At 36.9% G+C, this 72,089-nt stretch overlaps 3 protein-coding genes across 3 annotated transcripts; 1 reads left to right on the top strand and 2 right to left on the bottom strand.

Annotated features, from left to right (window-relative positions):
* Positions 1-9,171: 9,171 nt before the first annotated feature.
* Positions 9,172-9,747, top strand: LOC140169451 (uncharacterized). Its single transcript, XM_072192712.1, has one exon. It carries the CDS (start codon positions 9,172-9,174, stop codon positions 9,745-9,747), a length of 576 nt encoding a protein of 191 aa, XP_072048813.1.
* A 707-nt stretch (positions 9,748-10,454) lies between these two features.
* LOC140170169 (1,25-dihydroxyvitamin D(3) 24-hydroxylase, mitochondrial-like) lies at positions 10,455-31,183 on the bottom strand. Its single transcript, XM_072193492.1, has 12 exons — positions 30,990-31,183; positions 24,651-24,836; positions 22,887-23,010; positions 20,787-20,951; positions 20,138-20,328; positions 14,916-15,128; positions 14,672-14,838; positions 14,284-14,450; positions 12,622-12,700; positions 12,326-12,478; positions 10,954-10,997; positions 10,455-10,563 (listed from the first exon to the last, which is right to left on the bottom strand). The coding sequence occupies exons 1-11, from the start codon at positions 31,117-31,119 to the stop codon at positions 10,986-10,988; spliced, it is 1,587 nt and encodes a 528-aa protein (XP_072049593.1). The 5' UTR covers positions 31,120-31,183; the 3' UTR covers positions 10,455-10,563; positions 10,954-10,985.
* A 3,261-nt stretch (positions 31,184-34,444) lies between these two features.
* Positions 34,445-54,154, bottom strand: LOC140170168 (1,25-dihydroxyvitamin D(3) 24-hydroxylase, mitochondrial-like). The gene is made up of 12 exons (XM_072193491.1): positions 53,837-54,154; positions 46,989-47,174; positions 45,899-46,022; positions 43,876-44,031; positions 42,915-43,105; positions 41,964-42,176; positions 41,608-41,774; positions 40,600-40,766; positions 40,161-40,239; positions 39,649-39,802; positions 37,994-38,037; positions 34,445-37,840 (listed from the first exon to the last, which is right to left on the bottom strand). The coding sequence occupies exons 1-12, from the start codon at positions 53,967-53,969 to the stop codon at positions 37,727-37,729; spliced, it is 1,728 nt and encodes a 575-aa protein (XP_072049592.1). The 5' UTR covers positions 53,970-54,154; the 3' UTR covers positions 34,445-37,726.
* Between the last annotated feature and the right edge of the window lie 17,935 nt (positions 54,155-72,089).

Below are 72,089 nucleotides of genomic sequence, written 5' to 3' on the forward strand. Positions count from 1 at the left end.
TATGTGGCGTCTTAAGGCCTGTTCATACTACCACCGCATTTGCGATGCGTTGCTTTGCGATGCCGATATATCGATTTAATTTTTGCCGCAACTCAACGCAACTCGTCGCATTTCCAAGTTAAAATGTATTTAACTTCATTGCGATATCGCAATGCAGTATTTTGCAGTGTGGCAACGCACCGCATCGCAAAGCAACGCATCGCAAATGCGGTGGTAGTATGAACGAACCTTTACGCGGGTGCATGTGTACACCAGCGCTTTGACCGAACGCTAGTAATTATTTGGCTGTGCCCAATTAAATGCTCACTGTACTGACATCACTACCACATCAGGATGAAAAATCGCATATCGCAAACCAGCCAAATTTGTCATAGGTTTGAATTGCTAATAGGAAAACCGTGAATATATGGTCTCAAACTCTTAAACATCTGAGCAGAAACGTGTCCTTTTTACTGGTTTAAAGTGAGTCTGTAGCTGTCGCCATCTTTGGAATATAATACAACATTCTCTGGCCAAACATCGGGTTAAATGTAAGTAAATAGTTAAAATCGTCTAAATTCAATAATATCAAACAGCCACGGACATTAAGTCAAGGCTACATGAGAAGTTTGGGGTAGGTCACGCATTTCCTTGGTGTAAAAAACAGCCAAAAGGATGTCCAAAATTCCCTCTTTTTATCACAACGTGATTTATTACGAAACAGCATTTTCATAGGGCATACGCTGGTTCTTTCAATTCTAGTTTAAAATCTGTTCGTCACATGCAGTCTGATTTGGTATCTATGTTTTCATCAAAGTCTTGGGAACTAATGTGGACAGTTGTTTTGTTTAAAAAACGGATACTGTTTAAAATATCAGTATTTACGCGAGCGACAGTTTGAGTGTGTAAAATGCATTGAAAATTGTCGGCTAAAGAGTGCATAAATTAAAATCGCGAACAGTAATAGCAACAATAACTATCTACATTCCAAGCGGAAAAGCTTTTCATAAGCATACCACCTATTTTTGGGCAATCGCTGCAACCGAAATATGAAATTCCAGGCCATCTGTAAAAAAGAGCGTGAGCATATTTAACTATGAACTTGGGACATCACAACACATGTTTTAATTGGTGTCAGACCTATTTTAATGATACGATATGCCCCCAATAATGGCTTTCATTTGAACTATTATTTGTTAAACTGCTATTGTTACTTTTTGAGAAATTAATGAATTTATCGAAAAACTCTACGGAGAGTGTCACCTTGACAGCTACATCCCTTAACAAGCTCACCACAGCCACTGACTAAGAACAGTTATTACACATTATCCAATTTTTACTACATAAACGGTACCTGAAAATTGGTCCATATTCTTTGGCGCAGCTAAGCAAGTACTCATGCGCCTTAGTAAATGCCTTGCCTCTCCACGCATGGTACAAAGGAGCCAAGATGCCCATCAAACCTTTCTCGTAACCACCTGGAGAAATAGATTTATGCAATTCAAATTATGAAATGAAATTGTACAATTACACCATTATACATTTCACATGTATCCATCTCACAAAATCTCACATAAAACATATCAAAAATCCCGGAAATCCAAGTAGTGGAACAGCGCCTAATTTCCATAAACTCAAAATGACCGCTTATGAAATAGAATACATGAATCCAAAACCCACCCAAGTCCATGGGAAGTGATTTTGAGAAAAAAACCTGTGTATCATTTTAATTCCTTCAGTTAGATTTACCTGGTCAATATGGTAAGTTGTACGTTCAAATGGGTGGGTTAAACTGTATTAGGTATGACGATTAGCATTTCATGGACTTCGTGGGGTTCATTTTAAATTATGGACTTGGGTGGTTTTTTGAATCATATACGAAGACAATAATGTTGGAAAGATATTACTACTAGTAAGATAATACAAAATAAAGCACACAGTTCCAAAACAATACAACTATTCTAATTTTCAATTGAGATTAGTTTGATTAAAATCGGAGGGAGTTTCAATTGCCGACCCCTGTGATCCTTTTGTCTATAACTCAAGAACTATACGCCGAAGACTGGTCAAACTATACTTTTATAATATATTGGTATCTTTTAATAGGTATATCACCTCAAAAATAAGCGCAGCAGAAAAACGTTATTTAATGTTTCTACATGAATGAGCTTTATTAAAGCATCAAAAATCAAAAAACGGAATTGAAATCGGTCAATGCATTGTGATGTAGTGTCAATTTTAAGATGCTCGTAAATGGAATTAAAACCTGCCACAAATGGCTATAATGACAAAATTGGCACATTTCGAGATTTTGAAGGTTTATTTGGACGCTTGCTTGAAAAAGCAGCGTTAATTTAAATACCACAGGTTAAATGCCTATCTTTCCTAACTTCGTTAAAGAAAACAAAATTAAAAATCTATCATTGAATAATTATAATAAATTAACCAAATATACTATTTTAGCAAATTCAGCCAATCTGCAGACAAATTAAAGGTGAAAAAATGACTAAGTTCAGCTAATTAATATGCAAAATTGATGCCAATAGAAAACCGTACATGATATCAGGGTGCGGTTTTTTATTTCAATTGATAACAAAAAATACATAAAAAGTAATTAATTATGCAAATTAGCTAATTACAGGTAATTATGTATTCATGATATTTTTATGTAAATTAGGCATGAGTAAGTTTGGGTTTTTTTCAATATTTAATGAAAGTCTATTCATTCACCATAAATATGTCAAGTATGAACCTGTTATGATGTTGAATAAAGAAACTGCAGTTAATTACTTAAATATAATACAAAACATACAAAGTTTGACATTTTGACGATATCTGGAATAGAATTTTCATTTTTTTTCTGTAAACATGGTATGTGTCACCATTGAGCAAAGCCAAATCCGAAAAGTAAAAATCATAATTCATTTGCACTTTAAATGAACATTTTGTTATCTGACAAATGACAAATGGTAAACGGAAAAGCCATTCACACTGTACCGCGTATACAAAAATAGCATGGCCTTGGACACACACAATGGCTTAGAGCTATTGAGGTTTGGAAAATTACTCCCTAAAAATATCTGAGATATAATGTTTTGTTTCAACTAGTTTTCTCGAAGTGTTTCATTCGTTGTCGACGGATATTATTTACATGCTAAGAAAGATTAGTATTTCAGCTAAATGGTGGTAGGTCCCTTTATTTCAACGGGCCTATATTTACTGATTTATGAGCGATCTTCAAAAATCCATAAAAACAGGCAGTAGCTCTTAAACAAAACAATTTTTAATTTTGGGGACCTGATGGTAGCCCCAGGAAGGCTTCACACACCATATATTAAAAATTCAAACAATTTGGATAAATGACGCATATGAGGAAATTCATTTATCGACATGGATGTTTTCTAAAATTGGCTAACTTTGAAGCGCGCGCTTTTCAATTCACTGTTATGCTTGCATGCACAGTGTAGCAGAATTATTGTGCAGCCACTGTGACATACCTACTTTTAAACCAAAAAGACCAACATTGAAATTTAACCAGTACATATAATAAGCGGCATTTTATGCTTGTAAGAAGTGGTTACATCATCTCGGCCGGAGTAGCTGGCAGTCATCTGTTTAGACTTTTGTTTAGAAACTTTTTGCCAAACAAACTGCGTTTCGTTGATGGAACTTCAGCACAAACTGTGCATTTGAATATTTAAAAGAACTAAACAAATGATGTTTATTCTGTATTATAACACTATATTATTAAATATATATTATAAGGTAATACATTGATCTTATAAGAAATGAATCCAGGAAGCCGCAGGTCACATTTATATTTCCATAAGAATTGCAGTTATTGAGTAATGACAAATAATAGGCTAAATAGTCCAATACGATAGGACAATCATTCAATAACTTACGAGCGTAAAACATATGTCTGTGCTCTTCAGATACAGACACACTATACACGTACCCCACTTTGCTCAAATCAACAATTCCGTACCTGGTATTGGGATCTCATTAAAAGGTCTAGCCGATTCAGCTCGGGTAGCAGTTATGATGTCAACATCTTCTGCCGTGCTCATTGTGGAACTCTTATTCCTTGTATTCGATCGAGTTTGTTGCCACTTTGGTTGACTGTTTCTATCGGTGTTGTTGTTGTGCATTGGACAGTCCATTGGTGGAATATTGCTGCGAACATCTGAAGTCAAAATAAGTGAGGCAGACCTTAAGGGATGAGCCAATTTGCCCAAATTTGGCCCGAAATTTGAGGAGTCTGCCGTGTTTACTATGAGGTTTTGCCTAGAAATGTTTATCATATATACAAAAATGTATCGTGTATATGAAGGGGAATCTCTATAGATTTATATTTTAACATGATTATTTTTGTAAGGTCATAGAAAATTCTTAAAGTAGGCTTGTATATTCAATGTTGCGCTTTGGTTCATGCTTTGTAAATTGAAATTTCTTTAATAATATTTCCCTTGAAACTTGTCTTCACTCGTGTAGCTATTCGCTCGCTTAGTGCATGTTAGAATATGACCGATAGGTCAACTGGCTCACACTATCATTGACACGAACCACTGATTGCAATGATCACAACACAAAGTAGCATATCATAGTTCGAAACAGGTGTATGAGCCTAGCAGGCTTGAACCAGTAAACGTTGATAGTGTTGCCAATATCGGGACAAATTTCTCTGAAAACTAAACCTCATGCCACCAAATTTTGATAAAATTATAGGCGTGATTACTTTTGGTATGATATTAGAAGTGATCCGAGTTTAAAGGCGAAGTATAATGTCAAAATTCACTACTGCGGTCTAATAACTGCTTTGATTGAGACACGTTTATAAATTCAAACCAAATCAGGAGGATGCGAGTTCATAAGGGCAATGTCGGGGAATAAAGTTCATGACGTCACAGTTCGATGCGAAGAGATGACATGCGCGTATGGGGGGGCTTTGGGGCGCCAGCCCCCGGGTCAAAGTAGGGGGGCGTCAAAAACGAAGGGCGGCGGAAGAAGAAGGGCGGCAAAAGAAGGGCGGCAAAAAGAAGAAGGGGCGGCAAAAAGAATTAGTAAAGAAAAAAGGGCGAAAAAATTTGAAGAACTTGAAAAAAATGGTACTATACATTGTTTTTAGGGCGCTAGCGCCTAAAATCCTTTTTTTTTTGCTCTTCACTTTTTCAAACCACCGAAAAAAAGTTGCGTCAACCTTTTCGGGCTGTTGAGGAAGGGCGGCAAAAAGGGGGTATTCTTCATAGGAGCGGCCACGGTACGCCACTGGATGAGGTCCGACCAACAGCCATTTTGTTCATTATAACGAATGGTTCATGTTCTAACTAATTCCAGTAATTTGTATTTATCGTACAATAAAATGTGGCCAAATGTATATGTGTACATAGTGTGTGGACCACAAGAATAATAATCTTCTACGGGCTTGGCTACTAAGCATGTTGGGAAGGATATTGACCTATGTCACTTATCATGTTAGAGATGAGGTCCGACCAATGCTTGTTTCATACTTTTGTCGCTGAGCGGCGTGACGCACGCGCATTGCAGACAAATGGACACAATCGAAGCTTGTTATTGGTTAATACGTTGCCGTAGCAGCAAATGGCATGGAAATATGACGGGCATTGTGGCACACGTCACTGTGTGCGACTAAATGTACTCAAAGAAAGCGTACATTTCAATGGAGCATATCCATGGGCGTTAATCCGCGGGCGGGTGGAGCATGGGAACGTGTCCCCAACCTTTCGACAAAATGACCCATTTTTGTTCTTTTCAGCCACTTTTTGACAATTCAAGTCAAATATCCCGCCATTTTTGAAGCCAGATTGGTGCTAATGAGCATGTCTATAGAAGAATAACGAACTGCCGTCAATTTCTGTTCCAATTGATACCAACCACGTAGTAGTAACTTACCTTGCGAGTAAAATACGGTCCCTGCACTGGGTGATACGCAAGACTTATGGCATGATTGACATCCAAATCGCGATCCAGTTTTACCGCTTAACTTCGCCACGTTTCTGTCCAGTAGAGAAATTGTCGTCCGAAATGACATCGTGCAATTCAAAACTTAAACTAAACAAAACACATAATAGGATCTACTATATTGTAAGTTGAAATTTCAATTGGAAGAAGTATTATATATACCAGCGAGCAACAGATCCAGTCATAGTAGTACGTGCGATAGTTTGCGTCAGAACGTCCGACCTTACTTATCAGGCACATAACGAAACTGTAAATATAGTAAAAAGTACATACAATAGTTTGTACTTGATGTTGATATTCAAGCCTGATGTATACCCATCATATCGCAGCTGATAATCTCATCGCGCGATGGATTTCTGGTATTACATTCCCTGGGTACACTTATGTGATATTTAGTCCGCACCAAATAGTTGTGCGATAGACTCTTTTCATTCACTTGTGTTGAAACGGCCTTAAAGGAAATCTGTACCATAAACTAATCAATGGCTATATAGTTGCAGTAATAATAAAAACGACAAACAGTAAAAGTCCTACGCTTATATACGTCCAAATAAAGGAGAAATTCTTAATTCCTTACGACGATCAGCCGTCAGTTTGAAATCCATGGTGGCTGCCATATTGCTACCCGATGTATTTTTATTACGCTGTAACGGTACCCCGATTTTAAAACCAGCGAAATCCGTGCCACAAGCCTCGTCCCTCGTGAACTTTGGTGACACGGAGCGAATACTACCGAAGTTCAGATTCAACATTCGTTTAAAAGAAAACGCGACAATTTTTACCCATAAAACTACCGAAGAACATAAAAAATGTATTTTAAGTAATATTTATGATCAACAATGTCTTTTGAGAACGAAAAGTGTAAAAACAGCACTAAAAACAAAATTCGCTGTGGGGGTCGCGAATGCCATAAAGCAACACACGCTCGCCGAAGGTAGCCGAGGGTCTGTGTGAAAGGTTACACTACCGCTTGTGGCAGAAAGGATTCGCAAACAGCTATCATGGCAGCTTCCATGAATCGCAGAAACGAAGGATTAAAAGTGCTTTTTCTTTGTTAGGAATATTCCGAAATTCATATAGACCGTCTGGTATGTTTAATTTAGGGGTATATAACTATATTAGCCATTGATTAGTTTATGGTACAGATTTCCTTTAAGCACGTGAAATAGGGAAAGGTTTGCGGGTAAAATCACGACTGTAAATCATAAATTGGAGCAACTTCAACGTGTTCGCGTGTTTCACAAGAGGACCAGATCCAATCTTTAGCTTTGTGGTGGACACATCAGATGTTTTGTTGCAAAACAAGCGCGTCCCTCGGCTTTGTTATGGATGAACATCTTACCATGTCTTCTTATCTTAACGATGTTTGCCGTTCCACATGTCTCGCTATATTCACAAGATTGGACAGATTCGGAAATACATTGATCGAACAGGCAGAACGCTTAATTTAGTACACGCTTTTGTTACCGCGCGACTTGGTCTTTCTAACAGCAGTATCGCTAAACTACACAGGGTGCAATAATGAAGTATACATCGGCCCTTAAGATGCCATACTGACATAAAATTATCCTTATCAAAAACAAAATACACTATATTGAGGTATTCTGAACATTGGCCGATTAGTTATCTTTTTTTCCCATAACAATCAATCTTTATTAATTAGATATATGTCTCACTCACCGGATTGTTTGCATATAATCTGACTTCACAAACTATTGCATTTTTCATGTAGATTGTTTAAATAGTTTAAGATCATGCACAAAGCGCAGAGTTATATTTACGATAAATTTCTCTATTTCGTCTTTTTCTGATAGAAAGTTCAAAAATTTTGATATCCTTTCCATGTTTTTTCCACTATTTGATTGGTATTATATACATGCATTTTTTATTGAACATTTTATTGCCCGGAGAACCCAACACTAACATTATGTTGCTTTATGTTTTTATCAAATTTGTCATCAAGGTGTAACAATCCTTATTATTATATACAGGGTGAGTCAAATTGGTCGGAATCCAACTTTACTATTTCTTTTAGCTGGCATTATGATAGTGTGTTGCTTTCTCCTTCAGATAAATTTTGAATTTTAGAAATTGGTCATTTCATTAAAAAAAAAATATGGCAATTTTAATATAACAACCAATTTTCATGTCAAAACACGGAGTGTTATTGTTGTGTTTACAAATAACGTTTAGGGTGTCTCCTATAGCACTTTTGACACGCCTATTATGGTTTACAACAACAAAACTGGCACCAGAACAACTTCAATTGCAACACTCAGATAAGGTTTGCCTGTTCATTTTTCAAAATAACCTTCTTTCCTTTTTTAAAGGATTTGTTTTCAAAATGATCTCCTTTATATGCAAACTATTAAAAGGAGGTTCATTCAGAAAATAAGAAAAAAAAACCATACTAGTCAAAGTTATTTTGCAATTTCAATAGATTTAAATATGTCCAAGTATTTTTTTTCTGAATAATTCAGATACCGTATTATAATGCGTTGCTCAATTGTCTTTCTGATATGATCATGACCTTCAGTCTCATGGTCTCCAGGAAGAGTTTCAGTCGGCGTACAGGGCTAGGCATAGTACCGAAACGGCACTGCTAAGGGTCAAAACAGACATATTGAAAGACATGGATTGCGGCAGAGCTGTGTTTGTAGTGCTTCTTGACCTCTCTGCCGCTTTCGACACGGTAGACCACGTCATCCTTCTAAACCGCTTGTCACGCACATTCAACATCACTGGTATGGCTCTTAACTGGATTAAAAGCTATCTACAGAGCAGAAACTTTCGCGTTTCAATAGGTGCTGTATCATCTGAAAAATATGATCTGAATTACGGACTACCACAAGGATCGGTCCTTGGACCACTCTTCTTTGTTCTTTACACCTACTGCATTGGACATATTATCAGAGAGTTTGGGATTTGCTATCACATTTATGCTGACGACGTGCAGCTGTACTTTTCCTTTGACCCAAAGATTGCTGGTGCTGCTGAACTTGCCTTATCCAGATTATCGTCTTGTATCAATGCTATTCGGCAATGGATGATGACGAATTTGTTGAAGCTCAATGACTCCAAAACGGAGTTTTTGTAGCAGGTTCGTCTCATAATCTAAAGAAGTTACAGACTGTATCTATCAAAATTGGTAATATGGACATTAGACCCTCTTCGACCATTAAGAACCTTGGAGTTGTCTTCGATCAAACAATGTCCATGAATGCTCATGTGAAATCACTCACTAAATCAGTGAACTTTCATCTCAGAAACATGTACAGAATTCGGAGGTATATCACAACTGAAAGCTGTCACCATCTTGCTAGGTCTCTCATTTTGTCTAGACTTGACTATGCGAACTCACTTCTACTTGGCATTTCGGCAAAGGATAGGAAACAACTGCAGAGGCTTCAAAATAGAGCCGCCAAAGTTGTCTACAAATGCAATAGACTGGAACCATCTGCACCTTTGCTTAGAGACCTTCACTGGCTGCCAGTTGCCGAAAGGATCATCTTCAAAGTGCTGCTGCTAGTGTTCAAAGCTCTGCATGATGTAGCTCCGGCCTACTTGTCGGATCACCTCGTCCTCTACGTTCCTGGTAGAGATAACATGCGATCCAGCAATAACTATTTGCTTCATGTTCCGCGCACTTCACGATCCATGGGTGACAACGCCTTCTGTTCGGCTGGCCCACGCCACTGGAACGCACTTCCAGGTCATCTTCGTTTTGCACCTTCTGTCAACGTGTTTAAGAAGCACCTACAAACGCACCTCTTCCCACCTGTATAGGGATTTGTTTCTTAAATACGTTGACAGAAAGGGTTTGCCTCATTTTCCCCAGGTTTCATGTTTATTTTGATTTTCTTGCCACACTCATTAGTTCTTTGGTTTTACTTAAATTTTTAATGTGTATTTTTCATGTGATTTTAATATGTATATCATGTATATTTCTTAATAATTATGTACTTTTTAAGATATAGTTTGATGTATATTCTTGTATCTGCATTTTAATGTTTTTATTGTAAAGCGCTTTGACAATTTTAATATAGCGCTCTATAAGTGTCGTTTAATAATAATAATAATAATAATAATACCACGTGATTGTCATCCAATTAGTTAGCCACGCATCTCGTGAATATTACGCTATAAATGAATTCTTTTGAATTATATAACTGTGATCAGTCGGTGCTGTAAACGTTTGTGAGGGAGGGGGACACAATTACCATTATTAGTCATTGAAACTTCAGCGCGACAGCGCCGCCCGTAGCGCCTCCGCGACGTAGGGGGTGTGTGAAAGGCGATGTGCACCCACGAGTGAGAAACCTTTGCAAAATGAAGGCGCAATTGAAGCTATATTTGGTGAATCATTTTTACACTTTCTTTCAGGGTCGGTAACAGTTCAGTTATTATATTTTATTTAATGGTTCATGAGGAGTATCGAATGTAATATTGACAACCTTAAGAACTTTTCAAAATGTAAACAAGACTATTTTATTCTCGGCGATCAATCAACTTGGGCTCTACCGATGATTCTGGATGAATTGTCACTGCCATGTTTGAGCCGACATTTGGTTTGGTTGGAACTAATGTGAAATTCCTGATGAGCTGAAAAAAAGTAGGACAAATGAGTGTTTAACAGGATGCTATAGATAAATCGTGGTAAGATACTAGGATAGGATAATAAGAGGACAGGGGCCATATTTTACGGTTTTAGCCATTCAACTATAACAAAAATCATGCACGTGGGGCGGAAATGACATTCCTCCGAAATGTCCTTGATAAAACCACACCTCTTGTGTGTCAGCTTTATTTGTCTCAATATTTGAGGAGTGCAAACACTGCTAAAGTCATGCTCCTCTCCGACCCGCCTAAATTGTATTAGAATTTGGAACTATTAGGACGTTTATTGTGCGTGTTGTGGCAATGTAACCTACAAAAATGTGCATACAATGTAGTTACGAATGATAAATGATCAAACAGGTCTACATGAGTTACCTCTGATAAGAGAAGATACATCTCTTGTTGTGCTAATCGGCGACCTGAAATATATTAAATACATATACAAAATTTCAAATTAGTTTAATATATTTTCCGTCTCTCGTCAATTCGTCGGCCGTATCACATACTGACGTATCATTTTTAGCCAGAAATTCAGAAAAAATAGGTTTTGGGCCAGAGCACCTAAAATCTTGTACAAAGACACCTTTTTTGGGGTAAGTCTACTCCAAGGATTCAGAATCTGACATAAGTTTGGCGTTATGACCTTATTTTTGGTCAGAAATCCAAGATGCCCCCCTCTATTCTGTAGAGTGGAAACTTTTGAATGGAAGCACCTGCGAAAATGAATTAAACCCTTTTTTGGCTAATTCTAAAATGGTCACGGATATGGAAGGGGGTTTAAGACTGCCTTATCTGGGTTTTACATATCTAGTGATAAAGAGCCTATATGTGGTTTAAACTGCCTTATCTGGGGTTTACCTTCCTTACCTGAGGCTAAGCTGCCTTAACGTTAGGATAACGCAGTCTAAACCCCAGATAAGGCGCCGTAACCCCAGATGAGGGACTTAGACCCCAGATAAGGCGCCTTAACCCTAGATAAGGACCGTAACCCCAGATAAGGCATCTAATCCTCACGAAAGGCGCCCTAACTCTATACAAGGAACGTAAACCCCGATAAGGCAGTCAGTGTCTTTGTAGGTAGGCCAACTCTGGTTCAAACTTTATTTGTTCAAGATGGCGTCGGCGACCGCCATCTTGGATTTCTGGGCAAAAATGAGGTCGTAATGTCAAAGTTATGTCAGATTTGAAATCCTTGTGGTCGACTTATCCGAAAAAGTGTCTTTGTACACGATTTTAGGTACTCTTGTTCAAAACTAAAATTTTCAAAATGGTGCCGGCAGCCATCTTAGATTTACGTAATCCTTGTGCTCGACTTACCCGAAAAAGTGTCTTTGTACATCAATATAGGTGTTCTGGTTCAAAATTTTATTTGTCAAAATTGCGCCGGTGGCCATCTTGGATTTTGCCCTCTAGCGAAAAATGCCGGGATTTTTGCGAGGGACATGGGGGCTGTTTTTTTAATAAATGGTCCATAGAACCGCTTTACGGGTTAGTTTATGTAATGGGTTCAGCAGGATATGTTGTATATCGATTTAATTCGACTTTCGTATGATCAAATTCAGAGGCAAATGGCCCAGTCAGAGACCTTGCCTTCCCCCAGTTGCCGCCAATAAAAAACAAAAATATCAATAATTTACCATTTTTACGGCAAATTTGCGAAAATCGTATGCTTTTTGACCCACCTGAAATTCACTTGCCTCCCCATGCCACCCGAAACAAATTCTGGTGCTGTCACTTATCAACTTACCAACACACATTCTGGTTCCGTGCCCAAACGGTAGAGAAGCAAAGGGATGGTATATTTTCTCCTTCTGAAGCCAACGCTCAGGCTGGAATTCATTTGGGTTGTCAAAATCTCGGGGTCCCGACTTGCGTTGTAGAAATTAGTCGTAATACAAGTCTGAAATGTGAATTGTAAATCATGTAAACAAATTTGAGCTGGATTCGCCTCATAGCAGTTTATCATAGCTTTTAAATCTCAATTTCCATATCTGAAGATAACTGGTAGGTTTTGATGTGATGGGTCACATTTTTTACACTCACTCCTTTTGGAACATTATATCCCCTGATTTCAATATCCTTGTCAAGAATCCTAGCAGAAGCTAAAACGATTGGGTAAAGTCTGAAAATAATAATAATAATAATAATAATAATAATAATAATAATAATAATAATAATAATAATAATAATAATAATAATAATAGCAATTGCAACATGACGATTGTGACAATTAATTGGTTTTTCCATCAGAAATCCATTCACCCCTATAGAAGATTTTGTTAAGGTTTTTAGTGAAAGGTCAAATTGTTCAATTGATCGTTGGTTTTTCATCCCAGCTACATGCACTTAACGTACATATCATTAGAGTTATACAATTTATTTCGAGTACTGTTAAATTTCAAACATATCAATATTTAATCTATCCGAGTTCTCAAACCATTTTTGTACAAAAAAATGCATGACAATATATGCTTATGGATTTCAACTGGAATAGTCGTGAAGAACGCCCTAATAATACATGGTTTCATATCTCCTGGTATCACTCATTCTGTAATTGGGCTTCGGCAACGTTCAAAACTGGTATGTTAAATCCAGAATATGTAATAAGGGATGGCCGGGGGTTGACTACCCTTGCAGAAAATATTTTAACTGAAATGAAGACGGAGACAATAAAACTATAGGCAAAACTCATTTGGTAGATTCCGTTCCTCCCTCCCCTACCATACCCAGACTGGTCTGTTCAGTAAGGACAACGTTAAGGTGGTACTACACCCCTGGCCAATTGTGTGCCTATTTTTGCATTTTTCTTAAAAATTATAGCGCATTGGTGACAAGTAAGATATGTGTATTATAGGGGCAAGGACTACAACTACTGCACTGAAAATTTTATTTCAGCACAGAAACAGTTGTGGAGTTACAGTCAAAAATGAGGGATAACCAATATTTAATCAATAACTACTTGTCTTGAGTCACTGAAATTCCAGTGTAGTAACTGGATTCCTTGCCCCTATAATATACATTTTGTTTTTGTTTTAATATACATTTATTTTTTTGTTACCAGTGTTTTATTAGTTTTTGGAAAAATGCAAAAATAGTCACAGATTTGTTAAGGGGTGTAGTACCACCTTAACCCTAACCCCCTAAGGGCTTTTCGGCGACGGGAAGGGAAAGAAGGAAAGAATAAAGAGAGAAAAGAATGCTCTGGGTGGGATTCGAACCGACACTTTGCCACGGGTCTTGGGCTTCGCTGGCCAGCGAAACCGTGCCTATATATCACTTAGGGCGATTGCGTCATCACACCACGTGGGATGCATGCACGAACAGCGCATATATCAAGTAGTATTTTGTAGTATTCAGGCGGGTTAGGGTTAAGTTATTAATAAGAGTATTCAAAATACCTTGTTTTTCTCGTTTTTCTCTTCTCTTTATTGAAATCTCTACCTAGTGTTACGGTGAAATAGAAGAGAAATTTGAAAGCCTAATCTGACTACATTGTAACGCGTTTTTTTATCAAAAAAGCAAAAAAAAAAAGAAAAAGAAAAGCGCAGTGATTTATAGTGTGCTACGCAAAGGCACAACGCCTAGACGTTGATCCAGAGGCTTCAGCACACTTTACAGGTTGTCGCTGACCACTAAGGCCCACAACATATCAAATGCAACCATTTAAAAACCTTTGATACAGACTAATACTAATGCAGTACACACCTCTGTGTTTCTTTGACTGTTGCCTTTAAATACTTCATACTGTCGAGCATTTCAGATGTAGGAGTAGCGCCCTCAGGGTTGATGTGCATTACTTCGTCGTAAAGTTTATCTTGGATTTCTGGATGCTTGGAGACTTCATGAATTAAGAAAGCACTCGTATTTGCTGTCTAAAAAGACAAAACCAAAAGCTATCAGATTACTTTCACATTTGCCATTTGTTCGCATTAGCCATTCCAAAAATGAATAATATAAATTTAGATTAATTTAGAGTTTTCTAATTTGGTACCGGTAGATCACTAAGTAATCTCTTTAAAGAAGATAGGTATTTATGTTATAGATGGTATAGAGACTGAAAAATAACAGTTCTTGTTGCATTTAATACACCTACCGTATCAACTGAGGCGGGAAATATTTCTGACACAGTACCATAGATTTCCTCTTTCGTTAACTTATTCTTGGTCATCAAATAAGCAACAAATGTTCCATCATCAAAATCCTCTCCTTTTGCTGCTTTCTTGGCTAATGAACTCATCTTCGCATCAATATACGTCTTTGCTGAAATATTAAAAAAATATAATTACATATTACTTTCATTTCTTTATCGACCGAACAAATAAATTAAATGCACTTACTGATTGCAAATAGTTCGTCCCAAGACTTGTTGGACTTAATAACCGGATTCAGACTCTTTGGTAAATTATTTAGAACTTCTGGTGGAAGAACAAAGAGTTTTCCAGCTGTCCATGCTAAAACTTCAATTGCCTCGACGAATTCTTGGTTTTCTTTCTTCAAGACTTTTTCTGTGATCAGGCCAAGCCTTTTGTCAAAGACGTAGGTTGCAGATGCTGAAAGTAAAATGATATAGGGCCATTAAAAGAATATGAAGACCTGAGCGCAAGAAGACTGTAAGTCCACTTTTGACGAAATTAACAAAAATGTTGACAATTTTTTTGATATTTGGTCCCCTCTCCATAGGGGTCACGTGAGGGGTCAAGAGGGGTCAAAATTAAAAATTATCCAATGTCGTCAAGAGACATGTCAGATTATTCGTCTCATTACAACGATTACGAAAATATGTAATTTATCATACTTTTTGAGCTCGGTTAATGAGTTAGAGGGTCACTTCCGGTTAAAGGTCAACTGAGGTCAAATTTTAAAACAACCATTAAATTGGCTTGTTTAACGGTGTCAAATTGGTCGTCTTTGCACATTGATGATTACCAATATGGTTAAACATTTCCAACATCTGCATTCAGTTCTGAGCTTTTGTTTCATTCCAAGCGCAAGAAGATCGTAAGTCCAAAAAGACAAATCGACCAATATCGATCAGGTCTTCATATTTAAACATTGAAGGCGGAGGGGAAGTCCAGGAAGCTTAATTTCTTTTTGCAACCATAATGGGCTGCAATACCATTTAGTGTTAGGGTTATGGTTTAACGTATTGCGGCCCCTTAATGGTTGTTACAAATAAATACGCGGAAACCCAAATAATGGCAGCCAACATGAATTAGTAAACACACATAACGGTTTAAGGTGGTACTACACCCCTTGATAAATGTTGTGACTAATTTTGCATTTTTCTCAAAAATAAAAATAACTACACACTGGTAACAAAAGTTTTGTATATTACAGTAGCAAGGAATCCAACTACTTCACAGAAATTTCAGTGATTCAAGACAAGTGGTTCGTTATATATGTTAAGGAATGAGGTAAATTCTAGCGGTACCTCTTTTCTTATCATAAATAACGAATCGCTTGTCTTGAGTCACTGAAATTCTAGTGCACTAACTGAATTCCTTGCCCCTATAACATACATAAATTTTGTTACCAGTGTGTTAATATTTTTTTGAGAAAAATGCAAAAATAGTCACAAATTTATCAAGAGTAGTACAACCTTAATATTTGGATAATAACACGATATTATCTATAATTATAGAGCTTTTTCACGCCATTCCGTTGTTTGATAAGCACAACAATGCCAGCTTTGTGGAAAAATAACTTTGAATTTTTGCTTGGTTTCAACAAAATTTTAATCTTGCGATTTTCTATGATTAACAACGTGAGACCTGATGAGCTAAATATATCATATGGATATGTGTAGTCTACTGTAGAGACCATTTTAATTTATCATCCCTCTATATTACCTCTGATCATGGAAAATCCACCAATGACCTGTTCTGATCCAACATTATAGCTATCCATGGGAAAATGGTGTACTATATTTAGAATATGCAATGATCTATGCAATCTCATACTGGGTATGATGCTACCTCATTAAAAGGCAGCTTTGGTTGTTTATGCGCAGACCCCGTGGTTTCCCCAGTTGGACCATGTGGGTTGAATGTACAATGGGTGGGGTTAATGCATAAACATGTATGCTTGCCTATCTGTTATTGGTAAAGATTTACCACCCGCATTGATTTTTACTTCATTAACATTCATCTCAGAAAGGAAAAAAAAAAGGTTGAGTCTATATGTTTAGATATAGTGAGTCACACAGGTCATATTCAACTAGAGCAGTCCTTTTTTCTCTGGGCAGGGCAGTCACTGGGGATGTGTTGTGTTTTATGCATGGAATGGTATGAGTTGTTTATCAACAAGGCGGTTCTCGAACCACGAGTCTCGCCTGCTTTCGCGATCGCCTGCTTTTACGATTACTTTTGGTAGAAGTAAATGAACCTGCAACAACCCATGGCGATTTGCCTGTTCAATTTGAGCTTGATTGAGCTTTGATGATCCCAAAATGACCTTCCAAAAAATTGGCTCTAAATGTTGACTGTACCCACCAAGTTTCATGCCCATACAACAGTTTTAGTAATTTGACCTCAGATGACCCCTGGGTGACCCTGAAATGCCCTTCCAAAATTTGACTCTAAATGTTGACTGTAACCACTAAGTGTCATGCCCATACGACAGTTTTTAGTAATGTGACCTCAGATGACCCCTGAGTGACCTTGGATGACCCTGAAATGACTTTCCAAAAACATGACTCTAAATGTTGACTGTACCCACCAAGTTTCATGCCCATATGGCAGTTTTTAGTAATGTGACCTCAGATGACCCCTGTGTGACCTTGGATGGCCCCGAAATTACCTTCCGAAACTTTGACTCTAAATGTTCACTGTACCCACCAAGTGTCATGCCCATATGACAGTTTTTAGTAATTTGACCTCAGATGACCCTTGGGTGACCTCGGATGAACCCGAAATAACCTGATGAAAATTTTACTCCAAATGTTGACTGTACCCACCAAGTTTCATGCCCATACGACAGTTTTAGTAATTTGACCTCAGATGACCCCTGGGTGACCTCGGATGACCCCGAAATAATCTTCCGAACATTTTACTCTAAATGTTGACTGTACCCACCAAGTTTCATGCCCATACGACAGTTTTAGTATTTTGACCTCAGATGACCCTGGGTGACCTGGGATGACCCTGAAATAATCTTCTGAACATTTGACTCTAAATGTAGATTGTACCCACCAAGTTTCATGCCCATACGACAGTTTTTAGTAATTTGACCTTAGATGACCCCTGGGTGACCTCGGATGACCCCTAAAGAATCTTCCGAACATTTTACTCTAAATGTTGATTGTAACCACCAAGTTTCATGCCCATACGACAGTTTTTAGTAATTTGACCTCAGATGACCCCCCCCCCCAACTTCGAGTGTGTGGGAGGGGGCCACATGGGGGTGCTAGTGAACATTTGACTCGATGTAGCACCCCAACAGAGACATTTTTGACATAAAAACCTGTTTTAGACATTTTTTTGAAAAAATGCTTCCTTCACCCTAAAAAGGTGCTTTTAAATTTTCAGTTTCCTATCCTTTTGTACATGAGAGACATTCTTCGAAGTCTTTTTTTGGCCTAATAACTTGGCCTACATGACCGAAATTGATATATATAATGCACAATATAAAAACATTATTTCATTAAATTTTTGACCCCCCCCAAATTCGAGTGTGTGGGAGGGGGCCACATGGGGGGGGGGGTGCTAGTGAACATTTAACTCGATGTAGCACCCCAACAGAGACATTTTTAACATAAAAACCCGTTTTAGACATTTTTTTTTTTTTTTTCTTCCTTCACCCTAAAAAGGTGCTTTTAAATTTTCAGTTTCCTATACTTTTGTACATGAGAGACATTCTTCAAAGTCTTTTTTTGGCCTAATGACTTGGCTTACATGACCGAAATTGATATATGTAATGCGCAATATAAAAGCAATATTTCATTAAATTTTTGACCCCCCCCCCCCAACTTTGAGTGTGTGGGAGGGGCCACATGGGGGGTACTAATGTGCACCCTCTCGTCATACTACCCCTACCACATTATGTTGACCGTACCCACCAAGCATCGTGCCCATACGACAGTTTTTAGTCATTTGACCTCAGATGACCCCTGGATGACCTTGGGTGACCTTGACGCACTAACCAATACAAACTTGTTCTGTCTGGGGTGAAGATGCACCCACCCACCAAGTTTGAAGAATGTGCGACCTCTAGTCTCCGAGAAAATAGGTTTTTGCATTTTATGCATAAATTATGCAAATTAGGTACTTAATTACCATATTTTGCGCTGAAAATCGAATCGGGTTGAGATCCTCTGGTCATACTACCCCCTACCACGTTTCATCATCATAGGGCTTAGGATCTTACGAATCCCCAGATACAGCTCCACAAGGCGGATTTCTTCAGATTTCCAACCATATTTGTAGAATCGTTCCGCATAAATTATGCAAATTAACAACTAAATGCGCATACTTTTCGCCGAAAAACTAATCAGGTGATCAGCAGATGTGTATCATAGCTGACACCAGGTTTCGTTACCATGCGCCCGACGGATCTTGAGATAGTCTGTCCACAAACTCCGCTATCAATTTGCGCTGATTTTCGCATAAATTATGCAAATTAGCTATGTTAATTTGCATATTTTCCCCCGAAAACATACGGTTACGGAGCAAACTTGGATACCCTTCCTCCCACCAAGTAGCGTCGCCGTAAGTCTTACGGTTCCCCAGATACAGCTCCGGACGGACACACATACATACATACATACATCACACACACACCCCCACACACGGACGGACAGACAGAAATAGTGATTACTAAGTCCCATCCTGAACAAAGTTCAGGCGAGACAAAAAGGGAATGCAGAGCAGTCTAGGATATGTGGGGTTCGAACACTTTTGCCCGGCACTTTTGCCAAAATTCTATGTGAATATGAACATTGCTCGAGCCTGTTCCCAAATGAAGACCTGCGCACAAGAAGACCGTAAGTCCATGTATACATTAAAGTTGCTTATAGTTTTGTATAGTTTGGTAATGTTTTATACATATTAAGGGACTAAAATAAATAAATCTTTCACAACCTTTCATGATGTTTTCACCCTGGAACATGTATTAAACATTATAAAACCCTATGAAACTAAACGTAACTTTAGTGTATAGACGAATCCAACGAGCCAAGTCATGGTCAGGATTTGGTCGGCCATTATTGGGTCCCCGCATGCAACAAACAGGTGTTCAATTGGGTGGATTAAACCCGCTTAAAATTCGATGTTAGATTCTTTTGTGTTGTAAACTGTCATCATTCTTTTGTCTACGTGTAACACGGGCGATAGAATACAGTTTAAAATACCCTCCAAGGCCGCATCATTTCACATTTTAGGTGAGATAGAGCCGACGGGGACCCAGCTAATGGCTGCCATTGAGGTGTAGGAATGCGTAAAATTGGATTCGTCTATACATGTTGAGGGGCCAAGTGGACTTACGGTCTTCTGGCGCTCAGGTCTTCAAATGTATTTCTGATTGGTAAGACGTTCACGAAACATGCACTGTTAAACAAACTTACATTCCATAGCCCATTTGAAAAGTTCTGTCTCAATATCTGGAATAACTCCATCTGGTTTTCGAATTGATCTCAATTTGTTGATAAGATCTAGGGCTACTTCATGCATAGAGCCAACGTGTGATACAAGTGCGCTGGGTCTCAAGATCCCTGGGCTTACTGCAGAACGCAACTTTTGCCATGTTTCACGTTCACTGCAATAACGACAAATGGCATCGTAACAACTAATAGCTATTTTTAATTGCCACTTTATAAGAGTAAAAACACCTGTTTTTTGGTTCAAGAACTTTGAATTTGTGTTAAAAACTTTTCTCATATTAAACTTTTTTTTAATTTTCTTTCGCACTTATTATTGATGTTTTGTACAATTTTAAAAATATCATGCTATTTCGTAGATATTTTGTATAAATATGGTAAGTATCATTGCACTTAATGCATGAGGGCCTGCTTGGAAAGTTGAGCTACGATCCCCCTTGTAGGTTCAGTAAAGTAACACAAGTTTCTAAAAAGGTTACAAATTGCTCTTCCGGCAGGTTCTTCATAGAAACACAGAAAAAAATTGTAAGCTGAGAAAAATGGAATGGCGAAAAATGAGTAGGTCTACACATTATTTTTCAATAAAGCCATTCTTTTTTATTGAATATTATCTTACCTTGTAAAAAGACCAACAGAGAGATTTCTGTCTTGTCTATGGTCATTCCAAGCTTTGACTGATGGTCGAATAGGGTATTTACCTACTGCACGAAACACTTTTTCAATATCATCTGCATCAGATATCATGACGGTCGCGGTCCAACCTATAACCATTGTCTTCTGTCTGTAGGTAAAATATTGCAATAAAATCATTTTAACACGTATACAGCATCAGCGTTTGATTGTTTTAGTTGAAAGAGAAACCGGGTAACAATTTTCGGTTGCTCGCTGTGGATTGTTTTTTAAACCTGAATGTTGCCTTATCGCAACGTCTGTGGTGCACGGTATTTGCTCTTTTGGGCTAAACTTGATCCAAAACTTATTTCTAAGATTTAAAGTAAATCCCACAAATCTCAAAAAGAATTGCAAACTAAAAGATTTGAATCTGAAGTCTTTAAGATTTTAACTCAAATATCTTAGATTAACAATTAAATCCCAAATTTGATTGTTCACCAATCATAGTTATTCGGCATTTGTTTTGAAATAAGAGTGTATGGGTGAGAGACTGCGAAACAAACTTTACACACCTATTGTTTTTGATATAATAGACAGCAAAAACAATGTTTAGCAGTAAACACTTTTCTAAGCACATTCTTGCCTTTAGTTTGTAAACGTGTTTTAATACTAAACATGATTAGAGTACCGATGGATAATATTTAGCCATTGGACATTGATGTTAATGCCCCTGTCACACATTTAGGGATTCAATCATGTTTCACCGTTGTTCATCACCGTTTAACAACGATGCGGCCGCGTCGTCTGCGTGGTTTACTTCGCGAGGGCAGCTTTAGCTGCCCGAGCGAAGTAAACCACGCAGACGCGCCGGCCGCGAGTTGTTAAACGGTGATGAACAACGGTGAAACATGATTGAATCCTTTCAACAACGAAAAGAAGCTAAATATTATAATTCACGATTATTTTACGAGGAATGTCAGTTAATCATTGCCACTCAGCCTTACAAAAACTTCGATGATTTCTCTTTGATATCAGCAATAAAACTACAGAATAAAACGGCAATGTTTAGCCGCTACCTGAAAAATACTGAATTCAACTTGTAAGCTGGCATACGCACAAAGGTTCCAGGCATGACGAATTTTACGCGCTCTCGCGTAACGCGTAGTCTCGCTCGCGTTCGCGTATACGCTACAGTAAAAGTGTGGGTTCATCACGGTTTAACAACGGTTGGCTCCTGTACAAAGGTATAGGAAGAGTTGTTGAATGCCGGATCGGTCCTACGTACAAGAAACGGATGGTATTTGCGTAAATCCGTTGTTGGTCGTCAATGTTAATTTTATTTTATTTTTATGTCCTGCTATCATTCACCAAATGCGTGCCGTGTTAAGTGATGTTCGTTAAGACCGTCGGCAAGTTTTGTGCATGCACACAACTTGAAACGGAGTGTGCCGGAGTGTGAAACGAAGTGTGTTCGTATTGTCCTGTATATTTCATAAGTTTGTTCCTTATTCTTTTGGGAGGGTTCACTGGATCTGGTGAAGGGAGGAATTACTAGTTAGCATGAGACGGATAATGGATTCGCCGGCCATTTGTCGGACGTTGAACAAAAACATACGATGCCTGCAGGATTATTAAAGGCCACAGCGCAAAAAGAAACGAACGGAAATCGGATGAAACTGCCATGTTCGTTGCAAATACGTTCCTGTGAGGCCCCCACCCCAAATCTTGTGCCAGACGGTGATTTTGCCAACGGATAAAATATTTTTTGTATACGGCGATGTACTGTGACCCAGTCCGTCTTTGTGTGACAAAAGAATTTGATACATAATGTTTAGTAGTTTATAAACATGTTTACTAATAAGTGAAGGCAAGAATGTGTTAAATGGTCTTAACCATTTAAAAATGCCATTTAAAATGGCTAAATGGTTTTGTTTGTTGTTTTAAAGCAATTCATTATAGATTTTTAAAATTTCCTACAGAATTCGACTAATGCCGACTGCATCCATGGATGAAACATGGCTAGAGGTGTAATGAATTGTTGGTAATAATAGGTGGTGTTTCATTATTGCGACGTTCGTGTCCCATTCCAAAATCATCAAGGTACCTGAAAATTGGGCCGTATTCTTTGGTGCAGCTGAGCAAGTATTCATGTGGCTTAGTAAATGCCTTGCCTCTCCACGCATGGTACAAAGGAGCCAAGATGCCCATCAAACCTTTCTCGTGACCACCTGGAAAAATAAAATGATAAACTAAGCGCATATCTTAGATGTAGATGTATTCTTGTAAAAAGTGGTTAGAGTATTTCTGGCTGAGTACGAGTAGTCTACATGCAGTCATCTATTTAGACTTGGAACCTTTTGCAAAATAAAACCCCTCTCTTACGTGGTACGCAGCACAAACTTTGCATTTTGATCATCCAAAGAACCAAACGAATAATTTTCGTTTTTCTGCTGTTTGACCCTTAAGGTTAAATACCACTAATTATGTATTACACGTGTTTCAATGGGAAAATGCCTAATTTCGGGTGGAATTTTCTCATATTCAGAACTCTCACAGTTCAATGTCACCAATATCAGGTGAAACTATATGATTTAGATGCCAAATGATCAAAAATTCAACATAGGTTGACCTGAGACTTTTCTTGTTTTAACGCACTGAACCGTAAACACCTTAAAATGACAGTGCGCCCTCGAAGCTGAAAGTTACAATATGATAGGGCGACTATTTCCTAAAAACCGAAGCCGTGCGTATGAATTTTGGTACTATTACAACAAAAATGTCATATAATGAGAGAAAATGTACCGTTTTGAAGCATGAAACTCTAAAAAGTACTCTTTTGGCTATATAACTTGATCAATTTCAGCGATTTTAATGCAATCTTTTCGAATGCCATGAAAACAAATAGTTCCTCGTCGTATTTCAATGTATCGCCCAGGCCTATTGGTGGTCTTTAACCTTAATGTTGCCTATTAAATGCCTCAACGAACAATGCTAAAATCGCTCAAAGTATGACTCTATGATATTATATAAAGTGCGTCCGTCCATTGCTTCTTTATTTTGCAAAACAACACAATTATTATGTCAATTTTTCATTTTTATCCGAAATTTATAAACATTTTAAAATTTCGTATTAAATGTTGGGTTCTTTTAAAATGGATTGAAAATATTTAAAAATTGAAAGTTTTTATTTTGAACTAGCACTATGCCCGTATGTTTGACAGCACGTATTCAATTGAACATTTGATATATGTTTAAATTTGAATTGGCTATTATTATTAGTTTACTTAGTTTATGCCCAATCTGGCCTGCTTTGATATTTGTCCCCATTATGATATTGCCCTCGATTGATTCCACTCACAAAGTTTAAGCTCAATCGGACAAAGTTCAAAATTTGACATTTGACCTCCGCATGCCCTTCATATCAAGGATTCCACTCACCAAGGTTAAGTCCAATCGGATCAAGTTTAAAATTTGACCTTTTTGACCTCTAATTTCAAGGAAATGTAAATTATAACACTCGTCGTATTTTTTTGATCTCCCGTATGAATTTGACCAAGTTTAAGCCCAATCGGACAAAGTTTAAAATTTGACCTTTGACCACCGATTTCAAATTAATGTAGTTTATAACACCCCTCGTATTTTACTCGATCTCCCGTTGAAGTTGACGATATTCGGATCAAAACTGACGGAGCCTTTTACACATATACAACATATACAACATACACATAACCACAACACAAAGCAAATTATAGTAAAATAATCAATCATTAACTTTTAAAACTACTTTACTGAATAATACATGTAAGTTCAATTAAAATTATAATTATACAGATTATTCAGATTATATCACAACCCACTTATTCTGTACCTGGTATAGGGATCTCATTAAAAGGTCGAACTGAAGTCTTGGATTCACTTCCAGTTGCAGTGATAATGTCAACGTCTTCTTCAGTGCCGACCATGGAACTCTTTTTCCGTCGCTTCTGTTGCCAATTTGGTTGACTGTTTCTATCGGTGTTGTTGTTGTGCACTGGTGGAATATTGCTGTGAACATCTGAAGTTATAATAATGATAATCGCTTTACCCGTAACAGGTAAATGGCGAAGATATACTGCGCCAATAAAGTATCCTTACACTTGGAAAATTAATCACAATTTCAAAACTGAACAATATTGGGGTAAATGTGTTCTTTAATAGATGCACATTATGATACCACATTGAATCCAATGTGACCTCAAGAAGTAAAATTGCCAGCAATTGAATAGACGAAGGTCCAGTTTAAAAGTGACAAACTGGCCTATACAAGGCGCAAAAGATTCCAACAAGCGCAATATAGAGACAACACAGTTTCTTCAATGAAGCGTTATTAAAAGCAGTTTTTATTTAAGTTTTTACTTCTCTGTACTTTTATGTGGTGTCATAATATGCATGATTAGAACCAAATCTACACCAATATTGTTCAGTTTTGAAATTGTGATTATTTTTCCAAGTGTAAGGATACTTTATTGGCGCAGTATATTTGTTGAGTACACGTATATATTGTATGGTAAGCCATTGCGGTCATGACGTATTGGGTGATTTCCAAAACGCCTTATAACATGTTCTCATAGTCATAGTGTTGTGCAAATCCCACAATGCACGGAACCAACGCCATATTATGGTAATGGCCCCAATAGCTTACTATAAATATATGCAAATTATCACTTTTGATTCACCTGTGGTATGAACTAGACTGCGGAACTCAATATTCAATGATAAGTCGTGTTCACACTGTTGGTCACCTATTACCGGTAATAAGTCACTATTACCGGTTATAAGTAATGTTGCTTATTACCGGTAATAACTCACTTATGTCCGACCGTGTGAACACGACTCTAATTATTTATCTATTGGTCGTTTTATGACTATGATTTGAAGACTGAGCCAGCGTACTGCAGGGTTTATTGTTTTATTGTATCCGATTTGAGCGCTGACATATTGTAAAATGTTGCCAATCAATATTCGTGAGAGTGTACATTCAACGTCCAGTTTTCAAAATTAGGTGACTTGTGTTTGGCAATGGTGAAATACATCTGACTGGGCGTAATTACGTAACGCATGAAGGCATTGACATCATCGAATGGATGCCTAGTTATGTGTTTAGTCTCTACACTCACTGCAAAAATAGTGTTTAGAAAATGATAGGCAAGAATGTGTTTAGAAACGTTATGTTTAGAATATGGATGTCACATATTTAGAAATTGAACACCATCACTGACGTGACCAATGTTCAGAAATTTGAGGCATGATGTTCAGCTTCTTTCTTTTTTTAATTATGAATTTTTAATTAATTTCGTCAAAATGCCAATTTTTTGAGTATTTCAAAAGGGGGGGGGGGGGTGAACAGGAGCTGACTAGAAGGCGACATGATATCTCAGATATAATAACTGGAATTGGATAATTGTAGATGCTTTTATTCCATGATAGGAATGCATTCAAATGACATTATCAATCAAGTTTTAATTATTGTTTTATGCTTTATAATGTCTAAAAGACATGGGATAAATGAGAAGGCAAGGTTACCTTCAACGGGAACCAGTTTTCGCCTGCGCAATATAGCCAGGCTCATCAGCCGCACAGTTAAACTGTATCAGGGATAAAGTATATTAAAAGCATATAAACTTCACACAAGTATGCATTTTTCTTATTTATTCTTCTTTTCAGTTATGATAAAAAAGATTTTGGTTTCTTCTTCCCGAAAAAATTCGGGTTTTTAAAACCAATATTTATATAAATAACTACATGCACAATATCATAACTGAAAAGAAGAATAAATAAGAAAAGTGCATACATGTGAATAAGAAACCAAAATCCATTTGGATGAGTTAAAACAAAATCAACTTGTTGTGTTTTACTAAAAAATCAAATCACTGCATGCAAATCAAACGGCTCTTTTCAGAGCCACCGAAACATCAAAAAGACCACTAGGTAACATAGGGTAGCAACATTATACATTGATGTTGTAATATATCATAATCCCAAACACCGATGGTCTATACAAGTCAAATATCCCATAATAAAAATTCATAACCAACAAATGACTTGAAGGTGGCCCTTCGATCTCTTACTTAATTCAAAATAACCATTGAAATCAATGGGGCATTTGTGAAAAAACATGAAATAAACACCTTAAAATGGATGTATTTTAATTGTCCTACACATTTCAACCGATCGAATGCTACCATTTCATGGGAGATTGATAGCTCAAAGCATCCAGTAAGATTTTGCACCTTGAATATCAAGGAAAGCAAACAAACACAAAAAATATCAACGCACACTAGCACAAGTTGTAAAAGGTTGGCGAGTTTGGAAGTGATTGATTTCAATCACGTCCGCATTGGGAGATATTATCGTTTGCGCCAATACTTGGCGCACACTATGTAATCACACAGCGATAGAGGCGGCAGCGCTGTACTGCGTGCATTACGGCGAAACTGCTCTCGCAATTTAAAAATGCTAGAGTAAAGATTACACACACAAGAATCAATGACAAGACTTGGACTATTTATCCTCGCATGGAGATTCATGATCAGACTGGAAATATTTGAAAGACCGGCCAAAAGGCAAAATATGTAGTTTTGCATATGCAAAATATCATACTTTACGGTCACTATGAAAAAATACATGTTTTGCTGGGAAACCCCGTGCAGTTCGTGTTTGTGAATAAGGGCGCGCGCATGTCACAATGATTGGTAACTTTAAATTAATAGCGGATAGTGTATGTAACAAATGAATAATTAACAATATCTGTATCTGTCTCCACAATCCTAAAGTATTAGCACGGGAGTATTAGGCTACATATAATATAAATTATCCTTTGAAAGTAAAGAATATTATAATAGTGACCGTATCCATTCTGCCACAACACATAAACAGCCTTGACCTGCGGTTGTCAGGTAGAAGATAAATATACAGAGTGACCTTCAGCTTCTCCATGTTTGGTCAGACCTACCGTATAGGCGTAGGCTGCATGGGGTATATCCGGCATAAATTAGTGTTCTTGTTCAATAATTAACCTGAGACTAGTATACCTCAGGCTCAAACACATGTTTCATACTTAAGTGTACGCTGCATGACTGTATGTTTCTGTTTTCAGGGATGATTATCCTAATGTCTAATAAATGATGAGGGACAGTAATTTGGTAGTATGCACCCTTACAACACACATCGCGCGGTGTTTCTTTATGCAAAATCAAAGTTATGCAAAACATGATACTTTGTAAGTATGTAGATATGAATGCACTCCCACTTTGGAGGTCACGCGTATGTAGGGCTGTTAAGATCCCCTTTTTCAGCGTCGCTCTCACCCAAAAACCCCATATTTTTTACGAACACATGTTCTGTCACCCGAAGGCCCCTTATTTTTCCATTTGATCTGTCACCCAAAGACCCTTATTTTTCAATTTGAACAGCAATTTTCATTTATCACTGATTTTGTTACCTATTATTTGACAAAACAAAGAAATTTGAAGCCTTTTTGAACTATAATAAAAATTTGATTTTTGAGGTTTTTTTTTTTCACTGTTTCGGCTCTCACCCAAAGGTTCCAAATGTCATGTTCTCACCCAATGACCCCATATTTTTTACATTTTGCTCTCACCGAATGCCCCTTACTGCGAAAGTGCCAGCCCTACACCTATAACCATTTCATATTGAAGTGCCCCCCCCGGGGTAGCGAAGTACATTCGAATGTAAGGCCAGTGTGAACAAGACTTGCTTGTAAACTCGCATGTAAGCATGACCTTGATGACCCAATTCTATTCTGATTGTGCATAATCATGGCATAATTTACCAGTGAAGGTCACTCTTACTTTTGAGTTGGCTCATAGACCATGTTATATCACTCATACATAAATTCTAAACAGTTCATTTGTTGATTACCATTTGCCATTTTTACCATCACCCACTCCGTGTGATAGTCTTTACCATCATGTGCTTTGCCGTAGTGCGCCTGCGCTGCCGTGCGCTGACGCTTGACTCGCCGATTTAGTTATGAGGTGGACCCCAAAATGTGAAGTATATCACCGCAAAACATGGTGTTATGTTGATGAATAAATGTATTTCCTACCTTAAATAGTATTTTATAATAGAATTTATGCATGAGTGATATAAAACAAATATTAACTGTCTTAAATTCGTGTAATGGTCGAAATATAATCACTCGGTGATTTTTCGACCATTACACTCATAGACAGTTAATATTTGTATATTGGCTTACAAGTAAGTCCCGTGTGGACACACACTCGCTTGCAGCATAATTTAATTGCCGGCTTGCTTGTAAGTAGGCTACCTAATTTGCAGTTGGTGGTGCAATAGGAAAGGTTTTGGGAAGGATATCAGCTTTTGGTAGGGCATTAGGCACAACTAACCACCAACATCCTAACAACCAAGCCCCAACCCCACCTCATCCCCGCCCCCATCCAGAGTTACAACAGCCATCACAGAAAAAACCTACGATATATGTGGCTCGAGAGCCACAGCGGCTCTAGTTTAGATTGTTTACTTCAATCTTCATTCACAAAAATACTACAGTGTATGTATTCAGTATGCCTAGATGCTTGTGGACCCGATTTCCTTGGTGATCGGGCATTGCACTCATTTTTAGGGCAAGTACGTGAACGTAAGTATACACAAATCATTGCCAGTTAATAAATTGAGCCGAATCTGTTCAAGGCAAAGTTACAAAGTTTATACGGTAAAAAATGTTTGCGAGTATGCGGGTATGCGAGTATTGTATTTCTGTAATTACTTTGCTGTCACATCCCAAGATCCAATAATATAATACAGATAAGAGTCAATGAACTAAGAACTCGGCCATTGTGGTGTAAAACGGCAGGACCAATGAGATGCCTTGTTACATACTTTCTCTCTGGGTCAGATGGCGCAGGTTTGCGCTGCTGTGGTATTCATAAGAGTACGCCATCTACTTTTATCAAAAGCCAAACGTGTTGCACCATACACATCTACACATCATTTGTCCAAGATGTTGATGTCGTCCCCTTCCACGATGGCCTTCCACGGCTCCCTGAAGAATCTGCTTCTCAACTCTACCATCCTTTCTTACAATGTCGACAAAGAAGCGTAATTTCCTCTCAATGATGGACTTTCTGATGTTTAAGTATATGTGCCAATCTTATATGGACCCAGATATTTGTCTTCTTGTCTTTCCCAAATACTCCCAATAGCCCCCTATAGCACCACATCTCAAATGCATCTATCTTCTTCCTGTCATTCTTTGTCATTGCCCAGGATTCGCACCCGTATGTAGCAATTCAGAAGACTGTTGCACAAATTAACCGTACCTTGAGGTTTATCGATAAACCACGACTCTTCCAGATCTTTGACATACTCTGAGTTGTTGTCTTTGCAATAGCTAATCTTCTTTTGATCTATGCTTCGTCGTCTGCCTGAGATCCGCGTTTTTCAGCTTTTCTATGCTTTTCTACGTACTATCATCTAAGAAAGAATCTGATTTGTCAAGTATCTCACTCGCCGGATCGCATACAGCGAGAAATCTGAAAAAATTAGCACGTATCAAAAACCCGAAATCACCTCTGTTTGAACTAGGTATATTGGTTTCTCCGCATTCTGTACACAGTCCGTGCAGTAAGTCGGTTGATATGTTCAGGTTTCACCAACGGTTAACGATGGTAATCTGAGACTGCAATGAACTACACACGTACAGAGATCACGTTTTGACTTTGTGATCCCTATCACGTTTTGACCTTGTGATCCCTATAAGCAGTGTTGGAAAGAAGTAATAAGTTGCAGTTTGTGATGGATCTCTCACAGCTATAAATGTTTTGATATGTTGACTATTTTAAATTTCACTATAGTATAGCCTATAAACAAAAAAAAACCCCTTCAACTCAAGAAACCTCATCGCGTGATCAAAGTGTATAGCTTTGTTGTAGAAAGTTGGGATAATATCAAAAAGTCGAAGCGCAAGCATAACGGCGTGAGGTCCAGGGGGACCGCTTAAGGCGCCCGTTGTTGAGGTTCCATGACACGAAGCCCCGGAAGCTGTTGTCATTTACAGAAGCTGAAGTCATTGATAAATATTGTTTATTTGGCAATAGTCAAATTATGTTATGGAAAGTCCTACCACTAATTTAGGCTAAAATGAATAGTCCCGATATTTGCGGATAGCGAGCCACAAGTAACTTACCTTGTGAGTAAAAACCAGTCGCTGCGCTGCGTGATACCCAAGACTTATGACATCCAAATCGCCACCCAGTCGTAACGTTTAACTTCTGCGTGTTTCTGCCCAACACAGAAACTGTCATCCGAAATGACATGATGTAGTGAAGTGCAGCAAACTAAAATATCCTAAAGTATAAGTAATTATTTCCAAAATGAATCGAACGTTATTCCAACGTCATACTACCGCAAAATATCAGCGAGCAACTAGCGGGGCAACTAGTCCAGTCAAAGATTTGACTTGTCAAGCGTGCGATTTTCCCGCGAGATTTTCAAGCATGTAGATGTGCATTTTTTGCGTAAGGTCATTTAAAAAGTTCTGCCTCTGCCAGTCCTCGTTCTCCCATGTTGCTTCTTGATATTTTGCATGGTTATAATTGGAATGTCTCCAGTGGCGGTCCAAGCATTAACATTTAGAACAAATATAAATTGTTATTAATTAGACCAAAATGAAGGTTAAAAGTGGTATTGGTATTGGCCCACAACATGATGTTTTTCTGGCTAGAAAGGAAAATGCACGAGGCAATTATTGTTATTTTTACTTCTATTAACACTTTTAGGGGTGGTAGACCCATTGATAAAAAACTCCACCGCCTATGAGGCTCAGTGTCTCGTACGCATGATGATATTAACTGGTAACGCCAATTCTAGACTTTTCCATACTATTATACGCGTATTGTCATGGTTATTATGAAATTATATTTGTCGATAAGATAAAATATGGTAATAAACTTTGACCTTCAACAGATTAAAAAAATCATTTATCTGGAAATTGTTTTTAATTCACATGGATTTGGTGACGTATTGAAATGTTTCTATCGTTTAGGCCGACATTTTAAATTATAATGGAAAGAAAATCAGCTTGATATAATCATGATAATAGTTAATTAGTCTGGACCCAGTGGGCTGATTTTAGAGTCATCATCATCATCATCATCATCATCATCATCATCAGCCCATGTCATCCCACTGCTGGGTAAAAGCCTCTCCCAAATTCTGCCAATTTCTCCTGTCTCCTGCAATTCCTGTCCAGGATGTTGTTCCCAGGTAGCTGACCAGCTCGTCTCTCCATCTAGCTCGAGGTCTTCCTCTTTTCCTTGCTCCATACAACGGTTGCCACTCTGTTGTGAGCTGACTCCATCTTTCATCTGTTATCCTACTCAGATGTCCAGCCCACCTCCATTTAATTCTTTTTACTGTTGTTAACACATCCTTTGCTCTTGTTTGTTCCCTAATCCAGCTGTTCTTTTTCCGGTCTCTCCTTGTATACCCCAGCATCATCATTTCCATACTTCGTTGTGTAGTCTGAAGTTTCCTTTCCATAACTTTGTTTAATGTCCAAGTTTCACTTCCATATGTTATGGCAGGTAAGATGCATTGATTGAAAAGTTTCCTTTTGGCATGTGTTTGTCTGTTAGTATATCTTTGTGTCTGCTGAAAGCTGCCCATCCTGCTTGTGTTTTTCTCTTTATTTCCTGCGGCTGATTCCCATCTGGCCAAATTTCTTGTCCTAAGTAAGTGTATTTGTATACATGTTCCAGTGTTTCATTTCCAATTTTGATTTCCTTATTATCTGCATACATGTTGAACATGACCTTTGTTTTTGACATGTTCATTTTTAGCCCCACTTTCCTACTCTCATTGCTCAAATCAGTTAACATTTCTTCCAACTCGGCTGCATCTCCAGATATGATTACAATATCATCTGCAAACCTTAGATGGTTGAATTTATTTCCATTTACATTGATGCCTTTATCATCCCAGTTCAATCTTTTGAAGATTTCTTCTAGGGTTGCCACAAACAGCTTGGGTGACATGGTATCTCCCTGACGAACTCCCCTTCTGATGAAAATTGGATCACTGTCCTTATGAAGTGTTAGTGTAGCTGTGGCATTGGTATATATTTCCTGTATGGTCTTTATGTAGATTTTGTTTATGCCTTGGTTTTTGAGTGCTTGGATGACTGCATTTGTTTCCACCGAATCAAAAGCTTTTTCATAATCCACAAAAGCAAGGCATAAGGGCAGCTGGTATTTTAGAGTATCGGTGACTAAGTCTTCCGATCTGTCAGTCAGTATGACATGGCCCCAGCCGGATGGCGCCCTTGATGAGCACAAAGAGGCTGGGACCGAGACTAGACTGATATAAAAAAGTGGAAAACATAAAATATAATAAATCAAATCAAATCAAATCAAATCAAACGAACTTTTATGTTGCTAAAGAATTAGAAAAATGTATTAACACGAAATAATCTTAAGTGGCAAGTTTATAATCATAGATTTTTTTTCAAAGAGTATTCTCATTTACATGTACACTATCAACAAAATACTAGTAAATATGAAGGTCGTTATTTCTTAAGTTTTTGAATGACCCTCGTACAGCTTCATAACCGAGCAGTGACCATGATATAGAGTATTAAAAAAACCCATTCGCTCTAAACTTGATTTTCACTAACCAAAAGTTCCAAAGGGGAAAGAGACTGTATACAACTTTAATAAATGTTGGTATTACATTATTTGGAAAATGTTAATTAATTCCTGAAATATATACACGAGTGAGCCACTGAGTGACAATAAGATTGCTTTTAAAACATAATTTAACAAGCCGCTCGTATGGCTTAGACGTAATTCTCATTACTCGGTGGTCACTCGATAGTTAGCCCAACAATAACCTAAAAATATTCTTGATCCTTCACACAGCTCAAAGAGTTTGCCATGATTTGTCATGGATAAGTTCTGTAGATTTAGTACATTGACTAAGGTCAGTGACCACTGTTGAGGATTTAAGAAGATAATAAATAAGATAAATAAATGCCAGAAGCTATTCTATTACAGCTATGTCAACATTTAGTTACTTATCCATAATAAAGGCAAATAATGATTATGTGTTTCTGCTATAATCAAATCACTGTGTACACATCCATCCCAAAATCTGATTGCTATTATTATATGGGTGAATGAACAAAAAATAAATTGGTTTTCCATAGGGCCTGTACTTAAGCAATTTTGGGCGAAGTCTTTATTGGGCGAATTATCTTGTATCCACCAGTAATGCTTTGGACGCATGAACCATACACTCCTGGTTCGAACCCCATTAGGGTAATTCTATTTTACTTTTAATTTTATTTTACCACGGTTTTATTATTTGTTTATAAATCCTAGGCTTTATATTTTTGTTAAAGCCTTAGTTGACGATTTCGGTCAAATTTCAGAAAATATTTATAAAACTAGAAAACAACTGCCAAGAAGTTTTTCTGGTCGCTTGAAATAGATGTAATGAGGTAAAATGAAAGAAAAGCACCAATTATGTTGACCGCTGCAGCTGTTCTATGGGGGATTTAGTGGTGTCTTAAGACATCTAAGAGGATCTCAAATTTGTCTGATTCCAAGAAGGTAGCGTAAAAAGACAAATATGCAAAAAAAATCAGATTTGCAAGGAAAGATCATCCGTGCATTTATGGTTGAATCTATCTCATGATTATAAACGCATAGAAAAAATGAAGGTAGACAGTGCTAAAAATCGTATAGAGGCCTTGCATGTGACGTATCATCCCGTAAATATGGCGGACTGCTCAAATGTATTCATCAAAAGCATGATTGCAATCTACCGTGACAGTTCGTCTCACACACATAACCCTGCACTACGATCAAATAGAAAAGCTGTGAAAGATTTGTTTTGGCCCCCTGAACATGTATAAAACATTACCAAACTATACGAAACTATACACAACTTTAGTGTATACACAACAGCCAGCTACAAAATATTCGTGCTTTTTGCAACCTTTTTTCTCATACAGAGTCTCACTCAATAACAATCCTTTTAAAACTGATTTCACTTCCGTATAGGGTCAGTCCAAAACAGACTGAGTGTACACCCACCCTCTTGGATTTTGCTCTCATTTGGCTCAGGGGTACCTTTTATGGATCCCTAGGTGAGGTCACAAGAAAAAATTCAAATTCGATTTCGTTTGCGAATGGCGGGTCCTTAAAGTTTGACGACTTTGACCAAAATTTGGAATTCATGGGGTCCAAATGACAAAGTGCCTCTTATTTTCTTCTTAATTGAATCAGTTCTGACCCTCTTGTTGAATGTGGTCACTCACTGGCTGTGTCTGAAATGCCTAATGCCAAAAGAGATAGATTTCTGAATTTCGTTGGGATTTCAGGGGAGTCAAAATCGGCACTTCGTATTGTTGAATCAAATTAATTGATAATGTCAAAGTGCACTTATAGGTGCTAATTATGTTCAGAATGTATTAACCATGTGCCAATGTGCAATGTCTATGAGCAAATAAAAAAAAAATTAGACCCCTTCAGAATTCTAGGGCCCCCTGGAGTGGTTCAGCCACAAATAGCGCTTAAAATCGGCAAATTTTGACCCATAATAACTTTAGGTGTACACCAGATATGAATATCTAGTCTAGGAAGATAGAAGGTAGACTAGGAACATAAGATTTGTTTTGCATTTTTTGTGTTTAAATGCTGTAATTTGCCCAAATTGTAATCGATCACTACAAATCGTGCTCAATTTTGATAAATCACAGGAAATTTTACAAAGATTGTTTCAAATTTTTATCAATGTCCTAAGGTCGGCAAAAATCACCACAAAATCTGTTAAAACACTTACAGTATCCAATCGGTATTACTACCATTATCATTCATACTATCACCATTGTCATTACTATTATTATTAGTATTTGTTTTTATTATTTAAGTTTATAGTATTTCTTTTATTATTTTCATTAATATTATCATTTATACTTATTATTAACCGTCTTGTTATGCGTTTCACCATGCTTCGATAAATTCGATATTTTAGATGAACACATTGCGCTGCTGAAGGGGTAGTTTTGAAGAGCCTCTTCAGATCAAAGGTCATGTAGCAGAAATGTTTTAAGTTGCCCAAGTAACATAGTGCATTTAAAGGGCAGGTCTATTGCAAAAACAATATCATATCATTGGCAAGCTAATATTATAAGGACAATGAAAATGACTCCTTTTTTGAGAAAATAAGACGTTTAAAATTGATATTCCGCAAAAACCAACTTAAGCGGTGAGTTCCTTCGAACGAGACAGATTTGGCCTAGAAAAACGGTGACGTCATGAAATGAGATGTGCCCGCTTTGAGAAAGGGGACTATAAACGCTCTCAATGGACAGAACGTATACTGTTGTTGTTCACAGAAAAAAAAACCTCTAAAAATTATTACAAATTTAATGGTTTTTAAACACATGGATAAAATCAGCCGCTTCTTTTTTACATATTAGTAAATTGTGATATTACAATTCATATGTATATCAATATCATGAGAAATATTAGGCCTAAAAAATAAATAAATAATTTGAGCTTAGAATTTCATCTGAGACTAGCATATAAACCGTGTTAAGTCCACAAACTCATGTAGTTATTATAGTTTCAGTTGGATGAAATATTACAAAGCAAACCCATAGTAACAATACTGTGTGGGCTTTGTTTGCGAAATGAGAACAATAGTGTGCATATTGTTATGCAGCATTGTTATGGTAAATGATAGTACAACTCATTGTTGCTAATGTCAAACTTGTCAAAGTGATTGTTATTGTATGATGAGAGCATGGTATAGTGTCCGCTTCATTTACCTACGTCATCAGCCAAACGGGGGAGAACCCGTACGCTTCAAACGGGGGAAGAACACGTACGAGGCTGAACTTTACCCACACAATTGCTCCTTTTTCAGGAGAAATACGCATAAAAAATTGCAACAAGTGTCAACTTGTAATGTAATAATTATTCTCTTCTAATAGAGATAAACTTGTTTTTGCAATAGACCTGACCTTTAAGGGTGAATTAGGTCATTCATTTATACACCAAAATGACCTTATTTACAATGGCATAATTCCTTATTAACCTGTTATATCAACATCCATATACCTCAAATGTTGAGCTCACAATCTGGAGTATAACCTTTATAACCAATACATTCAAACGTCATTCTATCAGTACTCAATAAATGTAAACAAATGGGTGTCTATAAAACGAAGACATCGAAAAGGAAGACCTCGAAAAGGAAGACCTCGAAAACGAAGACCTCGAAAACGAAGACCTCGATAACGAAGACCCCGAAAACGAAGACCTCGATCAAACGAAGACCTCGAAAACGAAGACCTCGAAAACGAAGACCTCGAAAACGAAGACCCCGAAAATGAAGACCTCGAAAAGAAAGACCCCGAAAACGAAGACCTCAAAAACGAAGACCTCAAAAACGAAGACCCCGAAAACGAAGACCCCAATTTGAATGCTTTATCAAGCATATCAGACCAGGTTGAGGGGTCTTCGTTTTATAGGCACCTGTAAAGAATAGTGATAGACGAGCATAATGAAAATTCTGGTGATAGATTTGAGGATTTGCGCTATATATCATTTCAAATGCAAGATAAGAAAGGGTCATTTTATTTACACTTAGAACAAAATAGATGAAATTAATTCATACAACATTGTACAGCAACAACAACAACAACAAAACAACAACAACAAAACAACAACAACAAGGACAAAAACCAAACATTATTATCAAGTTAGATAATGAAGCCGTTTTGCATAGTTGATCAGAACGTTAATGTTGGACATAAGGAAATTGCTGGTACGTTCCTGATAAGGTACCTTCCAGATTCAAAACAAGTCAGTTTGTTTAATGATCGTAATGTAAATGCTGCTCGCTCTGGCTACTTTATTTTCGGCGATCAATCAACTTGGGTTCTACCGATGATTCTGGATGAATCGTTACTCCACAGTTGGAGCCAACATTTGGTTTGGTTGAAACTAATCTGAAATTCCTGACGAGCTGAAACAAAAGAAGTACAACAAGCTTATAATAGGGTGTTAATTTACGGCACGCTAGGATGATAATAATGCAGCATATTTTCAGAGATGTTAGAAGAAAAAATAATCTTTATTTAGACAAAATTATGATCGTATTTCAAAATACATGGATTACCTCTGATAAGACGAGATACATCTCTTGTTGTGCCAATCGGCGACCTGCAATATAACACAATAACAACCATATCTTATTACTATGATGTTAAAAAGGTTTTAAACGAAATTATGTGTACAGAAATGACAAAATCATCCCTCCTTAAACACAGAATATATCAATTCCAAAAGACCATGAATGGGCCACACACTCGCACTTAACACCATGCACCTCCATCACCTCTCCCCACACACTCAATAAACACCCAGTGATGTCACCACCTCAACCCATTCAACATTCAACTCAATCAGCTGATCTCTTATATACTTGAAGATTCGCTCACTCACAAACCAATATAAAACTTAAGAAATAATGTACTTTCTTTTAAAATCCGCTCACTCATAAAACAATAGAGAACATGTGCATTCATCTTAGTTTCTTTTGTTTTCTATTTTTGTGAAAAATACGCACAATAATTTAAATGAGATAAGAAACAAAAGTAAACTTTTTATTTCTTTTAAAATCATCTCACTCATAAAACATTAGAGTATATAAGAAATTCATTTTAATTTCTCTTAAAATTCGCTCACTCATAGAAAACAAAAGAAACCCGTTTCTTTGCTTTCTTGTGTTTTCCTTTGTTTTGTGAGTGTGGCAAAAAAAAAAATCCTATATCGTGCCCTAGTTGGTGACACATACGTGTCCACACCACCATAGGCAGGAGAATCAATAATTTTTCTAAAACCTCTAGTGCATAAATTTTAGGATAATGGTTAAATTCACTTAAATGTGAGTGGACGCGGCGAATCAGCCGTAAACTCGGCAAATTGTATTCTGAGTTAAAGTGTAAAATGTATGTGAAGGTCGTATTCATAGGTGTACCAATTCGTTGCGACAAGTATCTTATCAAACGCTGTTTAAATCAATCAATAATAATACTGCTGAAGAGGATAATAAGCTTCTACCTATTTCTATAGAATAGTTCTTGTCTTTGTTTGCTTTGGCTAAATCCTGTTCAAGTGGTAGATAACAAAGCATTGTATTTTGTCTAGGTATGTATAATCAACAATGAACAATGAGAGGATATTTCTGAACCTCGTTGACTTGGAGATGATTTGAAATGACCGCCAATTATGACTGTTGGATATTTATTACCAGAAATGTAGAAAAAGAGACACATGTAGAACCGATAAAATATACAATTTTGTCGAAGGAACAGAGTTCAACAAATCATGACCCCGCTTTTGGATATCGTTTGAAGTCAAATGATATACCATTTTAAAGCTTATGGTATATATTTTCTAAACACGAAATAAAACAAAATTGACCGGGCCGACTTTACGGCTGATTCGCGGCGTCCAGTCACAAATGTGGTTTGGAATAATTGTAAGCGTTAGGTAAAAAACAAAAAACAAACAAACAAACAAACTGTTGTGTTTTGGGAAGGTTGGGTTGGTCATTCCATTTTTTTTCTTAAATCCTTCATAATAGATATAAATGTTTCTTCCATTAAAGACATTTGTAAATATTAATTGTGATAAACAACGATTTTAAAATCGTAATTTAAAACAATTGCGACCATGATTTTTATGGATTTAGGGTCGGTCGCTGAGGCGGAGAAAACAATGGTTTTGGCCTTACGATGGAATAGTAATTTTGCATTATAATCAACTTACCAACACACATTCTGGTTCCATGCCCAAACGGTAGTGAAGCAAACGGGTGGTACTTTTTCTCGTTTTGTAGCCAACGCTCAGGCTTAAACTCATTTGGGTTGTCAAAAAGCTTAGGGTCCCGACTTGCCGTGTAGAAATTAGTCGTAATGTGAGTCTGAAATTTGATTTGTAATTATATCTTTTTTGTATTATTATAGACATCCGAGTATATTAGCAGAAGTGACTGTCCGCGCTGTTTCTTTTCTCCTCTCCTCTCCTCCCTCCCCTCCCCTCCCTCCCTCCCCCCTCTCCTCCCTCTCCTCTCCTCTCCTCTCCTCTCCTCTCTTTCTTTCTTTCTTTCTTTCTTTCTTTCTTTCTTTCTTTCTTTCTTTCTTTCTTTCTTTCTTTCTTTCTTTCTTTCTTTCTTTCTTTCTTTCTTTCTTTCTTTCTTTCTTTCTTTCTTTCTTTCTTTCTTTCTTTCTTTCTTTCTTTCTTTTCATCCCAAAGTCTATAATAATCAAGTATACACTCACTTCTTTAGGAATATTATATCCCTTGATTACAATATCGTTGTCAAGAATCCGGGCAGTAGCTAAAGTGATTGGGTAAAGTCTGAAAAAAAAAACCCGAAAGAATATGTCAGTTTCAAGCATAAAAGTGGGCCTTCGGTTCGGGGCCACGATCTAGGAGAGGGGAGGAGATAATAAAAAATAAGATAAAAAAATTAAAAAGAAAAGGAAAAGGAATAAGTCATAATGTGGTGCATTTTCCTTAAGCCTAATTTTTTCCCATTTAAAATTGCTTCGCGCGGATTTGTCCCAGTTATGTAATTTGATGATACTCAACCAACTAAAGAAATAATTTTTTACAGTGTTGGGGATGGGGTGTAACATGGGCCGATCGTGATGCCATGCTAGGGACCTTCAAAAGGTGACTCTGGCCCTGAATATAAGTATTCACCAATGTACACACCTCTGTGTTTCTTTTACTGTTGCCTTTAGATATGTCATACTGTCGAGCATTTCGGATGTAGGTGTAGTGTTCTCAGGGTTGATACTTATTAATTCATCGTACAATTTGTCTTGGACTTCCGGATGTTTAGAAACTTCATGAATTAACCATGCTGTTGTATGTGCTGTCTGGAAAGACACAATTATTAAATTAAATAAAAAATGGCTCTTACTAGGGAGGGGCAGTCATCTAGGTTTGCCTAGAGTCCTTTGTAAGTTGGTAAAGAGTCATATATATAATATAAATATATATATAAATATTTATAAGGTGTCTGCAGAGTAAGGCTTAAAGTAATTGTGACGTGTCATGTCAAAAGGAGACACTTTTGGGCAGGTTATCAATTTTGAGGTTTTTACATATCTTAAATGCGGAGGTATTTTGCTCCACAACGCCGTTTTCCCCAATGGAATTGGACATTCCTAAGCAAAGATATTGAGTTAGTAAGTTATAGTATTATAAAATTGGAAATAGAGATATCGGCCTTTAAAAATATTATTGATAATGTTGAGAGTAGGAATTACCTTGAAAAATGTCTCAAAAATACAAGATGTCAGTTATATTCCGGTCTGAAACTATCAGACAATATTTGTAACATTAATAACATCACAAATTCGCAACTAACCCAAATTGTGCAAAAATCAACCCCGGGCAGGTTTTTGGCTATTTCTCCATTTACGATCCTGCCCAAAAGTGTCTCCTTTTGACATGGCACGTCACAATTTTCTTCTTCTTTATAACTTTTGATTTGTAAAATTGAATTAAGATAAGACAATAATAAGAGAATAAAGGTATTGTTTTTAACCGCTGTCGAGGCGAAGCCGAGTTGTTTAAATCGTGTCATATCACACGGCTAAGAACCTATAATTGCATGGACTTTCTCAAGTGTTTAAGAATAATGGTTAATGCATATATAACACGGACGTCATAATCCTTCTTGTTTCGTTTTATTCACTGGGTTTATTCACTTACCGTATCCACTGAAGCGGGAAATATTTCCGACACATTACCGTAGATTTCCTCTGTTGTTATCTCATTCTGGGTCAGCATATATGCCACAAATGTTCCATCATCAAAATCCTCTCCATTGTCTGCTTTTCTAGCTAGTGCACCCATCTTCTCATCAATATATGTCTTTGCTGAAATTAGAAAAAAAACACACATTATTTTAAACTCATTTATAATAATAATAATTATTATTATTTATTATTATTTATTATTATTATTATTATTATTATTATTATTATTTTCATTATTATTATTATTATTATTATTATTTAATTTGTAGCTCTATATTTAATATGATTCCATAACCACAATGAACTTACTGATTGCAAACAGTACATCCCATGCTTTATTGGACTTAAGGATCGGGTTTCGACTCTCCGGTAAGTTGTTGATAACCTTTTCTGGAAGACTCCATAACTTTGAAGATTCCAATGCTATCACTTGCAGAGCATCAAAGAAGTCTTGATTTTCTTTCTTTAAGACTTTCTCTGTGATAAGGTTCAGCCTTTTGTCAAAAACGAATGTTGCCGATGCTGAAATTATAAGAATATAACAAAAGAAATTCATTTTTACAGTATTAGAGATGAAGTCACGGGAGGGCTAAAAGAAATATTATGCTGGTTTCATACTTTTCTGCAGCTCTGACGATGATTTTGCTACACTCTGCAGTCGCACAGAAACCCTAGCGGTTACCAGCGGCATGCCGATATCGCGGCAAATCGTTAGGAGTTGAGTTAAAGTCAACTCGGGAGCGGCGCCAGCGTAGGAGAGCAGGAAATGATTTTTGGAGATTGAGCGGCAAGATTGGTTTCATAGTCAAACCGCTGCTGCTCAGCGTCATGCCGCTCTGTTTGCAGAAAAGTGCAAGCGGCAAAATGAAGCGTCACTGCTCAGAAAGTATGAAACCATTATTACGTTTATCCAAGGAATAATAAACCTGATATTGGTATTTAAAATGATTGTATTTTTATATTCATTTTAATAACGTATTGTTATAAAAACTGATACATACATCCTTATCATTTATGAACACACACAAATAAAAAATAGTATGGAGATGAAATCACGGGAGGGCTAATAGACCTTTTACGTTCATCAAAGGGATAATCAGCCTGACAGTGGTATTTGACCTGCTCCGTTTAAGAATGTCACTGTTGGTACATGATCGAGTAACCTACCCTCTTCGACATTTCTGACTGATGAGGCTGATACAATTAGGACCCACATGGAACGACGGATTACAGAAATACTTAGTAAGTTAAAAAACTTACACTCCATGGCCCATTTGAACAGTTCTGTCTCAATGTCTGGAATGACTCCGTCTGGTTTTCTAATTGATCTCAATTTGTTGATAAGATCTAGGGTTACTTCATGCATAGAGCCCACGTGTGATACAAGTACACCGGGTTTCAAGATTCCTTTGCTTACCGCGGAACGCAATCTTTGCCACGTTTCATGCTCACTGCAATAAAGACAAACGAAACAGTTTTGTAATGAGGTTATAATAAACGCATTTCTCGTGAAGACAAGTTATTGGGTTCAATAAATCTTTGAAATACATAATTGCTTGCTTGTATTAATTCTGCACACTCTGCCATAGCCTATACACCTTTGTTTCCAATGGACATATTTTATTGTGAAATGTCATTGTACAAGGAATACATTTAAAAAAATTCCACATAGCCCCCGAATGAAAAGTATTTAATTATCTTTGTAATCACTCAAAAAGCCTTCAATGTGAATTTTACATCCGAACTTAGTGCTATTAAATTTTTTATGAGCCTTTTTATTTTACATGCAAAGTCTATGGGGGTGACAATTAGAAATGGACGGCGATATTGAAAAACCCTCATTTTGGGCCCTTATAGACACTAAAATGCCCATAAAAAGAATAGCACTTAGTTCGGATGTAAAATTCACACACAATGCTACCTGAGTGAGTACAAACATAATTAAATACATTTCATTCGGGGGATATAGCAAAAACAAAAAATGTCCTATACCTTAGTGGTTATGGAACAAAGGTGTATAGGGTCTTCAAAGTTGTCTTTCTGCTATTTTGTTTTTGTTTTGTTTATTTTTGTTTGCTTTTTGAGCTGAAATAGACCACACCGAGAAACGAGCACATTCATTTTGATGTAATACTTGGGGAATGGAATCCTTCAAAATTCAATATAGCTGCCATTTCTATATAATGCAAATGAAACCACCTGCTGTATTTCACCTTCTTACCTTGTTATTATCCCAAGAGCAAAATTTCTATCATGTCTATGCTCGATCCAACTTTTGACCATTGGTCTATTGGGGTATTTACCAACTGCACGAAACACTTTCTCAATACCGTCTGCATCCGAAATGTTGACGACCCAGCCCATCAACGTGTTCTGTCTGTGGTTAAAATCACACGTGTAAACAAATGTTTTCAATACTTTATTATTAGTTACTGGTGATACGCACTATTGCTAGAGTTTGAAATTACAAAAACGGTAAAAAAGAATCGCGGCAATGGTTGCTGGTTGTTTGGCTTTTGCGCTTACATTGCTCTCAAAGATATCCGCAAAACCGCCGAATATAACAACAGCAGTTGCTACGCAAATATAGGTTGGTTTGCTGCGGTTATTGTCCAATTGACCAGATAAATGTTTGTTGCGTGGTTGATGTTGTTGTTGTTGTTGTTTTTTGCTTCGGCAAATTGCCTTCCAAAATTATTTGAGCTGTTCATACTGCAGTTACTGTCCGTTTTCCTATACACAATACACAGTGCTCTCACCATTGACGCGTGACCCCTACAAATAGCCCTACGTTAACAGTATGGGGATATGACTAGTTAACGTCGCTGTGTGAAAAATAACCGGCCAATATTAAAAGTACTCTTCTAAAGTTCTAGAAAATATAGTTTTTAACATGTCCTAAATTTTTAGCTAATTTAGATGTTTGGAAATATTCGTACTTTGGTGTTTTAGTTAATGTTATAGGTAATAGTACATTGCCTAGTTAACGTCGCTGTGTGAAAAATAACCGGCCAATATTAAAAGTACTCTTCTAAAATTCTAGACAATATAGTTTTGTAACATGTCCTAAATTTTTAGCTAATTTAGGTGTTTGGAGAGGGTCGTACTTTTGTGTTTTAGGAAGGATATGTAAACGACAGATAACACCAAAAATATGAAGAAATTATTTCCAAACCGTGTTAAGTCAACAATCATTATGTTGCTCATTTTCAAGAATGCTGGTTTACAAAAAGCACGCCATTGTCTCATTTCGTGAACAATGGTACACATACCATTGTTTCCTTTCGTTTCCTTTATAATCGGTTACCCAACTGAAGCTTTAATACAAACTTTATTGCGATATCGCACATGAAAACAGTCACATGTGCACAGCCAGAGAAGATCCGATTTAATCAGTTGAGCTGTTTCAATGAGTGTTATCTTGGTTTAATAGCTTTTAATGGGGTTAAGTCCTGCAAAGGTCGAGATGAATTCTACTGTAGACATGACTGCATCATGTCATATAAGCATTTATCCATTTATCGGCACTTGTCTGGGGTTGCACCTTTACGATCTCTATCCCCGTTTTGTGACATTATGTATCACCTTGGTCTGGGGCGGACATTTTAAAAATGAATTTAGATGAGCAGCAACGACACCACTTGCATTACATTCCAGATGTTAAATCTACATCATATACAAAATTTGAAGAAAAATGAACGAGTCCGTTTTATTTTAGGTCCATTTGTCTATAACTGGTCTTTACGTGTAGCCCTATGGAGAGAGTGCCCGTTGAGGGCGCTATAACCCTCATTTTAGGAACAAAAATGTGAAAAAAACGGACCTGTGCGAATTTTCTAAAATTTTCAGAGTATGTAGTATGAACATGTAGAAATATAATCAAGTAGTTGCCCTACCTGCTCTTCTCCGAAAAAATAAAAAGTCCTATACCTCAATGATAATCAAACCTAGGTGGTATACATATAGCAACGTTCTTTAAACGGACCGCGATACAATCACTTCCGTTCATATAATGACGTCATCAGTCTGTTGCATTTATGTTTCGCTTCGAACGCTGAAAAGGGCCAGAATGTTACCAACACAAAAATTATTGGTCTTTTGTAAGTGTCAACTGTAATGTAATAAGTATTTTCTTGCAATGGAGTTAAATTTGTTCGGCAATATATGCCCTTTTAATAAGGTTGTGTGTGCTAACTTCGGTCTATGCTATATATTGAGAATGTACCCGTCACTATTATAGGTACCTGAAAATTGGTCCACATTCTTTGGCGCAGCTAAACAAGTATTCATGTGGCTTAGTAAATGCCTTGCCTCTCCACGCATGGTACAAAGGAGCCAAGATGCCCATCAAACCTTTCTCGTGACCACCTGGAAATAAAGATGAGATAAACATTCTATATCGCTATAATTGAGAAACTTAGGTAAGGGTAGTCATCAATGCTACTCATTCCAACAAGGTGTTCCAATAAGGTGTCCCTTAGGGATAGATTTTGGGATCGCTGTATTTTGCCGTGTTTATCAATTACATTGGCCTAAAAATATCGAGTCCAAAGGTCCCTAAAACAAAACGATGGTCTGATGTGGTCTGTGTCATTATGCCTTTAGTTGGTAGTAATGTGTCGGATCTCAATTCAGGTCAAGTTCGATGTGATATACCGGCACCGATGCGGTTGTCAAATAAATGTGGTTTTGTTTTGTTCGTTTGGATTGCTGGAGTACAACCCTGGAAACGGGGTCCAACGGTCATTAAAGCACTCCACCATCACTCAGTTTTGTCACCAGAGGTATCCCATCAATGTGTTATTTCACATTATGCAAGGATGAATAAGTAAGTTTAAGTGATAATTTTTGTATGACACAAAATCACATTTGGAATGGAAAATATGTGAGAGAGAAACGTTTTGAATTCTGCTACAAAACACCATGGAATATATATTCATATTAAGATCGATCTGAAATGTATCTATGTCCGTTGGACCCCATCTTTAATAAGCCTCCAAACGGCTGCATGAAGGTCCAATTAATATTGCAATCAGAATCAAATATTTTTTTCTCCTGAACGACAAGCTAAAAGTGCCCATAGAAAAACGAACTTTATTGGGCCACTCAATCAATGGATCAATAAATCCATAATGTAAGTGAGGAAGTCTCAATTTAATCTGCAGATGTTGCCAATTGAATTCAGACATTCATTTATATACCAATAATCCCACCTACTAGTTACCACCGAGAATCGAACCCGATGCCTAGTGCATATCAGAAGAAGGTCAAATAAGAGGATGGCCAGTCGGCCATGAGGTTAATTCCGAAGAGTTGCACACACACACTTCTTACCTGGTATGGGGATCTCATTAAAAGGTTGAGTTGATTCAGCTTGTGTTGCAGTGATGTCAATGTCTTTGACTGTGCCGACCATGGTACTCTTATTCCGTCGCTTCTCTTGCCAATTTGGTTGACTATTTCTATCGGTGTTGTTGTTGTGCATTGGACAGTCCACTGGTGGAATATTGCTGTGAACATCTGAAGTCAAAATATTTATTGTAAGCAATCATTATTAAAGACACAGTTTACACTTCCCGGAATATTACATTATGTAAAAATAAATTATTTTAATGTCCTTTATACATGAAAAAAATAGTATAAACTATGCGTATCATAACCACTTTTTGTGAGATTTGCAACCAAAATATCGATACTTTTGCAAAAATCTTAAAATTATTAGCGCGTTTTTGAAAATAAGAAGAACATTCAGATTAAAAAAAGGTAAACAGTGCAAAAAGGGCTCTTAAGCTTTTCAAAATGGTGTGGGGAATATAATCCTCCAAATATCAGGTCCCTAATATTGTTCGTTACCGAGATATGGTCCGGGGAATATAAAAACAAAAATAAAAAACAAAAACAAAAAACAAAATGAATGTTCTCTGTTGTAATTTTTTTGCGCTATTACATACTATTTTAATTTACTTTATTATTACCGACTACTGCCTACACTAGCTACGGCCATAATCCATTGTTTTTTCATAGGCGTAGATCGCGGGGGATAGGGGATACCCCGCCAATATTTTGCCAGGAGAATGGTTCATACAACCATCCACCCATGTTTACGGCTGTACGTAGATGTGCCTTTGCAACATCTTGCTACAGAGTCATGTTATACACCAAGCGTGTGGATTCCAAATGAAACCATCTACAATCTGAGTAAGACCACCCCACTGGTAGCCAGAGCCAAGATTCATCAACTCAAATTTCTCGGCCATATACTGTGAAAGAATATGCCCTATATATTCCACCACATGGGAAGAGGTAACCGGGACGGCCGCGCACACTGTACTTACAGTATGTCCAGCACCTCCTGGGAGATACTGCAGGGATGTTGCAGCCAAACAAAATTGTTTCGCATGCTCAAGATCGCAATAGTTAGAGAAAGCGTGTAGCCGCCTGCTCCGCAGCCGACTGATGATGATGATGATGATGGGCGAATTTATTCCACCTTTGCACCATATTTCAACAGTTTGGCTTCAAAATTAAAATTAAAAACATCTGATTTCTTAAGCGATTTTGAAGATTTTCTAATCTACTTAAATTCTTTAAGTACTAAAATGATCTTGCTCGGCGATTTCAACGTCCATGTTAACACTCCTGATGATTATGATGCCAAGCACTTCATAACATCCTTTGAAAGTGCTGGTTTTTGCCAACATGTGACTGGTCCCACCCACAAGTATGGTAATACATTGGATTTGATTTTTTCGCATCCTGAAGATGGCTTGTTTAGGGATACGTGTACTGGCACCTTCTGGGAGATACTGAAGGGATGTTGCAGCCAAACAAAATTGTTTCGCATGCTAAAGATCGCAATAGTTAGAGAAATCGTGTAGTCGCCTGCTCCGCAGCCGACTGATGATGATGATGATGGGCGAATTTATTCCACCTTTGCACCATATTTCAACAGTTTGGCTTCAAAATTAAAATTAAAAACATCTGATTTCTTAAGCGATTTTGAAGATTTTCTAATCTACTTAAATTCTTTAAGTACTACAATGATCTTGCTCGGCGATTTCAACGTCCATGTTAACACTCCTGATGATTATGATGCCAAGCACTTCATAACATCCTTTGAAAGTGCTGGTTTTTGCCAACATGTGACTGGTCCCACCCGCAAGTATGGTAATACATTGGATTTGATTTTTTCGCATCCTGAAGATGGCTTGTTTAGGGATACGTGTACTGGCACTCGCCTTTCAGACCATCATGTTATTTTTTGTACACTTAACCTGGACAAGCCAACTGATGTGAAAGAAGTCAGGAACTGTCGTAATTTTCGGAACATGGACCAGACATCGCTGAACAATGATCTTGTATGCAAATTTAAAATGCTTGTTTCTGAATCTAATAATAGTGACCTAGTCACTAGCAAATAAACGGTTCCAAAAAAATAAGTCCCCCCCCCTAAGAATTGTTGGTATAATCCAAAAACGGCTTGATCAATTCTCTTGTTTTAAAGTTTGGAACATAGGCTGATAAGTTATGCATCAAGTGAACGGCGTTTTCTTGTTATCTGTTATCATCTTCACTGAGAAATACAGCCATTTATAAAATTTTATTTAAAAAAAGCTGCACTTTTCTACATAGGCTTTTTATGCATGACTTTTGGTTTCAGACCTCTTTCACTTGAATAAAATTAATCAAAAAGGAACGTTTCTATATTTTTTTGTTTTTTATTAAAATAACTTCAGTTAAGATGTTCATGAATTAATTTTTACACTTTTCTAACATGTTTTATGGTTCAGTGAGTAATCATATAGCCATTTATGAAATTTTTTTCATCAACAAAAGTTGCACTTTTCTAAATTGGCTTTTTGTATGCATTAAAATGAGTAAATTTAACAAGTTTTTCGTTCTAATTTAATTTATTGGGAAGCAACAACTGTAACTTCAATGACAAATCTTGTGTTCATTGATTAATTTAACCAATGGACCAACAGATTCCTGGTTGATCTTCTATACTGGATCCCTATACACTTGTTTCATTGGTCATTCCTTGAACGGTTCAAAACAACATTTAGATGGGTGGCCTTTATCAAGACTCAGCTTGTTATAAGCGGACAAGTAAGGGACCACATCACCTTAAAGGACTTTACAGCAAATCCTGCAGCATGCGGGGAACCAGCTTGACCAACAGCAGAGAAGAACGATGCTTGGAAGCCATCTCACATGAAGGAAGGCCTATTCATTATTGAAAGACATTAATAAGCTGCAGCATTCAATTTAATTTATTCACTGAACCATAAAAACTGTTTTTGAATGTGTGATACCTAAATCAGGCAGGCTTAAACTTAATTAAATTCAATTATGCTTATTTTTGATTAAATTACTCACTTAAAGGAAAATTTGTCAAACACAAATTCAAGCATAAAAAGCCAATGTAGAAAAATGCAACTTTTTTTTGGTCGAAAATATCGTAAATGACTGCATTTTGCAATGAAGATGATAAAAAGTAGCAACAAAAACCCGCTCACTTGATGCATAACTAATCAGCCTATGTTCCAAACTTTCAAACAAGAGAATTGATCAAGCCGTTTTTGGATTATACTAAAATGTCTTAGGGGGGGGGGACTTACTTTTTTGGAACCGTTTACAATGAGATCATTACAGATGCTCTTGATACACATGCTCCCAATACTAGGAAAGTTTGTAGAGCCAGAGTCAGACAACCGTGGTATACCCAAGACATTCACAAAGCTCGTCGTGAAAGACGAAGGCTTGAAAGAAGATGGAGAAAAAGCAAGTCTGAGGCTCACCACGAGTTGTATATTGCTCAAAACAATGTTGTTAACTCAATGATTGAAAATCCTAAAATAACCTACTACAAATCTGAGTTTGAAAACGCAGATAGCAAATCTGTTTTTAAGCTTGTAAAAGGTCTCCTAAATAGCAGTAAAAAGGTTCTGCCAGACCATAGCTCCGCAAAGGAGCTCTCTGACGAGTTTGCCAATTTTTTCTCTGAAAAAGTTGCTAATATCCATAGAGAATTGAAGATTGAACAGAGTAGAATTAAGAATGTTGTTGATGTATCATAATTATGATAATACTGTTTCTTGCAATCTTGCACATTATGATCCCGTTAATGAAGATGATGTTGAATAAGTCTGCTAACAAAAGTAGTCTTTTGGCTCCAATACCCACTTGGTATATCAAGCAAAATATGTCTGTTTTTGTACCTGTAATCCACCGTATTATTAATGTTTCTCTTACCACAGGGGTATTTCCAGACGCACTCAAGCAAGCTATTATTAACCCATTGATAAAGAAGCAATCCCTGGATCCAAATGTTATGAAAAACTATCGTCCTGTCGCAAATATTCCGTTCATTTCAAAACTGATCGAGAAATATGTTTTCAGATGCATCAATGCTCATCTTGATAAGTACAATCTTGGTGAAGAATACCAGTCGGCCTATCGCTCTCTGCATAGTACAGAGGCAGCGCTTCTCCACGTCAAGACTAACATCATGCAGTACCTTTACAACCAGCAAGCTGTGTTTTTGGTTTTACTAGATCTGTCAGCTGCATTTGACATGGTAGAGCATAGTGTTTTGGTTCATCGTATGGCTAATGAAATCGGCCTGAGCGGAACTGCACTAGACTGGTACAAGTCATATTTTACCAACAGAACCACCAAAATTTGTATCAATGGTACTTTTTCTGATCCTCATCAGATGTACTATGGCCTTCCACAGGGTTCCATCGTTGGTCCAGCATCATTCAGAATTTACATCATCCCGGTTGGTCGTATTATCAGGAAGCATCAAATCCATTACCATATATATGCCGACGACATTCAGCTCTTTTTAAATTTCAATCCTTCTGATCCGATTTCCATTCAATGTGCTCTGTCAAGACTCTCAAACTGCATCAGCGAGATAAAACTGTGGATGACTAACAACATGTTGATGCTGAACGAAACAAAACGGAGTTTTTTATCGCTGCTTCACCACACAATAGGCGCAAGTTACCATCAAATATTCATCTTCAAATTGATAACAATGTTATCATTCCCTCTGACACTGTTCGTAATCTGGGTGTCCTCTTTGATGGTCAGCTTTCCATGTCAACCCACATTACAAGCTTGTGTAGTAATGTCACTTACCATCTTCGTAACATAACACGTATACGCCGGTTCTTAGACAGAGACACATCGTTAGGTCGTTAATTCTTTCTTGTCTCGACTATGCAAATGCAGTTCTACTTGGAGCAAATGCAACTGACATCGCGAGACTTCAGAGACTGCAAAATTGGGCGGCAAAACTAATTTTCTGTGCAAAGAAGCGTGATCATGCAACACCGTTCATCAAAGAGCTCCACTGGCTTACTATCAAGAACAGAATAACATTCAAAATCCTTGTCATTGTTTTCAAGTGCCTAAATGGCTTTGCTCCATCATACCTTGCCTGCAACTTGTCTCTGTACTCACCTGCACGAACTGGCTTACGATCTTCAACTGACACTACCAGACTCACTGAACAAACTTACACACCTCGCACTCTTCAATCTGCTGCCGACAGATCATTCGCATATGTTGCTCCTCGGTTGTGGAACACTTTACCACCTGCTCTGCGCGCGCTCTGTGGCATCACTTCACATGTTTAAGAAAGGACTTAAAACACACCTTTTCACACAATGATTTTTCTTTTGTTCCATATTATTTGCTTGCTTTTAATTTTGTTTTGTTATTTATTATATAGTGTATCATCACACACGCTGTGATATCTATGAAACAGCGTGTCATAAATATTTTGTATGTATGTATGTATGTATGTATGGCAAATTTTTCACTCGCTTGGCGCGCATTTGCACCATAAACTTATTCTATCCCCAAAGGTGCTGGAGTCACTTAACTTCAACAAAAAAGTTTTCCAACCCCATCCCCCATGTCAAAAAGAAATCTACGCCACTGTTTTCCCCCCTTTTTTTGATTTTTCTTCTAATTGAGCAACTGGTCTGACGTCCCTGAGCAGTCCAGAACCAAGCGTGACAAAAAAACCAACTTTTCAATATTAACAATGAAAGGGAAAAGAGAATATCTCCATCAGGAGATTTAATTTTAGGCCGGGAGATTTAGGCTAAGGGCAATGAGCCCCTTTTCTAGCAAAATTCAGGGCCAAAATAGTGTAAAATACAAAATTTTTCCGAGCTACGCGCGCACATTGTAACAATAAAACCCTTTTTTAGCCGGATAATGGGCGAAAATAGTGTAAAATACCATCATCCCAATAAGGCCCTTTTCGGGAAGCTCGAAGACATACAGTCTCTACCCAGCAAACACAAAAACGTTTTAAAAACGTTTTAAATAAGTTATATTTTGGCTTTTGGTTTAGGTAAAAACGTTTTAATAACATTAAAATGTCGGGTTATGTAAAGGTCATGTAAACGTTTTAAAACATTTTGTATGAAAACACGCAACAACAATATTTTTAAAATGTTTGCAAAATGCTATTGTAAACATTTTTTTCAAACATCTTTTGCCAAATATTTTGCCAAAACTTAAATAACATAATGTTAAAATATTTGCACCCTGCAAACACAGAAATGTTCTTAAGATGTTATTTTCAAAAAGTTTTAATAACATTTAAATGTCGGGTTATATAAAGGTCATGAAAACGTTTTTAAAACGTTATTGCAAATATTTAGAGCAAACATTTTTCGCAAAATATTTTTTCAACCCCAAAATAACATTCTCTTTAGAATGTTTTGTATCACGTTTTCCAAAATGTTTTTGGAATGTTATTAAAACGTTTTTATACCCTTTATATAACCCGACATTTAAACGTTTTCTGTAAAACATTTTGTGTTTACTGGGCAATATATTATCAAAACATGTTTTTTAATGTTATGAAAACGTTTTATACCCTTAATATACCCTTTATATAACCCGACATTTAAACGTTTTCTGATAACCTTTTATAACCCTTTGCGAATGATGTCGAAAACGTTTTGTGTTTGCTGGGTATGTATTGTATGATGCAACTGCAATTTTTTTTGTCTGTGCCCCCAAAATTTTATTTTGCCCCCCTGACCAAGAAAGCTGGCTACGCCCCTGATTCTTCACGTGGTTGTTCTTGTTGGAAAAAATTTGATAGTCCTACCACTTTTTTTTTTTGAAGATAGCGAGCCACAACTTACCTTGTGAGTAAAAAACTGTCGCTACACTGGGTGATACGCAAGACTTATGACATCCAAATCGTGATCCAGTAGTAACGTTTAACATCTGCGTGTTTCTGCCCAACACAGAAACTGTCGTTCGAAATGACATCATGTAATTAAGTGACGTAAACTAAACTGTCCTGAGTTATTACTAATTATTTCTTAAACGAATCGAACATTATTCCAACGTCATAGTACTGCAAAATATCAGTGAGCAAGTAGTATACAGCCAAAGGTTTTCAATTGTCAAGCGTGCAATTTTCAAGCGTGAGTCGAGTGCGAACCGTACGTTCTTGTGTAAGGTCATTCAAAAAGTTCTGCCCGATCATTCTTCTTTCTCCTATTCAGCTTCTTGATCTGCTGCATGATTATAATTGAAATGTCCCAAGTGACGGCGTAAGCATCATAATTTAAAACAAATTTCTATTTAAGGCCAAAATGAAGGTGAAAATTGGTATTTGATGGGCCAGTGCGCGCAAAGCGTGCAAATTCAGGAATTTCCAATCTCACTATAATTGCCTATTCATGGTACGTATATGTGCCTATTATTGAGTTGCTTGGGTAAGAACGAAATTTTAGGGTATAGTCTGTTAAACTTCTTATTTGTTTCTTTTAATATCAAATATCTGTGCTACAGATATTTTAAAATTAATTGTTCGTGTACGAACATTTATTCGTGTACGATGTGCACATAAAATCGGATTTGAAAGAAGGTATTCATGGTATTTTTGGTATTTTCGAATAAAAGTGGATAGGTCCCTTAATTAGTTTAGGCCAGGGTGCACACAAATATATAAAACTGCAGACTTTTGGCTAAAAATTCGTCATAGTTTTAACGTTTATTCGCGAGTTCACGTAATTCATTATGTCTGTACAGGATTTTTCTATTTCAAATCATAATGCACTGAATTTTACTTTCATTTTGTTAAAGAAATAGACAAATACACGAAATAATCTCAAGTGACAAGTAATATAATCATTGATTTTTATTTTCAAAGGGTATTCTCATTTTATACATGTATCAACAAAATACTAGTAAATATGAAGGTTGTTAATGCATAAGTTTTTGAATGACCCTCGGTCAGTTTTATAACAGGGCAGTGACCGTGATAAAGAGTATTACTTGAACTTGACAGTGTTTCTATTCCAGGATGTCTAGAGTGCGATTACGCTGTCGTGTGTCAACAAACTTTTCTGTATCATTCAACTCGGATGCAGATGCTAACAAACTTTTTAAAGCACACCACTTAATGAGCGGCACATTGATTATATATACCGAAAAAACCCCTTCTCTCTGAAAAACCGGAAATCTTTATAATTACTTGTTAGCTTACGAAATGAATGATAATAGATTGATAGTATGGTTATTTTTAGCAAATAGTCAATATTTAAATTGTTGATATAAAAGTATGCATTAAATAAATTGTCAGACCCAGACAATTTATTGGGAATTGGAGACCAATTTCATTATTGAATGTTTCTTACAAACTTGCTTCATCATGTATTGCAAACCGTATTAAAACTGTTTTACCAACTGTTATTAATGAAGATCAAACTGGCTTTGTGGCAGACAGATATATTGGTGAAAATATTCGGCTGATATATGATTTACTTAGTTATACTGAAATCTCCAATATTCCAGGTATGATGTTATTAATTGATTTTGAAAAAGCTTTTGATACGGTATCTCACAATTTTATCAGAAAGACTCTTGATTTTTTTAATTTTGGTAAAGATGTTATTAAATGGTTTAATACATTTTATAGTAAAATCACTTCATCTGTAATAGTAAATGGTCACATATCTAACTCTTTTAATATTTCTGCCGGTGCCGGCAGGGGACCCTATGTCCCCTATATCTTTGTTTTATGTGCTGAAATCTTGGGTTCCATGATCCGATGTAATGAGTCAATTAAAGGAATTGTAATAAATGATATGTCTTTTAAGCTCTCACAATATGCTGACGATACAACCTTAATTCTCGATGGAACTTCCGAATCATTAGAGCATGCGATGAATACATTGAATGATTTTAAAGATATGTCCGGTCTCAAAATCAATGTAAAAAGACCTCTGCAATTTGGATAGGCTCAAATAAGCACAGGAAAGAGCCAATATGCAAGAATTTGAAATTAAATTGGCATTTTGATGGTATCGTTGACATGTTGGGAGTTACGTTTAGTACAAACCTATCTGATATGGTGGATGTTAATTTTAACAAAGCATTGACATCAATGAGAAATCAAATCTTGATGTGGTCAAAACGTAATATTACTGTGCTTGGTCGTGTAGTCGTAGTAAAATCACTCGTACTTGCAAAGCTAAATTATATTGGTCAAATGTTGCCAAATCCAAATTCTGATTATTTTAAAACAGTAAATGAGGAAATTTACAAATTTATTTGGCAAGGCAAACCAGACAAAATTAAAAGGGAGCAAATGACGCAATCTTATGAAAATGGTGGTGTTAAAATGCCTAATGTTGTAAACCATTTAAACGCTTTAAAAACATCTTGGATCAGAAGAATTGCTTTTGGGGAGCAAAAATGGAAGCAACTTTTTTACTTCACAGCCAATATAACTCGGGATGAAATTTTCATGTTCGGTACATATAGGTTTAAAGACATTAAGGATAGGATCTCAAATAAATTCTGGTATGATACATTATCCTCCTGGTCGCAGGTTATTTGTGCTTTCAATAACCAGAATTTGGACTATAACTCGATTGCTAGGCAATATCTCTGGTGGAATGATAAAATAATCATTGGTTGTAAACCGATCCATTACAAACATTGGAGTTTGAAAGGTATTCTGGTGATAAATGATCTTCTTGATGACAATGGTGGCTTTAAAACATTTGATTCTTTTGTGCAAACCTATGATATTCATACCAATTTTATAGAATATTATAGTATTATTCATGCAATTGAAGGTGGTTTCAAATTTAAGCAAAAACTAATGAAGCAAGATGGTTTTGTAAATCCAATTGTAATGGATCTGTTAAAGCCAAACAAAAAGGGATGTAGATTATTTTATGAAATTTTGTTGAAAGTTCAATACAGATCTCCTACAGATAAGTGTAAATGGCAAAGTGAGTTAATGTGTAATTTTACAGAAACAGAATGGAAAGACATTTGTAGTCGCAATTTCAAATTTACAAATGATGTAAAATTAAGATGGTTTCAGTACAGAATAATACACAGAATTCTAGGAACAAATGCAATGTTGTTTAAAATGAATAAACGTCAAAACGATCTTTGTGCATTTTGTAATGAAGAGAAGGAGACGTTATCCCACCTTTTTATCAAATGTCCAGTTTCGTCATGTTTCTGGATCAAAGTACAAATATATGTTACAGAAAATACCTCCCATAGCCTATTTGTTACATTGACCCCACTAGATATTATGTTTGGTAAAGATGGTAATTATCTGAGGAATTTAATTATTGTGTTAGGAAAGTTTCATATTTACAAATCAAAATGAACGAAAGGAAACCTGATTTGATCATTTTAAACAAGAACTGAAGTATTATTATAATACGCTAAAGTGTATGGCTTCTTGCAATTTAAAACACACATTTTTGATAAACTTTGGGAAGGCTGGGTAAACATTGTCACGTAAGCCTTGTATAACCCTTTTCATATATTTCATGTTAATACAATTTCTTTTCCTGCCCTGTAATAATTATCTATGCCTTTAGAAATAATTTCTTCATTGTATACCATTAAATATTCATTGTTGTTTGTGCTATATTATTTTTTTTTCTCTAAAAAAAATCCGGTAAATTTTATACTTGTATAGCATTGGTAATGTAAGATGTGTTGTGGGAGCTGGTGGATCCATTTTGTATGTTTTTTCTTTCCCACCACCAGCTCCAAGTACAGGGAATAAAATTTACGGAAAAAAAAAATAAAAAAAAAAAAAAAAAAAAAAAAAAAAAAAAAAAAAAAAATTTTTGGAAAGAAAAATAGGGGAGGGGGGGGGGTCATAACAATTTTGATGACCAAAATATAGGGAGTCACAAGATGACCAGAGATAGTGTGTTTATTTTATTCAAAAAGACTGATTTCGATACAATTTTAGCCTGTTTAAGGGCCAAGGTGTATCGGATAATGATGATGGTGGTGGTGGTTGGGGTGGTTGTTGTTTATATTTTTTATTGCCAAAATAGGGGGGGGGGGCGCAATGTTATTCACGCTGACTTTTTGTAAATTTTGGGACCCCCCTTCAGAAGATAATGAATTTTGATATCCCCTTAATGTTGATTCCATCCCGTATACGTAGGCCTACATAATCCACCCGAAGCCAGTAGCGTATACAGCCCCTTTTAAACGGGCGCGCGAAGTGCCTGTGTGCATGTGATTTTGACAATATTTGACCATTTCAGCTTTAAAAAGAAGCAAATTTAGGCGCGATTCGTGCGAAGTTTTGTTCCGACCTGTTTAATAGTTTTGAGACGCATAATGGGCCGAGGGACATCCGACTAAGGCTTTTGACAATAGCCCGGTGACTGACCTCTGTAGATCTCAGTGAGCCTGGTACGTCATCTGCATTAGACTGCCTCCACCAGCGGTCCACATTGAGCTTGTAAGGTGATACGTTTCGTTACCCCGATTGTTTACGAATGAGGGCAGCTGTCATTTTTTCTGTTGTGCACATAATTATACAATCTGAATTTTTGTCAGTTCAAAACGCACGGTTGTTTGTCAATACGCTCGAGAACTGAGAAAATTCTGATTTATTTCCGATTTATTTCCTTATTTTATCGTAGGGAGGCTATCCTCCTACGATACTTGAATTTGTACGTGGCCACGAGCTTACTTCATTTTCAGTGAAATAGTGTGAGTGCTTGGGTACATGGTATTAGGTTTCGATAAATTGTGGTGTAGTAATTAATGGATATTGAATTGTTTTTCAATTGCGATTTGTGTAGTGGAGCGTGACAGGGTAGAAAAATGTGTTTTGGGAGGAGTTGATGATTTAATGAATGTGGTGTTAATGAATGTTTGGACTGGTTTTTGTGGAGTTTCAAGGGTTAATATTAATTGGAATTTGCAGTGGGAATTGGTAAGTTTGTTTAGTTGAACTTGGCCAAATTGTTTGTTTTCAGTTGATGGAGATTAATGGAGAGAGTATTAACATATGTATTGATAAGGTTGTGAATGCACAATGATCCCTAGGGAGTAGTGAAAGGTGTTTACTAGAAGTGAAACACCAGTAGGGATTTTACTAGTTGTAAGTGCAGTAAGTAATGTGATATTGATTGAATGGACTTGAACCAAGTTCAAGGTTGTAGGAAGTTGTAACCAAATAATTTAGTTACTTTGAACTCAGAAAGTTTTGTAGATGACTTGTGTGATAGCTGCTGTAAGGTGAGTGGGTGCTGTTTGTGTTATTCTTAATTGTGCGTAATATGGGACGTGGGTTTTAAAGGAGCTGTTTTATTAGTGGCAGGATTGGTGTGGCTGTTTTGCAATGAAGGGAGTGGTGTTCACACTAGCTAAGGGGTGTTCAGTTGTAAGTATGCGAAGGTACTTTCACACTAGTTGTATTGCGAGAGGGGGTATTTAACTCGAGTAAACTGGGTATTTATACCTCGAGTAAAGTGCCCAGTTGTTGTAAGCGTGTGGTACTGTAGGCTTACCCCATTGATTCATTACAAAACGTTTGTTTAAGAGCTTTAAAGACAGATATTACTAGTACTTGAGGAATATGTCACTAACCATTTGCTTGCCTCATCAGGGTATAGTACCCGGGAGATAGTAAACCTTAGAGGAGAAGGCCCTGTAAGAATGGGTGACCATTGGGAGAGTCTGTTTAATATTCAGTAGTAACACTAACATCAATCCCCATCGCACCAGTTCTTTTACCCAATATTTCTGTACGATAATTGAATGACCTTTGAATGTGCTAGGTACAAAAACTCATATTCCAAAAGATGAGGTCAAATTTAAGCAATGATTGGTATTATGCTGGTGAACGATAGCCTTTACGGAGATGGTGTCACTGTACATACCCACAGATTATAGGGACTGTGGTATTTATGAATATGAACTTGACCAGGTCAGTGACTTTCTCTGTCAAAACATATTATGGTATTGTTTCAGTGCGAAAGGGGAGATATCTGAACAAAATGATCATAGTGCAATAATCTTGATTGTATACAGTCAAAAGTCTTTTTGAAACCAGTTTTATGATGTAAGTTGATGTAACAACTTAACCTTTGTTTGAGATAAAGAGGTATTGCAACAATGTTAATATGTCTTCACATCCGAACTGGATAATATTTTGATGGATTTGGACAGATTTGTTGGGTGATTTGTGTTTGTAATTTTGCTATTCGTGATGTGTATTTTGAGTTGTGTTGGTGGAAAAGGTAAGCTTCTGAACCAAGTTTGAACTGATGAATGCCAATGGAACATGTAGTATGAATTGAGGGAATCATTATAAAAATTGTCAATTGATCAGAATTTTCAGCAGTAGGCCTATTGATCAGAATGAAATGGGGAAATGATAAGTACAATCAAGATCGCTAGTTCTTATTGACAGAACGAACTCATAAGAGTCATAAGTTCTGAATATTGGGGAAAATATCTCAGGTTTGGGCATATAGCCACAAAAAAAATGGTATTTATAAACAAGCAACAAGTTAATAATAGGTCATCACTGGAGTGATTGGTTTCTGGCCCCCAAGTAAACCATATAATAACAAAGCAATTGTGGCACTCGACTGCCCATCTATATGCTTGTTCAGACGATCGCTTGTAAAGTCGCTTGTAACTACATTCAAATGTAAACTTGCATGTAGTGCCTGTCTAAAACGCACTCGCATGTAGCTACATGCAAGTTACAAGTGACGATTTTACATGTAAGATATCTTACATGTAGCGAGCCCGGGGGCACTCCCACTTTGGAGGTCACGCGTATGTAGGGCTGTTAAGACCCCTTTTTCAGCGTCGCTCTACCCAAAAACCCCATATTTTTACGAACACATGTTCTGTCACCCGAAGGCCCCTTATTTTTCCATTTGATCTGTCACCCAAAGACCCTTATTTTTCAATTTGAACAGCAATTTTCATTTATCACTGATTTTGTTACCTATTATTTGACAAAACAAAGAAATTTGAAGCCTTTTTGAACTAAAAATTTGATTTTTGAGGGTTTTTTGACACTGTTTCGGCTCTCACCCAAAGGTTCCAAAAGTCATGTTCTCACCCAATTACCCCATATTGTTTACATTTTGCTCTCACCGAATGGCCCTTACTGCGAAAGTGCCAGCCCTACACCTATATCCATTTCATATTGAAGTGCCCCCGGGGTAGCGAAGTGCATTCGAATGTAAGGCCAGCGTGAACAAGACTTGCTTGTAAACTCGCATGTAAGCATGACCTTGATGACCCAATTCTATTCTGATTGTGCATAATCATGGCATAATTTACCAGTGAAGGTCACTCTTACTTTTGAGTTGGCTCATAGACCATGTTGGCTTACAAGTAAGTCCCGTGTGGACACACACCCCTTGCAGCCTAGTCTCACTTCCCTGGCATAATTTAATTGCCGGCTTGCTTGTAAGTGGGCTACCGTCTAAACACACCTAATTTGCAGTTGGTGGTGCAATAGGAAAGGTTTTGGGAAGGATATCAGCCTTTGGTAGGGCATTAGGCACAACTAACCACCAACATCCTAACAACCAAGCCCCAACCCCACCTCATCCCCGCCCCCATCCAGAGTTACAACAGCCATCACAGAAAAAACCTACGATATATGTGGCTCGAGAGCCACAGCGGCTCTAGTTACTACTGCATTTATCAGTTGCCCAATATACCTTTCAATTACAAGTAGAATTTAAAAAGCATACACATTGAGTGCTTGTGTTATCTCTTCGCTGGGAAGTTAAGCAGTATAACGAAGAAGAAGAAGAGATGATGTTTTATCCGGATTATATTTGCACATACTATTTTGCATTTTTAATAATATATTCAAACTGGATTGCAAAATGAACGTTGAGTTTTGACACACTGTAGATGAGCCTGTTCAGGGGATGAGATCATTATCCAAACCCGTGACAGTTTCCGTACACCGTGGTTTCCGTAATTCAAGCGGCAAATGTCATTGTTTCGGGGCAGAGGTCCCTGGGTGGCAAAGGAGCTATAAATCTTCGGGCACCACCTGGCAGTGCAAGGCTAACAGGACTGGTATTTAGGGACACACAATTAGATATTAAGGGGGCTATGTAGTTGGGAATGAAGACAATTGCTGCATCTCAGTGAGGATCAAAACTAAAAACCCGCCAAAAACTATTTGTTTAAAATCTCCAAATGTTATTTTATTTTTTGAATCGGTGAACTTGAGAGTAAAGAACAACTATGATGCAAATGTCAAGGCGGACATAATTTTGACCCCGTTTTACTACAACAATTGCGCGCGAAGCTCGCGAATATGATCAATTTTACACTACTTTAGAAAAAAATCAAGGTATTTTTTTTCCTATACTGTGACAATTTGTTTCGTTTTAGGCATTAATCAATCATCAATGTGTGTTTCATGATGTGAGGTGATTCCATTTTTTAAAACTAAGATGGTTCGACAAAACTAAATGCCCCCATGAAATCTAATGGTGCGTCCCTTACCGAGGTTATGTACCACAAAGTCAGTTTTTAGAACAACTTCACTCAAAATGAATTCCACAGTTAACAAGTCGGATTGTGACATTTTGTATTCAAGCGAATTTGCAATCTCAATATTATATAACACCTACCACAAGGTACTCTTTGTCGGGTTTGTACCTATTGTGGTTGCGTTTGGTCTTTTAGGAAATATGGCTATGCTGTTCGTAGTCTATCGCATCAAGAATATGCGTAACACTACAACTTTCTATTTGTGCAACTTAGCTGTGAGTGACGCCGCATTGCTTGTTGCTGGTGCAATACAGTATCTAACTACCTACTACGCTTCACCGATTGATATCTTAAATTTCTCTCTTCCTACAGGGCATGTTTGTCTTATAACTAAAATCACCATTTCTTTGTTCTACTATGCATCGGTTTTCTTCGTTTGGTTGGTAACATTTGAACGATATCTTGCCATCTGTCACCCAATGAAACATTTATTGATTAAAGGAAAACGCTGGACAATAAAGATGACTGTATTAGCATGGATCATTTCCTTATCAATAGCAAGTCTCGATTTTCAATTCCATGAAGTTGACCATGTTTGTGTTAGTTGGCCCAATGACAGTGAGTATCAATCCTTGTCATCCAAATTTACAATGTGCTCGGTGGATCGTGCTTCAAGAAATGTGGGATCACTTGTTTCGTCCTTTTTCGATGTCATTCAATTTACTCTGGCGGTTTTGATGTGCACATACATGTTTATAAAGATAATTTACACGCTAAGTACACGACCTAACACAAGTGTATCCGATACATCGACAGTAAGGAACCAAGTAGCACGAATGTTGATACTGAATGGAACCGTTTTCTTCATATGTCTTCTTCCATTTCGGATCATTCAGATTAACAATATCTTTATAGTGCTGGCTGCCGATAGTATTTTCTCAGATTATCACGCTACTAGTTATATGGTTTGGTTAGGACGTGTGACGACATTGTTGAATTCGGCTTTAAATCCAATCTTGTATAATGTCAGTAATGCAAAATATCGGGCGGCATTCGCTGAAACATTTGGTTGGAAAAAGAAGAAGTCTTCTGGTTCAGAGACGAATATCCAATGTACTTATAACACTGATTCGCTTGGAAATCGAAGCACTGAACACGTAATTCCGAAGTATCTTGGTACCGAAACATGTGATTTTCAGATGAACCCACTTGACACCAGTCCTGACGCTGCTCGTGGAACTACTTCTTAAAGGGTTTTTCAGTGATTCCACGAAAACTTTACTAGAGTAGCTTATAAATAAAAATATAATAAATAAAATGCTATAACATGATTAGCATCTATAACTGTATCTGTATAATGCTGACGGACTATAATATTTTTTTTCTTCAAATTAATGAACCCACTTGACACCAGTCCTGACGCAGCACGTGGAACTACTTCTTAAAGGGTTTTCAGTGATTCCACGAAAACTTTACTAGAGTAGCTTATAAATAAAATATAATTAAAAAAAGCTATAACATGATTAGAATCTATAACTATATCTGTATAATGCTGACGGACTATAATATTTTTTCAAATTACCAGGCTTATCGTAATATGGTTTGGTTAGGACGTGTGACGACATTGTTGAATTCGGCTTTAAATCCAATCTTGTATAATGTCAGTAATGCAAAATATCGGGCGGCATTCGCTGAAACATTTGGTTGGAAAAAGAAGAAGTCTCCTGGTTTAGAGATAAATGTCCAATGTACTTATAGCACTGGTTCGCTTGGAGATCGAAGCACTGAACACGTAATTCCGAAGAATTTTGGTTTTGAAACATTTAATATTCAGATGAACGTACTCGATACTAGTCCCGTGTGTAACTACTTGAAGGGATTTTCGCGAGAACATGAATTGTGGAGATTTATAGGTGAGTTTAAGCTTATAAATAAAGGCTTAGGCTACAGCATTACGCACTTTTCACAGGGCTATTGTGGACATAGTAAAATAAATGAAGCATTAGAAATGATTCTAGTTCGACTCTCAAAATTGAGATTTCTCCCGGGTGTCAATATATAGGTTTCTGATCAAAATCTATAGATCATGACACATAATGTGAACGATCTATACTAGTGCAATTGATTTCACTTTACATGCACTACAATCGTGCAAATCATGTTAAAGTCATATTTGGCTAATGAATAGTACGTATCATGCTAATTAATCTAGCATTTTAATAGTACCCTCTTCAGTCTAAACGCAGGACAACCGATCTTTTGTTCTGCTTAGTCGCGCTAAAAGTCGATCGATACATGTTAAAATCAACACAATTCCGAGATACACCTTTTTGCTATGAAATTTATTTTCTCGGTCAAATATAAAGCAAAATTTTTTCTTCAGTAATGTCAAATAAAAACATAGTGCTTGGATGAACATTTTTTTTTTAAATCCTGGTGTTAAAATTAAGCATCAAATTGTGTATTTTAGTGTGATATTTTTGATTTTTATAGGCCTTTAGTTCGCCCGTGAGCTTTTTACAGAATTCATTTTTAGCGTCTCAAACTAATATAGTTTGCTAAAGAAAGATATTTCCCACCTCTGTAAAGCACATCGTGTGGGTCTATATATTATAGTTTTGTCAGAATTTCCGTTTTTATTTTCCCTTTTCCCTTCATGCTCCGAAAATGTCAAACTTAGTACTGACCCATTCTATGTCAACTCCAGGGATGTGCACCGCAGCACCTCTTCAATTTTTTTCTTTTTCTGTGTGGTGGTAGATATTGATGAGAAAGTAAAATTCCGAAAATTTGAGCTTCATACTCTATTTTGTTTTCCCGTGGCATCAATTTGAAATTTAGGGGGTCAGCGTAAAAATGTGTCGCAACGCGAAAGACAACGTTTGGAGGTCCATAAATGTATAAAGGGAACCATTTACAACTTTGAAAAGTATGTATTCTGGGGTACTTATTTGTGTAGAATTCAAATCTGGCATCAGAAAACTTGTAACTCCTTTACTTTGAAAGATATATCATAATGGTCGAATCCAACCAAAAGTGTCCACGGGCCAAAAATAAAAGTCCGAAATAAAAATGTCTCCACAATTTTTTCCTTTTGCCCATTGATTGATGACATATTGCCCTTATAGGAACCAAAAGTGCCATTACTAATCTTGAAAAATAAATCCAGGACGTGTGATAGTAAATGTGATATCAAAACCCAATGTTACCTACGAATACCACTAGGATGCTTTCACTATCGCAATACTAATCAACCTAAAACAAACGGAATATTCCCATTAACGCTTTTTTCGTGTAATGTAGACCACATGGTGTCAGGAAAATGCTAGCTCAACCAGAAAATATTTGTTTTATTTTTATAACGCGATCAATATGATCTTAGTCAATTTATGCTAGTTTATTTTTGAAAATGAAGTTTAGGTCAGTTTCTGTATTTTATTTATCAAATGAGTATGAATCAATTTACACATTGTATAAGAACGAGTAGGATATATGTTTTCAAGAATATTAGGAATTATAAGCATACACCTAACGCTTTATACAATGAAAAGGTGAACAAACCCGGGTATTCGTAGGTAACATGAGCGATTTAACAATATCTATATTGAGTTTAGAGGTTTAAAGTTTGCTATTATGGTAATGAATTAATAAAATGGTAGTTTTTAGATCTCTTTCAGATGGTACGTCCAAATGAATAAATGCTATTACCTTAGATCAAAAATTTTTGATGCTTTTAGCAAGATTTTGACCACTTCATTTTGATATACAAGTAGTTAATCAGCAATTTTACATAATAAATAATTGTTGAATGAATCCGTATATGGGTAATAATAGTGTCCTGGGGTACCGCTTAAAGTTTTTGACAATTAATTTCCATTGGTAGCGACACTTCATTACACATGTCATGTATTATGCTGTATTCGTAAGTAACATTTCAGTATTTGTAGGTAAGAATTAGACTTTTGGTGGATATCCCAATCAAAACTTCAGTTTATAAAGCACTTTGAATGTATCATTTTCTTTATGTGCGTTTATTGATACTTTAGACCCTATCATGTATTAATAATGTCGGTTCACAGCGGTTGAAAGAGTATTGAAGTAAGAAACAAAGGCACTCAAGTGACTTTAATTTGCTTAATTGCACACAACTCGCTTAAAACCGTTATTGCAGACTTGTGAAGTCCATCTTGGAGTCAGTTACGTCTTGTGGCCTTTCGTTTGAGGGCAACTACAATTAGCTTTATACCAGGGTCCATCATTATGTTGTCTAGATCATGAGACAATGAGAACAGTCGTTTTTTCCATGGTATTCGTAGGTAACCTTAGCGAAAACGTCAAAAGTTACCTTCGAATAAATCAATTTGGACACAAATTACTCAGACACCAGAAGGTCGGTAAACATTTAAAATGAAGCACACATGACAGTTGACAAATCCAAGTATTTATCCCTTCTAATCTTCTTTGAATCTGATTTTTCTTTCAAATTAGCAGACCGTCGTCTATTTCAGTACATATTTTTCAACAATTAAGCCGTATTCAGTTTTGCATGGTGGGCATGTATGTGAATTCGCAACTTTCATTGACATATGATTTGATAGCAAACATACAGGCCTTCGTTATGTACCAATATGGGCATTGGCATGAATGGCGGTGTTTCACAATACTGTCATGATGTCAAATTGTATTCGTAGGTAACATTCGGTTACCGAAATTTACCTACGAATACTTGCTTTTATTGTTGACATCTCAGAAATATTTAAACGCAGGCTATTGAAACTTGGTAGAAATAAAGAGTGTATTACCCTGCACCTATTGCTTAACTATTGTTTACTATTCTCTCACTTTGTGGAAATGACATAGCTTTTAACATGTATTCGGAGGTAATGCATATTTTTTACCAAACCTACCTTTGTGCCATTTAGAATTTCTGGCAGCTAAACACAATAATAAAGATGCCCGAATGCAATGCATTTCAGTATTGGACATATCAAAGCTTGTATCAATTGCGCATTTATTAGTGATTTCCATTTTTAAAGATATATCTAGTGCTATGAAAAATTGTATTCGTAGGTAATGTAAAAAATACCACTCAAAAAATGATCACAAAAATTCATAATTATGTACAAATATGTGAAAAATTGAACAGGCAATCTTTGAATACACGCCTTTCAGGAAATCAATTTAGATTCAATCCAATGACTTCTTTTCATAACTGATTTAGACGTTTTAAAAATACTTTAAGAAATATTTTGAAAAAATGGGTAAAAATAGCATGTTTTGGGGTCTCTGTGTCTAAGTTTTTCACAGAAGGGGTCTTATTATATATGGCGCGAAGCGTATGATCAAGGCGAATAAACACAATACAAAAACGAATGCCAATTGATTAATACTTTTAAGTTATGGCCCTGAACATGCCGTGTACACTTTTCGTTGGATTCGACCATATGGCCCTCAAAATGCAACTTCGTCCATCCAGGACCAACTTTGGGGGGTCAAAACTCCAAAAGTAAAAATAATTTTATTGTCCATTTTTTTGCCAGTCAGAGCCCTTTGGTAGGACATTACTCTTATCCAATATTGAGCCTATTAGAATACGTTTAGCTGAGATAGTACCCATGCAAAACCCCAATTGTACATTTTTTGTACATTTTGACCCCCTGAAAACCAATGTCAGATATTTTGCCCCACCATCAACTTCAGGTATGTTGAAGATATGTCCTTGGACAACATTTCTGAGAGATATTGGCTTTAGACTCGATGAGCTTCAACACATCAGTAAGGTTTGCATTCTCCATAGAGTTGTACACATTTTTGATTTCGCATGTATAATGACTTATGTACAACTCTATGGAGAATGCAAACCTTACTGATGTGTTGAAGCCATCGATTTGAATTCTACACAAATAAGTACCCCAGGATACATACTTTTCAAAGTTGTAAATGGTTCCCTTTATACATTTATGGACCTCCAAACGTTGTCTTTCGCGTTGCGACACATTTTTTACGCTGACCCCTCTAAATTTCAAATTGATGCCACGGGAAAACGAAATGGAGTATGAAGCTCAAATTTTCGGAATTTTACTTTCTCATCAATATCTACCACCACACAGAAAAAGAAAAAAAAATTAAAGAGGTGCTGCGGTGCACATCCCTGGAGTTGACATGGAATGGGCCTACTTTACCTCGAGAGCAACCAGCAGAAATAATCGATATTTCAATTGTTGTCAACCCAGGTCCCCTTTCCATTGAAAACCAGGATTGCCTGACCAGCGATTTGGTAGCCCAAATCCCCAATTCTGGTAAATGAGGTGGATTTTGGAAATTTGCTCCCGTGATAGCCTGCAATTTCAATTTATAGGGGCTATGGATTCCATGATTATGAAAACCATTTTGTCTGTTTGTTTGTTTGTTTGTTTATTTATTTACCTAGGATGAGGTCCATGGGAAAATCCACTGTCCAAACCTAGAAAAATTCGCGTGTTATTAGAGGGGATTTTAATTTTCTGTCCCTCCTATCTCCAGGTGAATTTTGAATGACCCCCCCCCATCGCGGGTTGGCATTTTCATTACACCCTTCAGACTTGCGTTCGGGTTTGTGTAGGCCTATTTGTCATAATTTAGCGCTATAGGACCTACTTTCTAAATGTATAGCTATAGCCGTGCTATATAAATATTATAAGGTACCGGTATGTAATATTATGTAGGCCTATGGGGTGGGGTGGGTACTCAACACATTTTAACCATGACTTACAATGCAAGGCTCATTGTTACCATAAATGATTTTTCCTTTAGGTCATTATAATAGGTTGTTATAAACTTCCGTGTTTAACCTTGTATTGTTTTGGCTGCTTCATTATGACTTTCGGTGGGTTTAAGCAATTTCAAACAAACACAAGCAAAAGGCACTATACCGAAACACTAGGTAATTTCTTTGCTATATTGAAGTTCTGGCAAAACTGTATCCAGGCCGGGCACCCAGAGATATCGATCCACAATGCTAGTATTTCACGCGTGGATTTGAAATTTTTCAGCTGGTAGTCAAAAATTATGGAATCAAAACGGAAATTCTGACAAAACTATGATATATCGCTCACGGTGATGTGCGTTAGAAAGTTGGGAAAAATCCTTCTTTAGCGAACTATATTACTTTGAAAAGCTAAAAGGTTGATCCAAAAAAGGCTCGCGGGCAGAGTTGAAGCCGATTAAAATCGCAAAGCGTACACTAAATGACTGAATTTCACGACTAAGTTTAACACTAAGATTTGGAAAAAAAATACAGTATCAAGCATTACAGTTTCTCCTGACATTTACTGAAAAAATGAAAATTATTGCTTTTCATTTGGCCGAGAAAAAAAAATTTACACTGAAAAGGTGTAACTCAAAATTTTGTTCATTTGAATACCAAATTCGATCGTTTGTATTGCCTTATTAAATGACTGAGTGAGCCTTGCAGAACAATAACAATCGGTTGTCCAGCGTCCTAACTGTCTTTCTAGTAGAAAAAAGTCATTGAACTATGCACAGAGGGTTAAGTTCAAAACTATTCAGACCTGTTCAAAACTCACATCATCGTGATCCACTGGTAATAAGGATTCAGAAAAAGTATATTTTGACCAATCTATGACATACGGTTATGAAGTTATAGGCAAAAGAGCAACATTCTGACGTCATAGGACCAATTTGAAATTTGCTCTGATTTTGATGAAACTGATCTCAAATTATTTGTCTGGTCGAAAGAAATCAGAAAAATGATAGTCTTAACTATCCTGGGTGTTTTATTATCCAAATAACACAATAATTTGTAAAAGTCAAATTGATTCAATATAGAATTCAATGTGATTCAATAGGTATTGTCGAATTTGATGTGTCACTGAGGGAACGAAACATCCTACATAGCACAAACTATTATTTTTCTGATTTATCATGGAAAGGCCAATAATTTGGAACTATTTTCCAAAAAATCGGGGCATTTTTCAATTTTGCTCCACGTGGTGCCAACATTAGACCTATGACGTCACAATCTTACATTTTTGCTCATAACTCCATAACCAAACATCATAGATAGGTCAAACTATACTTTTTCTGAATGCTTATGACTAGAGGAACACATTGAACTTGACCTTTGTGTAAAAGTTCAACGACCTTTTCCCATCAAATAAGGGTGTTGTTAAAATGACTCCATAATGATAAGCGCTATAAGTACCGTATCTCTGCCAAATACGACAAATTTAACATGATTTGCACGATTGTTAGAGGAATTTATACGTAAAATACTGTTAATATCAAGGGCTTCCAATTTGTCAAAGAATAAAAATTATTAAATTCAGATACATATGTTAAAATCAGTCAGGTTGCAGATGACACTGCCGTTTTGTACAAACAAACTAATTCTACTATAGAAGCTATATACCGTATTTGAGAAGCATTGAACTTAGAAACAAGTATAATTGGAAATCGATCTCTTACAAATAATCTCAAGTTACCGACACTGAGTCACAACGTACAGCTCTAGTTACTGCTTTATTATCAGCTGATTGCGCCTAATATACCTTTCAAAAAGCATATCATATCATTATGATACGGGAGCACGGTGGCCGAGCGGAACGGGCTACGACTCATAATCGGAAGGTTGCGGGTTCGAGCCCCGGCGACGCCATCGTGTTGTGCCCTTGAGTAAGGCACTTTATCTCGATTACTCCTCTCACCCAGGTGTGAAATGGGGAGCTGTTATGAATACTGTCCATTGAGCGCCGCCCAAAGGTATGAGCATGCCTTGGGCATTGTATGGCAGCTGACATATTCTAACGACGGCGGAATAAATGTAAAGCGCTTTGGTACTTGTTCACATGTGAAAGGCGATGTATAAATACCAACATTTATTTATTTATTATGGCGATTATATTTTTACCCGGGATTAAATCCATGATTTTACGGATTATGTTTACGCATTATTTTTTTTGTATTTATTAAATGCATTGTAATGATTTCCAAATGAACGTAGAGTTATAATAAAACTTGTCGTGAATGTTCTTGGACTCGACTCACTTTAGATGAGGTTGTCCAGGGATTAGTCTTTGTCAAAGATTACTCGCGAGCGGCGAAGCCGAAACCGCGACGCCCCTCGAATAGCGAGCGGAGCGAGCATTAATGATTTCCAAGAGCGTGTGCATGGTTCCCAGTAGTTTATCTCCCTATGGGTAATACATGTATTGGTACACGATATGTAGCAAAGACTATTCAGGGATAGTGGCGCAATAATTATGTGTACCCCGGGGTGGTGAATTATAGGGGGGGGGGCAAAGGTTTTTGGCAGGCCAAAGGAGGGGGGGGGGGCAAGCATTTTTATAGCAGATCGAAAGGGGGGGGGGTCAAGCAATTAAGCTCTCCAGTAATAAAGGGTGCTATACTTGCAAGGTTTCTGCTAAACAGGACTGGTATTTAGGAAGGCACCATTAGATATATCAACTTATCAAGGTGGGCTATGTCGAAAATGCATACCCGTCAATGAGAAATATGTTACAAACCCTTCAACGAGTATTTTTTAAATCAGTTAACTTGAAAATATAGAACAACTAATGCAAAATGTTCGTGCGGTAAAGCGATTCCGAATGCCAC

This window comes from Amphiura filiformis, chromosome 14 (assembly GCF_039555335.1).
Source record: "Amphiura filiformis chromosome 14, Afil_fr2py, whole genome shotgun sequence".
Taxonomy (NCBI): Eukaryota; Metazoa; Echinodermata; class Ophiuroidea; order Amphilepidida; family Amphiuridae; genus Amphiura; species Amphiura filiformis.

What these genes read in the sequence shown, in the direction of transcription:
- LOC140169451 (XM_072192712.1), top strand. Translation starts at nt 9,172, where the DNA reads ATGTCCATGAATGCTCATGTGAAATCACTCACTAAATCAGTGAACTTT.
- LOC140170169 (XM_072193492.1), bottom strand. Translation starts at nt 31,119, where the DNA reads ATGTCATTTCGGATGACAGTTTCTGTGTTGGGCAGAAACACGCAGAAG. An exon ending in GACTGGTTTTTACTCACAAG is followed by an intron (nt 24,837 to 30,989) that starts GTAAGTTACTTG and finishes TTATAACTTCAG; the next exon opens with ATGTTCACAGCAATATTCCA. An exon ending in TTTCAAATGGGCTATGGAAT is followed by an intron (nt 15,129 to 20,137) that starts GTAAGTTTGTTT and finishes TTTTACTTTCAG; the next exon opens with CATCTGCAACCTACGTCTTT.
- LOC140170168 (XM_072193491.1), bottom strand. Translation starts at nt 53,969, where the DNA reads ATGATGTCATTTCGAACGACAGTTTCTGTGTTGGGCAGAAACACGCAG. An exon ending in GCTCTTGGGATAATAACAAG is followed by an intron (nt 43,106 to 43,875) that starts GTAAGAAGGTGA and finishes TCTTTATTGCAG; the next exon opens with TGAGCATGAAACGTGGCAAA. An exon ending in ACAGTAAAAGAAACACAGAG is followed by an intron (nt 40,240 to 40,599) that starts GTGTGTACATTG and finishes TTTTTTTTTCAG; the next exon opens with ACTTTACCCAATCACTTTAG.